Below are 60,948 nucleotides of genomic sequence, written 5' to 3'. Positions count from 1 at the left end.
AATTGGAACATGGAGATTTATAGTAAAAAATTACTTGAATATTAATCTGTTTACAACCCACACCTATCATTTTGCTTCTGAAGATATTGATTTAACCACTGGAGACATCTTGACTACTTTTAGGATGCCTTTATATGCTTTATGGACCTTCAAATTTCTGGACACTATTCATTTGCATTGTATGGACCTACAGAGCTGAGATATTCTTCTAAAAGCTTTTGTTTGTGTTTAGCAAAATAAAGTAAATCATACACATCTGGGATGGATTGAGGGTGAGTAAATGACGAGAGAAGTTTACCATTTTGGGTGAACAATACTCTTAAGCGAGTAGTATTCAGCTTGAGCATGTGATTCTAAAATGGCAGCCCCCATGTGTGGACCCTCTCTATGGAAAATAAAACAGCTTTTATAAGGTTAGCCTACTGATATGACTGGAGACTTCATCTCATTTGAATGGAAATTATTTTCTACATTTGTCAAAATTGCAATTTCTTTAGGAGTAAAACTTTTCTTTTTTTTTTTTTAAAGAGGATTTATTTTTATGAAGCACACCTTTAAATTAATCTTTTTCAAGGTGATCCTTCTGTGACATTGTGCTTTTCCCGTCTTAGGCCAAAGAACAGATCTCAGTAAGCAGAATGGAGGTTTATTGCAACCGTATGATGGTATGTTGTGCGTCTTTATAGTTGCTTATCATCTGATACGCCACCTCAAATTGCCTCACATATTCTACCTCCTGGAATCATTGATAGAATAATCCTAAAATACTTTTAGAATCTAGTTTAATTTGTTCTGATATTTTGAAAGTGCAAAAATTCCTTTTGTAATTCACTACAATTCCCATGATTCTAAGTGTCTTATTATCTCGGGATCGGCTCAGTTCAAAGAGGGTCGAGTGGACTCACTGAACTCTATTGTTTGACACCTCCAAGCTTAATATAATTTATTTGACAATAATTATTCCCGTCTAATGTTTCATAGTGAACGTCGTGTCAAACGTTTCTTCACGGACAGTTATAAAATTAGCCTGAGACAGCCTGTATATGCCCAGAATGTTATTTACAAATTCCTCCTTAGAAGGGGCGCACTCGACTCTCCCTAGTGGGCGACGTCGAGAAGACAGTCTGTATCGACCAAGCGTGCAATTGCAGAGCATTCCTCAATTTTTACGCGATCCTTTAAATCAGTTGTAGCATTCTTCGCTTATGGTCCAACGTGTTATTTTAACGTTATGTTCTGGTTAAGCATATCAGTTGGTACTAGTATACAGATATAGATACAGGCCAAGGCGAGTGCAGTTTATTAGACAGCAAGCCGACTTGCTTTAGCTTGTTGTATCGAATCGGCGAAATCTCTCGGTCGCTAGCAATATTTCAGGCCTGGGGTTTGATGGACCACTCACGGCTGAGTCAAGGTAAGCCACTATAGTCGATAATCATCAGTATATGTTCGTTGATATGTGCAATTTCTCATACATAGTGTAGTTTCGCTGCAGTCGGGTTCAGTGTGCATGGCTTAACATCTAAAATCGGTGCATTGATTGGACTGGCATCTCAGAAACCTGTGTAAACAAATCAGCAGCACATGGCAGGGGTGCAGTAATTTGGTTCTGTTAATTGGTGATCAGAATATGCTGGACAGGCAATTTAAACCTTTATTTCTTTCATGGGCCTGTTTACTGCTCAGCGTTAGCTGTAGCTCCGGTCGGCGGTTCCTGATTGGCTCGCCATGTAGACTGTTATTTTTAATCACCATGAAAATTAGTCGCATTTTATAAAAGCGAAAATATTGATTTGAGAGTTATAGGTGTTGTTGCGTAATATCCTAGTCTAAACTGTAAAATAAAGCCAATGACAAATTGAGAACAACAACCGGTACGCGGAATGAGGATATTAAATGGCTTTCTGCATACTAATATTGACCATTGCTTATTTATAGACTCCGTTCATTTGCTTGCTTGCTTGCTTAAACGTGGGAAAATCAGTACACAATTAATGTGCGTACACATTCCGAATGGCTAAACTTGGCTAATGCCCCATGTAAACCGTACACACAGCTGCAGTAATGCAACCCAGTGGCCAACTCCGACCTTCAAGGCGATGCGCTTTTTGTTTGTAATTGTGGCGATGCGATCGTGGAATGTATTCTGTATTTCAGCAAATGATTTGAACCGAAGACGACGGATGTGTTGCGCTACATGTCACGCTTAATGTGCTTATAATGAAGATGACAGGCAGGCTTATATATGCTCCCCTCCCCCTCCATCAGCCGCGACCGCTCAGCGCGTTACCAAGGCAACGGCGGAACCGAACAAGAATCTGCTCGTGACCACGCATGGTACGTCATTACTTGCGACGTTTCCTCACCAGCACACAACATCGTTACATTTAGAGCGTTTACATGTACTAACCGCCTAATAACGTGTTCACGCTGGACTTGGGACAACGCTACTGTAAATATTAATAGGTTTTTATCAATATCAGTCATATCGGTGTACGTGTTTTTCAATGCTTAGTGTGTCAATGAGCACAGACAGTGAAGGATGTGTTCCCACAGTGGCATTAGGCCAGCGGAACAGACGGTCCCTTGACTGTGCAGCTTTCCCAGACACCTGTCACCAAGCAGTCCCTATGCATGTGTGCTGTAACAGGACACCACTAACCGACTGGGCCTGTGCCCTGCAGGGTTACAGTCCTTAGCCAGTGCTTGGAAAGCCAGGGTGATTAAATTCAAAGACCCTCAATCAATTTCTCTTGGTGAACTAATAATCTTCACACCCCACGCCTGGTATAAGCAATATTCCAAGCAAAACAAACAACAAATAAAAAGTGACAGAAGAGAGCTTATAGAAAGTTAGTTAGAATGATGTTAAAAAGAAAAGCAGTATGTGAAATAAACCTGATGTTGGGCTGTACAGCACTTTCATAATGGTAGTCTTAACATTGCCATTTAATTTTTATTGAGTTCTTGTTAAAGGAATAGTTCACCCAAAAATAACAATTCTCTCATTATTTACTCACCCTTGTGCCATCCCAGATATGTATGACTTCCTTTCAGAACACAAACAAATATGTCAACCCTGTAGGTCCATACAATGCATGTGAATGGTGACCAGAACTTTGAAGCTCAGAAAAACACAAAAAGGAAACATAAAAATAATCCACAAGAATCCAGTGGTTTAATGTCTTCTGAAGCTATCCAGTTTTGGGTGAGAACAGACCAAAATGTAACTCCTTTTTTTTTTTCTCTTTTCATCTTACCATTGCAGTCTCCAGGTATGATCATGATTTCAAGTTCGATTACACCTACTAGTGCTTGAGGCATGTGCAAAGCTCTAGATGGTGCTAGGGAGTTTAATAGAGCTTGAAATTAGGATTGCTAAATAGACTGCTGATGTCAATATTTATAGTAAAAAAAAAGTAATATTTTAGTCTGTTCTCACCCAAAACCAACTGGATTGCTTCAGAAGACAATGGCTGTTTCTCAGTGTGCATTTTTTTGTGTTCTTACGGTCTGGTGGACTCGTTCGACGTCATCATCCACTGCCGAAGTTCAATTCCAATACTCAAGATCGCAAGTACAGAGAATGCAAAAAATTACCTGGATGTGTTCTTGATGAGGCCGAATATCAAGGATGCCTCGGATGGTGACTTGTGGGCAAGAACCCGGTACTACAGTGGCTGATGAATGACATTTATTGTTGTGTTTTACCCACTGATATGTCAGTGGATTTACCTCAAGTGCTTCCCCCTTTAAACATTGTGAAATACTTTATTATTGTAATGTGTCTGTAGTCCTGCAAAACCTCTTAAACTTGCTTGAAGTTTAGTTGCACAGGAAGGGTTCTTATCGTGGATTTACACTTCCTTGTAAACATTACAAATGTCCATATGTGTGAGCATGACTGTAGAATGTAATCATGTAAAATAAAAACAATCACATTTGCTTTCCCATTCTCATACAAGATCAGACATCCTAAAAATTTCATTTAGTTCAGCTAAATGTAATATTCCTTTGCATTAATTTGAGAGATTCATAGGGATTTTTCTTAAACATTTCAAGTTTTCCACCATTTTGTATTGTCCTGAAGCTAGAACCACCAAATGTGGCATTTAGTGCCCACATCCATGCATATATTTATTAGAGGTCGACCGATATATGATTTTGCTGATACGATAACTAAGTTGGGAAGACAAGCCGATAACTGATAATCGGCCGATAGTTTTTAGAACTGATACTGAATGAAAAAACAACATTTAAAGTAGGGATGCACCGATTCAATGTTATTTTTTGCATAATCATTTTAGAATATCTTTACATTTTAAAGAGCACAACCAATTAGTTCCACACAATAATGTAAAGAAACACAAACCTCTAACTTCACATTATTTCAATACAAATGTATTGCTTATTAAGAAACACTTTATTGTTAACTAGTATACAGGATAATGTTGCAGTAAAATTAACAGTAATTCCAGTCTTCTAGTCTTCAGTAGAAAAAAAAAACAGCATTTTATTTTTGCCTTTATGTTTCAACTTGTATCTGGACGTTTCCGATTCAGATCTCTTTTTTTTGTTCAATTTAGTTGTAAGACATCATCTCACTTTTCATTCACACAGTTATTTTTTGGAACACATTCAATTTAAACATTGTTATAAATTGTTAGCAAATACTAATGATGACAATAATAATAATAATAAATAGTTATTCATATTATTGACTTTTTTTATTTGAAATACAACAGTAATATATTTAAGTTGTGCACTTTTTAAACCCTCACGCTTTTTTTTTTATTAACTCTCCAGGAAGTCTTGTATGTGCCTGTTTGTAGGAAAGTTCACAGTAGTTTAATTGACTTCTTATTCAAATTCTTGTCAAATGTACCTCTAGTGCCATTCTAAATGCATATTATAAGTGAACCGAACTATGAGCATCTACATCTGCAATGTTATTTGTGGAGTAGCGCTCAAATATTGCGCAACACGTGAAGGTTAAAAATAGCCACGAGTGTGTGTGTAAACAGAGCAGCGCCATTCACTGACACGCTGGAGCTGTGTATGCATTTTATATATTTAGTTATAAAACACAACATATTGTGATTCACAGAGCTATTGCATGTCTTCAAGTGGCTGATCACTTCACTTCTGGTGATGGGATCTTTAATGTGAAACTAGGGCAAACTAGTGAATTGTAATGTCTTATGCTTTTTTTAACGCTTCTATAAGATTCTGTGAAATTTTTGTTTGTATGTTGCGCTGTTATGCTCATTTAAATTCTCAAAGAAACTCGTCACACACACACCGATCACTTGATGATTATCTAATAAAAATAACAAGGATAACTTTGAGGATAAAAAATGAATTAAAATCAGATGCGTTTCTGATTCATTTATACGTTTCTCTTGACTGGATGAAGATATTTTTCTCAAATCTCTCACTATCTTTAAATATACAACTTAGCTAGCTAAAGCATAAATGTGACTGGATATAAACTAATGCAAATAGATGGTAATAATATATATTTAAACATTTGGGGAGGACTTGCGTGTATTTGTCTCATTGTTCTAACCGCTTAAGGTTAGCTTTAACGTTAGTGTCCTCTCAGCCTGGTCTGCAAACATACTGATGTACTCTATTAATGCAGCATCAATTCAGGTAATTAATTAATTTATAATGATATGACAACATGTACTGTATACATACATTTTAGGTGTTGGTGTTTTAAATCAAAATTGTTCAGCTCCGTGCAGTGTTCCGCTGCATGCTACAACGTGCAGTCTCACGTGTCAAAACAACCACCACTAGGCATCAATGATAGTTTTTATTTCACCTCTAGAGGCCGCTCTCATACTGTATAACGACAGCGCGCCCTTCCCAGCCGCTCCAGCACCAGACACAACAGGGGGGAAATTATTGGTGTGGATTTTTGCCGATAGTTCCAGAAATCATTATCGGGGCAGATTTATCGTCAAAACCGATATATTGGTCGACCTCTAATATTTATATCTTAGGAATGCTCCTTTGCCCATATTAATTATTTTTTAATTCTGACATGCCCAAGGTGAGGACGTCATCATGGTTCCTGAGTGAGAAGTGACAGATTGCCCTGGATGTTTGGTGGACCTTACCTCAGTTTCATCTTGTGCACATCAGCCACTTTCTCCACCCTTCCTTCCCTCTCCAATTTGCCATGCCATGGTTTTGTTAAAAGTGAACAACAACGTTGACCCAACATCAACAACCACCACCGGACAGCAAACTGGTAAAACTTGTGTTGTAGAGCTTTGTATCAGCACAGTGTGTTTTGATTCACTTATGATCCATTTATGATTTTCCTTTATATCTGCATATTAATGCAGTGTACTGTATGTTTTGTACTGTGATCTGATCTGAAATGTTGTCTTTCAGTCTCTAATTCATCGTAAGAACACCGAAAACAGCAGGCCTACAGATGGATTGATGCCTGGTGAGTATTCTCTGACATGTATATCACTTACGAATATGTTGAGTCTGGACTCCAAACACTGAACTTAAGTACACAAGAACCTGAATTGGCTTTTAGTAAAAAACAGAACAAAGTAAAAAAAATAAAGTAATTTATGCTGAGATGAATTGTAACTGGGTTATGTTTCTTCCTGGCCAAGTGAAATGAAAAATAGTCTTTATGGAGCTTTCATTATGTTTCTTTTTATGACAATTTTAAAATCTCCCATAATCTGTAGTCTTCAGTATGATGGGCTTTCTGAATACAAGCTGTTCATGTTTCAACTAACTCTGATGAACATGAACTGTGATTTACATCCACACCTAAATAACTGGCTTTTGATTTGTGAGCAATCATCGATATTATTTTCTGGAGGCAGTACAGTTGAGAAATGCAGTTACAATCACATGCTAGTTTTACAGCATATATAGGGGTGCAACTAACAATTTTTTGATAAAAAATGTATCTGTTGATTTATTTAATAATATCAATCATTTAAAAATACAAGTTGTATTTTCAGCACGACCAGTCAATCATTTACACTGAAAAAAACAACTACAAACCGAAGTGTGACATCAAACGACTTTGGACAGTGTTTTATGAGAAACCCTTTATATTCTAAATCCTGTTAATAGCACACACTTCTGTATTGGTTTGTTATATTGTTGACTGTGTAAATACTCAGAAATATGTATCCTTCCTCTTTCAGAGAGCAGTTACTGGCAGCTCTGCCCTTCTTCAAAGTCCAGCCTGCAGGGGGTGCTCAGCTCCAGCTTCCCCCCCGGCCCCGTGCCCCTGGGTCCTACAGAAAACCACCTGCCGGAGGGGGATGCCCTGAACCGTCCGCTTGCCCCTAGCACCTCTGTTACGGACCTGTCTTTTCCCGGGCCTCCCCCTCCCCCCCCGCCACCCCCCAAACGCCACTGTCGTTCGCTGTCTGTACCAGAGGACCTTTCCCGCTGCCGGTACACCTGGCGGCCGAGCGCCTCCAAGGTCTGGACACCAGTGAACCGGCGATGCCACGGTGGAGGGGGCGTGGGGGCCGTGTCCGCTGCGTGCCCCCAGCTCCTCTCTCAATTCCTCGCTGCACTCTTCTTCCAGTCCCACCTTTTTCAGCCTAGCCCTTTCCCCGGATTCGCCATTGCCGTGGAATTTCCCGTGGGACCCGACTGACAGTGCCGGAGGAGGTGCCTGCTACTGCTTCTTCCCCTCGCCATCTTCATGCTCCTCCTCTCCGTCTCCGCTCCATCCACCACCTCCACCACAGCGTCGCTTTTCCCTCTCTCCGGTGCTTATTCGCGAAGCTGCCGCCCAGTTCCTGCCGCCACCTCCTGTGCCCCCGCAAATCACGTCGCATCCACCAGCGGTGCCTGCCTCGCCCTCCTCCGCCTGCAGCACTCCATCTTCGGTGCGCCGTGCTCTTCCTCCTCAACTTCCACGGTGCCATTCTCAGCCCTGTGACCTGCTCCTGCTCAAACCTGGCCTAAAACGCCGCAGGGACCCGGACAGACCATGTGCACGGCCTGTGTTGGACTTTGCCAAAATGGCACAGGTAAAGCATGTGTTATTTATTCTTTAATATTGTGAAGATACCAGGGTTTCCGTTGTCCGGTAATTACCGGACATTGGCCGGTAAAAAAATTAAATGTCCGACAAAATTAAATATCTCCGGTCAAATTGTCGGATTAAAATTGCCTAATAATCCCGTCCCCCTAACACAATCTGAATTTGAGAATAAGCCTAAAATGTATAAAGCAAAAATACACCGATCTCTTGCTATGTTATAAAGGAACAGGCTCTATCGTTTGAAAAGCACGCCTAAAACGGCTGCAATATAGACCTAAACAACGAACGATTGAGTGAGACGTTTCAAATATGGCCAGGCCCAGGCAGACTAGCTTTAAAAGCTTTTTTCAGAGGCCAGACGATGGTGAATCAGGAACATCTCATTATAGATAGATCAGTGCTTCTAATCCACGCATTCGTGCAGTTTTTTTTCTCTATCATCAAAACTGAATAGCCTATGTTCATCAGTGCATGGTTAGTCTTTATCAAGCAGGGACACGTTTGTGTGCATTTTATTTTGTGATTTCACCGGAATTAATAGAGTCTCCGCAACGGCGATAGATTGAAACGCGCGTCCTAGTGAAGATTGCGCAACTCGCGCAGCGCGTCGTCCATGCAACTGATAGCAGCGGACACGAGTGCTCAGCTTGATTTCAAAAACAACAGATTTTAGCGCTAGATCTCTTATTTAATAACGGACTAAATGAATGATCTGCTAGTTAACTGGAGATGTTTTATTTATTTGTATTAGGTACATCCGTGCCTCAATGTTTCAAAAAGTGAATGTGTGTGAAACCACAGTAAAAAACAATTGGCGTTGATTGACGCCAATCGGACGTTCATGTTTTTTTTTCATCTATTTGAAAGTTAAGCTAATAATAATATGTTGCATTCTATACGGCCTGATTATGTCATTTTTTAAGTTACATAGACTGCCTCCAGTTTTCCTCAACTTGACTAATTAAGAGGCGATATATTTGACCGGCATATCATCAAAATGTCCGTAAAACGAAACCTCTGCCGGTCACTTTGACGGCACCATTTTTTTCTAGCGGAAACTCTGGAAGATACATATATAAACAAATCTAATATTATTAGAATAGCAGCACTCTGTGATATAGCAAGTCTACAGAGTATTTGATTTATTTCTATCATGTTGTAAAAAATGTAAAGTTATGGTGTAAATTTAAAGTCAACATGAAAAAATTCCTGGTCTTGTTGCGCATGATTCATCAGTGTAGCGCTGGGCAATAAAACGATATTGATATTTATGTGTAAAAAATTTCAATATTTATTATCAACTTTTTCTACCATTTCGTTATTTAGCTTATTCAACATCTAGACAATTGGATCAAGTTTGTCTTGTTAAAAACACATGCAGTTCAGCAAAGTTACACACACAACTAGCTAACTGAATCACAGTCATGAAATCAGCCGGTTAGTAAGTATTAGCGGGCTAGCGGCTACATGGCACAGCTGTCAAGAAAAACAGTAATGAGACTCTGTAGCTGCTAGCTAGCTATCCAGCTAATATGCAATCATTGTGTATCAAACAAGACAACACTAACAATGCAATACAGCTGTCGAATGAACACAACAACACCTCCAACATCAACACCATTGCTGTTTATTTATGTACTATTTTGTTGTGTTTTCATGATCCATAGCACTGTCAAAGGCAAGAAAGTGTTTCTCTTTCTTTGTGATGTTTATTGGCAGATGGCTGTCCAGTTATGGTGCATTACTGAGAAAGAAATTGGTGAAATGTCAATGAAAAGAGCTCACACACACCTTATGTTGAATGAAATCCTAAACTGAGTATACTTTAAAGGTCTAACAAACATCTAGAATGCATGTTCTCCCCTATTAATGGTATGAAGTGAATATTGTGATGAACTGATATCGGAAAATATGAAAAAAAATATATCATGATAATGCTTTCGGCCATATTGCCCAGTTCTTAATCAGTGCACATTGTTCCAAAAAAAATTAAAATAAAAGATCTCTATCTTCTCATCAAAATGCGCAGGAAAGTGTCCATTATGCGTTTGTGCTTAAAACAACAACAGGTAGCAGCTGAATGAAACCGAATGTCTTCTCCTCATCAGAGTTATAAATTAACACCGCATCTTTTAAAATCAGCCTGAGATATGTATCAAGTGGTCAAAAGACATCTTATGTAGTGCATTTTTTAAAACAAAAATAATTCAAAATAGACAGATTGCTCCCCTTTTGTGTTCACTAAGAGTGAGGCCTATCTGTCCTGCTCTCTCCATTTCAAAGTATAAGCGTTTGTGGGTGGGGCCAAGAGTTAAATTATGTAATGTAGGCTTTAATGTTTTTTTGATATAGAGGTCATGAGTTAATGTATATCCGGTGACGTAGGGTAGTCACAGAATTAGAGAACGAGGTGTTTTTGCAGCTTGTTTTCAATAAATGCTTTTATTGCATTGGGTATTAATGTTTGAGTTCTGAAATTTGCATGATGTTTTTATTGTAGAAAGACCTCTTATGTCAAAATATAAAGGACAATTTGATTCCTCATGACATGACCCCTTTCAACTGAAGCAGTTTGAGAAATATACAATCTGTTGTTTTATAACTGCATTTAGTTTGATATTGGTTTGATTGGCTGAGATGTTTGATGGGACAGAAATGGGAAAACTTGCTCATTATTTTCTTTCCTTACAGTAGCTATTTTTTTTTTTTTCAAATCTATTTGTTAAACTATTTCTGTTATTTTCTATTTTATGATTAATTGTTGTTATATAGGTTTAGCAGTTCCAGGTATTTAGCCATATAGTTTTAGGCTACTGTTTTAGATAACGTCTAGGTTACGGATGTAACCTCCGTTCCCTGATGGAGGGAACGAGACGTTGTGTCAGAGAAGCGACACTAGGGGTCTCTCTTGAGCACCGAATATACCTCTGATCTATGAAAAAAGGCCAATGAGAAGTTGGCAGATAGTATTTGCATACCCCGCTCCCAGACATACGGGTATAAAGGCGAGGAAATACTATGAGTTCATTCAGGATTTTTTGAGGACCCGGAAATGGTTCGGCCACTACAGTGGCTCGGCTCAGCGACGTGGCCGGGAGGGCACAGCGTCTCGTTCCCTCCATCAGGGAACCTAGACGTTCCCCGTCTGTCGCTCTCTTCGATGTTGTGTCGGAGAAGCGACACTAGGGGTCCAATTTATATCAAGCCGTGCGCTGAGCCGTGTACGTGTTCTGCTGACACAGGAGCGGGCAGGTATTTTACGTGCCAAGACGACCAGCTGTGTCAGACTGTACGTACCCTTCCCCAATGCCCCAAAAAAGTCGTCAGAGTCCTTCTGGTTACCCTAGACAGGGGAACAAGGCGACGCTTGCCAACCTGGGAATGGGCCAAGCCTGGCTGGGCCTCTTTTCTCTCTATGTTTCTCACATAGAGCAATAGACGGCCGGGGCCCTTACATGCATCGAGGGAATGGGGTCTTACCTAGTTTCCTATTCTTTCAGGGGAAAAGACCCTGCGGAGACCACACCTGCCCGGAAGGGGAGATAAAAGTGGTGAATACGTCACATGTGTTTTTATGCGACACGTGGAAAGTGGCGCAGTGGTAGATCCAGCCTGAAGGAGGGGGGAGTTGCTGCAACATGGCGACCGGAGGGCAGCCGGGGACTGCCTAAGGAAAACACGTGTCCGCTTTTGTAAGGGGACCTTATCACGGAAAATACACACAGGGGGAGTCCGAGTAGGAGTCCTCACCCTGGGAGCACCTATTCCAGTACAGGGTAGATTGAGTACCCGCAGTGGATTGGGTCGGCGAGTTCCTCCGCTGAACTGCGGACCTATGAGGGCTAGGGAGGAATCGTCCAGGGATCCGAGGACTGGGATCCCCTGGGAGGAGAAACGCACAATTTTACCTCAAGCGAGGGAAAGGGCGCTATATGCAAGCGATTCACCCGTCCAGCCCATCACGTTTTACCGAGTTCTACTGGCTCGGACCTGAGAAAACACAGGATGATACTGACTCAACCCGGAGATTGTAAAATCTCGCAAAGGTATTTGGTTTTGCCCAACACGCTGCTCTACATATGTCTGCCAGAGAGGTCCCCCTGGCCAGTGCCCATGAGGATGCAACACTCCTTGTTGAGTGAGCTCGGACCCGCAAGGGGGGGGACCCGCTGCGAACCAATCTAGATGCTGAACGCAAGTTTTAAATGTGTTCTTGCGTGAGCATTTTTGAACGGGAGTTTGTGCATAGCCTGGTTGAAAACTCATAAGTTCAAGATCGGTCATAAGCCGCCGCGCTTCCTTGGGTACGATGAAGTAAGGGCTGTAGGGACCCTTCTTCATCTCGGTTGGCGGGACAGGCTCTATCGTGTCTTTAAGTAAGAGACTATTTCCACCTGCAGGGATTTGGCGTATTTGCCGTGTACTGCGTGCGGTAAAGTGGACGCCCACAAAGGGGGCGAAGGCCTGGCAAACTGAATTGCGTAACCAAGTCAGAAGGTCCTGGCCAGCCAGCGTGATGGATTGGGCAGTGAAAGACACACATCCAAGCTCCGTGCTGGGGGCGCTAAGGGGACGATAACTTTTGACGTACCCGGTGGGGCTTCGCAGCGGGGCAGAGCAGGCAGTACGGCGTCGGGAGGCGAGGACGCGTCCCGAGGCTCTAGTGCTGAGAAAGGACTCAAAGCACTTACCTTGCTCCGCACACCTGGCAGGGGGCAGGTTAGTGACTGAGGAGGAGGTCCTGTAGCGGCGTCCTCTGAACTCGTCAGAACTGGCCGGCCGGGGAACAGTCGTGGGGATAAGGGCGGAGGGTCCGCGTCCAGTGTGCCGGAGTCCCATGAGAACAGCATCTGCGGACCAGGTGACCCAGAAAGAGGAAATTGCTCTGTTATTAAAATAAACGTGCAAAAAGAAAGTACCTTAACTGAAGGTTTCTCTTCCCGGTGGTTTGTTTACCAACTCCGGAGCAAAAGTCTCGATCTCTGGGTCGTCCATCTCTGGAACGCTTGGGAGCCTTCTGGGTCATCGAAGGGGTCCGTGAGATGGGGGGCGTGCGCTTCCTGCGGGGTGCTCGACGCTGGGGCTGAGAGCTGGGCCCACTCTTGGTTGAGGCAGAGTAGCAAGTTTTTTTTATTTTTTAAGCCGCAGGAGGACGCCCTCGGCGAGCAGACGGGGCATGGACCCTGGCAGCAGGTTTGCGGCAGAGCAGGATGTGTAAAATGGCCTCCGTCTTCTGCTTCACTGCTGTGGACTGCTGGGCAGAGTCGTCAACGGTGCCGCCGAATGGACGGAACTGGGAGACGGGGGCGTTCGAGAAGGCGCCCGTATTTCGACAGGTCCAGTCTATAGGTTCCATTTCTGGACCACAGGGGTGGCCATTGCCCGTTCCAGTGCTGGCGCTTCTGACCTTCGTCGAGGGTAGTGAGAGCAGAGGAGCGAGGAAGCCGGTTTCGGGCAGTAAAAGGTGCCCTTTTACGGCTTACTCAACTCGTCATGCACGTCCGGGAAGAAAGGAACTGGGGGGGGGGGCGCGGCTGTGAGCGGCGCACATGCCCGTGGAACCAATTAAGTCAAGTCAATCGCGCTCGCGGTACCCGGGAAAGCATAGCGGACCTCTGTGCATCAGGCTCAGACTGGGCACGCAGACCCGAAGGTGGAAGCCCAGACAAGTCATCAGCATCAGAAGCCGCTGTAACGCTCTCCGATGCAGCGGCGATTGTCGGCATCCAATTCCGGGAGCTCAAGGGACCGGCAGGCCGGCCGCAAAGCGGGCCGCACTCATCCCGAGCTCAGATGGGAGCACGCAAGCGTGCCGGGTAGGCGGGTGGTTCGCGGGGATTTACCCGGCAAACGCAACCCGTCATTGTCCCCAAATCGCCTTCATCGCCCACGGAGCCTGCCTCAATCCCGTAGGAAAGAGGCGAGCCACGGGGGGGCGGCTGAAGTGGCTTTCATGACAAAAGAAAGCCGTGACCCCAATGCTGCCACAACTATGTTCTCGCACTGAGAACATAACCCATTGGAGAGAAATCGCTCATCCCGAGCTCCGACAGAAGCCAGCAAGCGTGCCGCGGAGGTGGGTAGTTCGAGGGGATTTACCCGGTCAACAGAGCCCATCATTGTCCCCAAATCGCCTTCATCGCCTGCAGTGCCTGCCCCAATCCCGTGGGAAAGAGGAGAGGCGCGGGGGGGGGGGGCTGAAGTGGCTTTCTCTCATGTCAAAAGAAAGCTGCGACTGCAATGCTGTCATGGCTATGTTCTCGCATTAAAAACATAGACCATTCATAAAAAACGCTGCCTGCGTGTAATCGCAGCCCAGGTACGCCAGGCAGTTTTTATGACCGTCAGAGGAGGGGAGAAATCAACCGCATCCAGAAACTACACAGAGGTGTCCTGAAAAGGACATTCAACGCCTGTCGATGCGCCCAGGGGCAACTGCACTGCCGTGCAGAGAAGGAGAAAGCCGCTGTAATGCGGCGTAGAATCCAACAGTATGCAGAGCATCAGAGGAATACAGGAACAGGTATGACTCATAGCAAACAGCATGCACAACCATCGGCTCCTAAGAAAATTTCTGAATGAACTCATAGTATTTCCTCGCCTTTATACCCATATGTCCGGGGGCGGGGTATGCAAATACTATCTGCCAACTTCTCATTGTCCTTTTTTCATAGATCAGAGGTATACTCGGTGCTCAAGAGAGACCCCTAGTGTCGCTTCTCCGACACTACGTCGAAGAGAGCGACAGACGGGGAATGTATTATTTCTAGAATGTAGTTAATGCTGTAATTTAATGCTAGATAACGTTTAAGTAATCAGCGTTACAGCAGTTATAGCAAATAACAATCGATTTGAAAAATGCACACATATTCTATAAACTATTTACAGACACTTTAGTCTGAAAATTGTTTGACATTTTGGTCTGAGATTTGCCTTGTTTTGTCACGTCACTCTTGGTGTAGGCCTTAAAATCACATTGCTGTTTGAGTATATACTGTATATACTTTTTAATCTTACCAGTTAAATTTTGGAAACTTTGTTACTCCACTTTAACAGAGCTAAATTGTTATTTTACTCTTTCTTTTCAGACCCGAAGCACAGATCCCCTCAGTTATATGGAACGGGGCAGACTTGCCTGTGGGGGGGACGTCTGTATGGGCCTTGAGCCTTTTTTTGGAGACTTCAGAGGCTCATGTTCACCAGCCGAAGGCCTGGGCAGGACAAGTATCGGGCCATTGAGTGAAAGCGATGAGGAGGAGGAGGAAGAGGAGGAGGAGGAGGAGGAGGAGGAGAGAGAGGAGGAGGACCCTGAAGAGCGTGACGGGGGACAAACGAGTGTGTTTGAAAGGGATTGTACTGAACTAGATATCACCCTCATTGAGGAGAACTGAACGTTGTCCAGGGGATGATCTTATTTCCCATCCACCCCGACGGCCAGCATTCAGCTCTCTCTGCATCACCTGCTACCTTACACTGGCAGGCCTCTCAGGAACCCTGTTGCCCTCTCTCTAGGCTCACAGGTGTAGAAGCCCATTAATGAAGACATGCTGACTACTATCATATGCAGGCAGTCATGGACGCTGTCCCATCAACATTCCAGAATCAGTTGCTGAGACATTCTGAAGGATGCAAATATTTCAGAGCTGGAGAAACCAGCAAAGGAGTTTTATGTGTATCGGACGTCCTCTTAAAATTAATCTTCAAACTGACAAAACCGAACTGGAGGCAAACAGGTCTTAAGCTTCCTGCTTCTTTTCTTTTCACGTCTTTCCTCTTGACTTGTTTTGATAGTAAGAATAGACTTTCATGGATGATGGTTATAAATATCAGTGTTTTGTTAAGTTAAATAAAAAAGGGCAGTACGACATAGCAGTATTTTACTCTGCAGACCTTTATACTTCCTGACGAAGGTCCATCTGATTCAACATAAGCCTTAAGATGCCTGTTTTTCTTCCTCTTTATCAAAAGATTCCTCAAGGAAATGAATTGTGTACTGTAGCTGTAGTTCTTTATTTTCTGCAGTTTTTTTTTTTTTTTTTTTATCTGTACAATGCATTCCTCTAAAATGTAAATGTGTATACATTTATTAACGCACTGTATTTGGGACATTTAGAAAGAAACAATGAAAGCAACCACTGTATTCTGAAGGCACATTGTTATACTGTATTGTACAGCGAGTATTTGTTCAAATAAGTTGTGTAAAGATGGTAGCTTGAAGGTTGGAGACAGGCTATTGCTGTCATTTAGAATTTTTTTTTTATTGTACGTGTGATAAAAATTCAGACTCAGTTTATGAAAAAATAAAGTTTATTTGAAATTATTTTATAGAGAATGGAAATATTTATATTTTTTTATAGCTGAAATTAGGGCTGGGACAACGCGTCGACGTCATCAAAAATACGTCGACGTAAAATATGCGCGTCGATTCGTCGGACCCAAAACAAAGATGGCGGCGCCGGCGAATTGTAGCAACACGAGTGTCTCCTCAGACTATCAGAAGTGCAAGGCGGCATGCACTCGTTCCTCTAAAGTATGGGAATTCTTTAATTTAAAAGGAAAAAATTCCGTGATATGTCGTCTTTGCAAAATGGAGATGGCCTTCCATTGTAGCACCACGGCAATGCACCAGCATCTGAAGAGGCGCAACCCGGGAGCAACTGCAGATGACAGAGCACCGTAAGTTTTTTTTTTCAACTCCCCACTTTGCACTCGATGTTGGAGTAGGCTATAATACGTTGTCGACGCCTAAAGTTTTCGCTTATAGCTATTAATAATGCGCTTATAGCTATGAATGTCGTGAAAAATACATAGAGGACACTGACAACGCGCTGACAGACAGGACCAAGCAGGTAACATTTAATAAAGTCTCAACTTTCAAATTTGGTCATTCAAAGAAAATTAAACCATAAATAGGCCTACTATTTTGTGGCTCTTTAATGTGTCGTGACAGATTGCCTCAGTTAAAGCTGCTCGTGAACCGATCACCATTCCTTGGTTAATTTATAGCATCAAATAGGCTAAACATGAATGTAGCCTACATCAGAAGGACTGTTGTTTTAACCGCGGAAAGATGTCAGTACAGTAGCCTACAATCCATTATTCAAATTCAAATCCACCGACGTTAATCTTCTCTCTCCTGACTACTTTGTCGGACAAAAATGGCGTATTATGATTGATTGATCAGATCGCCAGTCAAACAAACTCCCAGCAAATGTTTTATTTTTTTACATTTTATACACCCCCACCCCCGATGAAACCGGTATTACCGGTTAAGTCGATTAATCGAATCGAATCGGACTGAAAAAAATTAATCGGTAGATTAATCGATGCATCGAAAAAATAAATCGCTAGATTAATCGTTTATCCCAGCCCTAGCTGAAATAATTCACAGCATTAAGAAAGATGTTGAGAGTTGCTAACAAGAGTTTTTTAGTGTGATCATAAAAGCTAAGGCTTCTTCCCCTCTGTTCTTTTGAAATTCTATTTCAAAATTAAAGCTGCAAGCAGCAATGAACGGGCCCTTGCACCCTGGTGCACGTTGGGGCTGCTGTGCCAGGGGAATGTCACTCCAATTTTCTTTGCATTTTTTTGTACTTAAATGCGTTTAAGAGCATATCACAGTGTAAAACATGTTATTTCTTGTTGCCAGTAGGTGGCGGTAACAAAAGTTGAAGAGAAAAATCACAATGACTAGGTAGCAAAAATTGAAGAGAGAAATCACAATGACTGAATTACTGTTGGGTTTAGGATATGGTTCTAAGAGACTTTTTTGTACGTGTTGACATCACATATTCCTACTGATTTTGTATGTGTAGGTGAAACGTGTCGTGAGGGCTGCTTCGTTGAAATTTTGTAGGTGGCGCTATTGAGCCATTTTTCCACAATTCATTCTAAAACCAGTATCAGTATTTTAGCTACTTTTTGAGATGTGTGCAAAGTTTTATGAGTTTTCAAGCATGTTTAAGCCTAAAAAATGTGACTTGTTTCATGTCGAATTTGTCAGGCCGCCATGGACATGCCCTTCAACGAAAACTCAAAAGCTTTGCAATTTAACATCACCATGGACTTTAGATTAAGGCTGACTGAATATAATGTTGATCTGATTAAATCTCTGGGAGGTAATGGTTAAAGTACAAGACCTGGAATTGGCTGTTGCCAGTAGGTGGCACTATGACTATAACTGAATTTTGGCACGTAGATGTATACAGGCCGGGACTATTATCAAACATGTGAAGTTTGGGGCAGATTGGAGATTGTATTGTATCAAAGTTTGTCAGACTGTCACGGCCACGCCGTGCAGTGAAAACTCAAAAGCTTTGCTATTTAGCATTGCCAATGCCTATAGATTAGATTAACCAAATATGAAGTAGATCTGATGAAATCTCTTGGAGAAGATTGTTAAAGTATGAGTCCTGGAAATGGTAACAACTGAACAAAAATTTAAGAGAAAAATAAAAATGGCTGATTTCCCATTGAGTTAGGGCATGGGTCCAAGAGACTTTTTTGTAGGTATTGGCATGTTACACATGTATACCAATTTTCATACGTGAAGGTGAATTGTAGCGTAAAGTGCACATCGTTGAATGTTTATAGATGCCGTTATCGAGCCAATTTGCTTCACCTAATTCTGAAACCCATATCAGATGTACATTTCTGCCACTTCTGATGCGTGTGCAAAGTTTCATGAGTTTTTGAGTGTGTTTAGGCCCTCAAAAATGCAATTCATTTGGGAAAATAATATGGAATAATAATAATAAACGGAGCAGATACAATAGGGTTTTTAGGGTATGTTTGTGATGTTTTCTCCATTATTCCATATTTTACTGTTTTTAATTTTATGCAATGACTATTGTCCATGAAAACAACAGAGTTAAAATGTAATTTTACATTAGTAGCACAAGTACACAAATACTAAAAGCCCTTACACTTAAAGGAGCCCTCTCCATGTAGATTAAAACAGCTTTTATAAGGTTACTGATATGACTGGTGTCTTCATCTCATGTGAGTGCTCGTGCTTTTATAGATATGTTTCAAAATTACAATCAATTTCTTTATAAGTAAAACTTTTAAAATGAGGAAAAAATTACACAAAAAGTGCACCTTTAATAAGTTGTAAATTTTGATCTTGCTTGTTATGGTTGGTTTTGTATTAGATCAGCTGTTGATTAGCACTTGGCACAGTGGGCCATTTGTAGGTCACAACAACAACACTGACAATTTATTAGGGGATTTTTAATGGACACCCTTTATGCACAGCACAGTGATTTAGTTGTGCAAATATATGTTTGTGAGCACTTCATTTGTTCAATTGCATAAATAATGTTACAGGATTAATGTTTTAAATATAAAATCATGAATATAGAAATATGAAATGAAAAAGTTATACTTTTAAATATGAAACAAAATTATGAAATGTATGCTCTTTGATGACGACAACAACAAAGTTAAAGCCTGCTCTGGAGCAGTGAACAATTTCATTTACACAGAACCACAGCAGCACCAGAACTGCCTTTGATACTGAAGGAGCTGAGGTGGGTCAGAGCAAGCATAATTTAGTCTGGCTTTCATGCTAAATTGCATCTTTACAATAACATTTGAGCTGGCACAGAGCAGCCTTAAATCGGCTGTGTAAAGATGCCTTTGTTGTAACTTTTAAAGAACATCATGGTCTATTATAATATAATGAGTGAATAATAACAATCTATGTATGTTATGCACCAAACAAGGAGCTGAAATCTGACTCACAACTTGAAACAACTCTTTAAACACTTGACATCTCCCAGACATCTCTGATCTTTGAGAAAAGGCCAATGAGAATTTGTATGCCACTCCCCCGGACATACGTGTATAAAAGGAGTGCCGTTGCAAACACACTCAGGTTTCGTACTGAGGAGCCGAGCCAAAGACCCAGCCATTTCAGCGGTTGGTTCAGTGTTGTGGCAAGAGGGACACAACGTCCCTATCTGTCACACACTCGACATTGTGTCGATGATTTGACACTAGGGGTGTCTAGGGTGTGGGACATGGGGGTGTCAAGGAAACCTACCTTGTTGGTCTCTCACGACTCGACAAGTTTGAACCAAAGCAGGCGTTCCTGGACCACCAGGGTGGACATCGCCTGCCCAAGAGAGCGCGCCGTGTCATCCGTCACTTGTAGGGCGAAGTCGGTCGCAGAGCGCAGCTGCTATATTAGTGCCGGGTCAGGATTACCCTCGTGTAGTTCTCTTAGTGCCTTGGCTTGGTGCACCTGCAGGAGCTCCATGGCATGCAAGGCGGAAGCGGCGGGCCCAGCAGCGTAGGCTTTAGCCGTCAGTGACGACGTCAGCCTACAGGTTCTGGACGGGAGCCTAGGGCGGCTCCGCCAAGTGGTGGCACTTTGCGGGCACAGGTGCACCGCAACCGCTTGGTCCACTTGGGGATTATCCGTATAGCCCCTTGCCGCCCCGCCATCAAGGGTAGTGAGAGTGAAGGAGCGCACGGACTGTGTGTGGGCAGAGAAAGGTGCCTGCCACGAACGCATGAGCTCTTCATGCACCTCCATGGAGGAAAGGAACAGGGGCGGAGCTCCCCACTCGCCACTCATGCCAGACTCTTCCCCAGCATCAAACCATCTCTTGCCCCAGCAAGAGTTCTCCTTACATCCCTGTCTACAATCAAGGCATTTACTACACAGAAAAGGTCCCGTTCCACACATAAATATGGGAACCATTTTTGCAAGATGTTTGTCCTGTTGAAAGCTGCAACTGCCACTTTTCTGACTACTCCATATTGCCAGAAGCCCTTCCAGTGCAGGTGCAATTTAAGCCGAAGTGATCTCCTTTCCACACATATATGGATTCATACTGGTGAAAAGCCTTTTGTTTGTGACATTTGTGGTCATAAATGTTCCATTAGTGATGAGTGCAAGTGCACATTAAGATACACCTGAGGGATAGGACAATAGAGAAGAGTAGAATGTGGCTCTGTGAACGACTGTGGCTCAGGTGGTAGAGCGTTTCAGCCACTAATTGCAGGGTTGGTGGTTCAATTCCTGGCCCACATGACTCCACATGCCGAAGTGTCCTTGGGCAAGACACTGAACCCCAAGTTGTTCCCAATGGCAGTCATTGGAATGGGTGAATGAGTCACAGCGTAAAGTGCTTTGAATACCATTAAGGTTAAAAAGGCGCTATATAAGTGCAGACCATTTACCATTTAGAACAGGATCTGTTAAGTGCACTATAAGTCGCTTTGGATAAAAAGCGTCTGCCAAATGCAAATGCATAAATGTTAACTTTGTGACAGACTGATCTGCTAAAACCACATCATGTTCTTCACCAATGACTTCATCATCCTTTTCAGCATCCGATCTTTTGCAAGGACATCGCTCCTTCCCATAACTCAGTGGCAACAGCCATCTTCAATGTATTTTGAACATAAGTCCCACTTAATTTTGCTCAAACTCTAGAGTTGAAGCAATGCTCCTTTGAGGATGTTGTTTATATTGGATATCATTAATATCATCCAATTAAAAACTATCAAAAAAGTGTCCCACTTTACCTGTATTTACCCTGCATGTAATGTCAATGAACGGGACAACAGGAAAACAAGTCTTTCATGTCTTATTCTTCACTGTAACTTTAATGTGAATGCTGCTGTTGAAATAGACATGTAGAGGATATAAACGGGTTAGAGCAGAGGGGTAAAGTTGGGGCTTTCCAGAACACTCCCAAGGTTTTCTTCATGTCATACTCTGAATCACACCCCTGGCATTCCAGCACGAAATTAAATGGGGAGTTGAGCAGGGGATTTTTACAGAGGAAAAAGATTCCTTCTTCATGCCTAGGATCAAACTGAGGGCCATATTAGCTGGGGTTCTAGCTTTACACTGATTGTGCCAGATGTAAAACTGCAGGAATGTAATGTTTCATCACCATGCACTACAGTTCTTTCCAGAGCAATTCTATGGTTTCTAACAAAAGCTTGTTTCTGCTCACCTGTGTTTGGAAGAGCTTAAGTCACAAAGGCCCTGGAGATATTTTCAAAAGTATTGTCATTTCCATTTACAGGATTTCTGGTGTATTGTTTTATATTTGTAAAATGTATATGTCCAGGAAATACAACATTTTGTGATATTCATATACACACTGGATTTAACAATTAATGGACGCAATCAAATAAAATGATGAAAAAATCAGAAGATGGCAGAGTCCTCTTCTTTGGTTTCCTTCCATCAGGTGGTGCTATGCTGATTTCTAGCAATGAAAGAATATATACATAATGACAGATAATTAGGCTTAAGGTTCACACTTTACCAGCTGTTACCTGTATTCAGTTTACTTTTATGATACTTTTTCTTGAAAGCCCCAGTTTCTATTTACTTTATATTATGGAAAAGAGAAGCCTTGATATTCTGCTAAATATCTCATCATACACATTTGGAGCATCATGAGGGTAAATAAATGATAACATCATTTTCATTTTTGAACATATTTTTCTTCCAAAATCAAAACAAAATCTTCATATTATTAATGGCCTGCAATGTGTGTGTGTGTGTGCATGTGTGTGTTTATTTATAAAGAGAGGTTGGTCTTGCTTCTATTCCAGTGTGTAGATGTTCTCCTCCACTGGTCTTCTGGTGCTTATTTCATAGCTAATGTTGTCGTGGCTCCTTTGAGAAGCTAAAGGGTCAACACACAGTATTCATTGTGATAGCATTACGTTACAAAGAGCTTTATGGTATTTGCAAAGTAAAAAGCTTACCAAAAACTTACCAACCACTGTCTAATACCTTCCCATAATACCCACCTGAAACAGATGATCAGTTATTTCAGTTCAGAATACACTACATCTGTGAGACACCATATGATACTTAACTTATCATTAATGGCACTTTTGTTAAGCAAACATGTTATACGTATGTTTGAAGGTCAACACGGCCATTGCCCGTAAGGGGAGCTGTAGCAGACTGAGAGACAGAGACAGCAGGGGGATGTTTATCTGAAGTGTGATTCTGGAGATAGTCTCCTCCATCTTTAAATAACAAACATATAAAGGTTTCATCACTTTAAGCCGCACATATTTAATTCAGGACTTAAAGAGTTCCATATCATGGGAAATAGACAACATGAGGTTTAACTTTTTGTCTCCTAAAATCTGACTTTTTTCCAGATTTCTGAACTGCTCCCAGTGGCTGTGCCTGGAACTACTATTGAGCACATGCAGACCAGTGCGAGGCAAGACATGAGTAAAATCCGTATAGTATTTACATAAGTATACTCCTAACCCTAACAGTATTAAATATAAGTATTAGATAAAAACAGTATTCTTTAACTTGTTTTTTTGCAAATGTAGCCTGAAATCACCAGGAATGTGGCATCAAAGGTACAGTGTGGGCTGATATTTTGGGGGCATGAATAATTGCCACATTGTGGTGCTTGTCAGAAATTCAGCACAGAAGGGCCAGATTTGGGGGCATAAAAAATCATTTTGTTGAATGACTGTTGTACATTTTTTGTGGAAATGTATTATTATTATTTTCATTTTGAAATGAGCTCAATTTATCAATCCTATGGTGTTAAAAAATGTCACCTCCTTATATTATTTGCGGTCATTTTTGACTGGAAGGGTCAGATGTGTAACACTTTTTTAAGATGATAATGATACAATTTCTTCTTCTCTGAAGTAAGAACAATAAAATGTTGCACTTCCTTTGGGATGTTATGCTATTTTTTTTTTTTAATCTTATTTACGTTTCTACATTTTACCATTACTTTACATATACAAATAAATTATTAATAATAATAAAACAAATCAGAACCTACACTTCTAAAAGTTGAAATATGAAGAAAATATGAGAATGTGACATAAATTGGAGGCAGATTGCTGCCATCTGGTGAACAACATAAATAACATGACTTGAAAACCATGTCATGCCAGTAAAAGCCAGTAGATGGTTGTAGTCACTTACTGTGTAGTCTGATGCCTTGTTGTAACCTAATTTTATATTTTATCACAAGATATGCATTCTGATATTTATTTAGACATTATCAAACTATTATTTACCAAAGTTTAACATTTAAAATTTTATTTGATGTGTCAGTTTTTGCAGTTAAAGAAAAAGTTCACCCAAAAAGTGAAAAGTCTCTTACCATTTACTCAACCTCATGCCATCCCAGACGTGTATGACTTTCTCTCTTCTGATGAACACAAATTAAGATTTTTAGAAGAATATCTCAGCTTTGTAGGTTCATAAAATGCAAGTGAACGTGTTCCAAAATTATAACGCTCCAAAAATCACATAAAGGTAAAATAAAGGCAACATAAAAGTAATCCACGTGACTCCAGTGGTTACATCCATGTCTTCTGAAGTAATAAGACAGGTGTGGTTAGAAACTGATCAATATTTATGTCTTTTTTTGCTAGAAATTCTTCTTCTTTGCCCAGAAGTGAAATTTACTAAAAATTAGAAATTTACTAAAATATTGATCTGTTTCTCACCCACACCTATCAAATCGCTTCTGAAGATATGGATTAAACAACTGGAGTCTTTTGGATTACTTTTATGCTGACCTATGTGAGCTTCAAACATTTGGCACCCATTCACTTGCATGATATGGACCAAAAGAGCTGAAATATTCTTCTAAATACCTTTGTTTGTGTTCTGCTGAAGAGAGAAAGTCATACACATCTGGGATGGCGTGAGGGTGAGTAAATGATGAGAGAATTTACATTTTTGGTTTAACTATTCCTTATGTTGAATTATTCCTTGGATTATGCTTGCAATCAAACCTGACCATAGTGTTACAAAGATATGTTCTATAAATTATTTATTTCAAACATAAAAATTGAATATCTCAAAGTAAATGCATAATAATGTCAAGAAAATCAACATCAAGAAACAGAAATTTCTGAAAATGTAATTTACTTTATAGTATAGAGTACAGAAGAATCGAAGTAAACATTTTGCAATTTCAAAGTTTTGTCTTTGTCTTTTGTCAGATTGCTGTCAATAGATCAACAGATGACTTGGCTGTAGAGGCTGTAGAGCTCCACTTATTGATGCCTTGGTTCTCTCTCTCTCTCTCTCTCTCTCTCTCTCTCTGTGTGTGTGTGTGTGTGTGTGTGTGTGTGTGTGTGTGTGTGTGTGTGTGTGTGTTCTGCATTGTGAGTGTGTTATCATCTCATCCCTTCATTTCTGAGTGTGTGTTTAGCATTGTGACTAATTTATTTATTTTTGACAAATGTAAGAAAAGCTCAAGTTTATTTTTGTGTGCGTGTAAGTGTGTTTGTTTGTGAGTGGATGTTTTAGAGTCGCACCCTGTAATTTCTGTCTGGCATTTTGGCTGATTTATTTATTGTATCTGACATAGAAAATTGCTCTGTTTTTTGGTCTTTCCCATTCATTATGACCACAAATACCAAAGGTATATATGCTGACAATGATACAATGACTCACAGTGTTACAAATAGGATAATGTTTAAATTTCCCATAAAATTAAAACAATAGCAAAGGAGACTTATTATTTGAATGTGGGCAGTGGTGAAGTATTTTTTAATTATTTCATTATTTTTACTAAAATGGTTGCTATGATTACTATTGATTAAACTGATCATTGTGTACAAAGAGAACACCTTCAGAACCCTTGTACATTGTAAAAACTGGTAACCTGCAGTTAGCTTAAGGAGCTATTTTTACCTGATCTAACCCTTAAAATTATAATATTATTATTATTTGGTGTGTGTGTGTAATCTAATGTATTCCGTTTGATTCAGATGTGAAGTGATATTTTCTGCTTGCATAAAAAGCAAACTTTTACTTTTTTTTCTTCAGTGTAGTGTTTGAGCACCATTAACACACCATCGCTCCAGAATGCACATGAGTGACATTCTGCCAGGAAATGACAGTGATGGGTCTTCTCCTCTGGATTGATTTGACAGCGGTAACACTATGAAATTCAGAATGAACACAGGAAATTACTTTTGCCGCTCATGTTGGTTGATGCATGAGAAATGGCAACTATAACCACAAGGGTCTGTGACATTTGAGACGTAGCATTGTGTAGCAGAATCGAGAAACTGCAATGATCTGATGATTCATCATATAATGTATTGTGGTTTGACTGACTGGTAAATACCAAGGGTCTGAAGAAAAAACAAATAGCTTAATGCTTACTGTGCAACTTGAGACAATTTTGTTAAATGACTAGTTGACCCAAAAATGCTATGAATGCCAAAAAAGTTATTTCCCCTTATGTTGTTCCAAACCTGTATGATTTCTTTCTTCCATGGAACACATGATGAGAAATGTTTAGGGTAATTCATGCTGGTTTTTCCAATACTGCTCTTTCTGTAGGCTGTCAATCTCTAACATTCCACCTAACATGTCTTTTTGTGTTCCACAGAGGAATGAAAGTCATACGAATTAGGAACAACATTTGGTTGAAGATATTGGGGTGAAGTGAATCCCTGCAATATTCACCTGTTTGTGGCTCTGTAATAAGCAGAGTGGTAGATGTTGGTGGTATAGTAATTGGTGCTTAAGAAATAAAAATACATCAAGATTTACAACCCTTCCCATTCAAAGACTAGATATGGACCACTCCATTTGTTCAACTTAAAAATAAAATCTCCAAAAACCGTTTGTCCCACTTGCATTTCATAACCCTCAAAGTGTAAGACACCTTCTTGTCATTAAAAAAGCCTTTTATGTCCACTCTGCAGCAGTACGGCCCACTGTCTGCTTTCTGTAGCCTTTGGATCCCCAGGTCCATTTGGCCTGAAAGAACATCTCCAATGAGCTTGATGCCATACTCATCTGTTTGTACAATGATGTCGTTGCACCAGAAAGTTCCACAATCTCGTCCCCAACAGACGTGGCTCAGGCCATGGTGCTTTACTAAGTAATGACATGACAAAATCACTGTGCTGCCCTCTGTCACATGGAATGCCAGAACAGAGAACCTGTCAACTGCAGAACACAAAATCATCAACATTTCAGATGTCTCTAAAATGTAAAGATGCTTTAAAGGAATAGTTCACCCAAAAATGAAAATTCTCTCATCATTTACACACCCTCATGTCATCTCAAGCTCATATCACTTTCTTTGAAAGTAAATAAAAATCCACAGAAAGTTTTTTTAATAGACATATGGTCAATGGGTCCAAAATTGTAAAGCTCCCAAAATGACATAAAGGCAGTAAAAAGTTAATCCTTATGACTCAAATTGTTTATTTAATGTCTTCTGAAGTGATATGATTGGTTCGAAACGTACCTGCTCATACCTAAAAGAACACGGGACGAAACCGGCTCAACCCGGAGATTGTAGAATCTCATGAATGTATGGATTGTTGCCCATTCCGCAGCTCTGCAGATATCATCTAGAGAGGTGCCATTGGCCAGTGCCCACGAGGATGCCACACTCCTTAAGGGAGTGGGCACAGCCTGGGTCTGGTAGGTCAATGCAATGGCGTCCACGATCCAGTGGTCAGGCCTCTGTTTGGAGACAGCATTCCCTGTCCGCTGTCCACCAAAGCAGACAAAGAGCTGCTCAGGATGTCTAAAGCTCTGCGTGCGATCCAAGTAGATGCGCAAAGCATGCACAGGACACAGCAGCAATAAGGCTGGGTTCCAGAGGTATGGGCGTGGGTGCCAGATGTTGCCCCGTCCCTGAAAGAGAAGGTCCTTCCTCAGGGGATTTGCCAGGGAGATGCTGTCGCGAGGAGCATGAGGTCTGAGAATCAAGTCTGGGTGGGCCAATAGGGTGGCATAAGTGTGACTTTTTCCTCATCCTCCTTTGACCTTGCACAGGGTCTGTGCAAGTAGGCTCACAGGGGGGAATATGTATTTGCACAGCCCTCGGGGCCGAGGGGGGCTCCCATCAGAGCAAACCAGAGCGGGTAGTGGGAGGATTCCAGGGAGTACCTGTGCCATGCCGAATTGACTCCAAATCAGCTGGACCACCAGGGGTGGAGTCCACACTCTTCCCTGAGCATCATCTGCCACAACAGTGCATCTACTGTGGCGTTGAAGTTGCCAGGGATGTGAGTGGTCCACAGCGACCTGAGTCGCCACTGACTCCAGAGCAGGAGGTGATGGGTGAGTTGCGACATGCGAGCTGAGGTGAGCTGCCTGTCTCATCCCAAAACTGGACAGGAGCAAACAAGCGTGTTGGGAATGAGCGGTCCGTGGGGGATTACCCGGCGGAACCGTAGACACTGAAGCCCCCGAATCACCTTCAGCATCCACTGGGGGTCCTCATACCCGTAGGTAGAAGGGCCAGTGGGGGGGGACAGCTGAAGTGGCTTTCCCCCGGTAGAAAGAAAGCAGTGACCGCAACGTTGCCATCGTCATGTTCTCGCAGTGAAGACATGAACCATCCACGTACGCTTCCTCAATGTGATCATGACCCAGACACGTGAGACAGCGATCGTGACCATCAGAGGTGGAGAGGTAACGACCACTCCCAGGAACTACACAGAGACGGAAAGGCATCTTTAAAAAGATGCGTCTTTAAAAATACGTTCAACGTCAATGTGTTTGCTCTAATAGAGGAAATATACTCTTTAGAGGAGAAATACACACTTTTAGCGCTGTCGAAGCGCCCAGGGGCGTACTTTGCACTTAGTGTGCATATGAAGAGAAAGCCGCTGGAATGCGCCATATATCCAACAGCAAACGCTTCTTGAAGAGGTGAATGGAACAGCAGTGGATTTCAGCTCACTGGTACACAACCGCTGGCTCCGAATAAAAAATCTGAATGAACTCTGCATTCCAGCTCCCTTTTATACCCGTATGTCTGGGGGGAGTGGCATGAAAATTCCAAACGTCAATTCTCATTGGCCTTTTCTCAAAGATATGAGGTGTTTTGGGGCTCTCAAGAGCGACCCCTAGTGTCACTAACTACATCGACACAATGTCGAGTAAGTGACAGAAGGGGAACAGAAATGTTTTGTATAGCAAAAAAACAACACTATTAGCTATTATAGTGAAAACTCTGTAATAATAAGGAAACTCATCAGTATTTTGACTTTTAAAATTAAATTATATTATTTGAACCTGAGTTAATATTATTTAATTCAAACTTGATGACAGTGCTTCACAATCTAGTTCCCCTTCTGTTGCTCTCTCCACGTTGTGTCGGAGAAGCGACACTAGGGGTCTCTCTTGAGCGCCGATATATGCCTCTGATCTATGAAAAAAGGCCAATGAGAAGTTGGCAGATGGTATTTGCATACCCCGCCCCAGATATACGGGTATTTAAGCGGGCAAATACGGGAGTTCATTCAGAAAATGTCTTTGGAGCCGATGGTCGTGTATGCAGTCTGCTGCATGTCACACACCAATTCCTGTTTAATCCTCTGACGCTCTGCATGCTGTTGGATTCGACGGCGCATAACAGCGGCTTTCTTCTTCCTTGCACAGCTGTGCATTGTTGCCCCTGGGCGCTTCGACAACTCGAAAGAGTTATTCTAAAGGAGTAATTTCGCTCTAAAAAGAGCAAAACACAGCGCCGTTGAACATCCTTTTCTGGACGCATCTTTTTAAAGATGTTTTTTCCGCCCCTATGTAGTTTCTGGATGCGGTTGATTTCTTCCCACCTCTGATGGTCATAAAAACTGCCTCGCGTACCTGGGTTGCGATCACACGCAGGCAGTGTTTTTATGAATGGTCTATGTTTTCAGTACGAGAACATGACAGCATTGCGGTCGCGGCTTTCTCTTGTAGTGAGAGAAAGCCACTTCAGCCGACCCTCGCGCCTCGCCTCCTTCCTACGGGATTGGGGCAGGCTCCACGGGCGAAGACGATCTGGGGATAATGACAGGCTCCGTTTCGCCGGGTAAAATCCCCTCGATACCCCCCACCTCCCCGGCACGCTTGCTTGTTTCCGTCCTAGCTCGGGATGAGCATTATCTGCAATGGGTTATGTTTTCAGTGTGAGAACATAGCCGGGGCAGCGTTGCGATCTCTGCTTTCTCTTGTAGTGAGAGAAAGCCACTTCAGCCGCCCCCCCGCACCTTGCCTCCTTCCTACGGAATTGGGGCAGGCGCCGCGGGCGATGAGGGGAGAATAACGGGACGTTTTCGCCGGGTAAATCCCCTCGAAACCTCCCGCCTCCCCGGCAGACTTGCCTGCTTCTCCCGAGCTCGGGATGAGTGCGGTCCGCTTAACGGCCGGCCGGCCGGTCCCTCAAGCTCCCGGACATTGGATGATGACATCACCACTGCATCGGAGAGCGTCACAGCGGTGTCTGATGCGGATAACTCGCCTGGGCCGCCACCTTCGGGTCTGCTCGCCCAGTCTGAGCCTGATGCACGGAGGTCCGCTATGCTTCCCCGGGCTTAATTGGTTCCGCGGGCATGTGCGCCGCTCACAGCCGTGCCCCCCCGGTTCCTTTATTTCTGGATGTGCATGACGAGCTGAGTAAGCCGAGCTTCCTCGCTCCTCCGCTGTCGCTAGCCTCGGCGGTAGAACGGTCCCAGACCGCTCCCTCCTGCACTCCATGGTCCCCTCCTGCAAGTCCACCGGGCCAAGGCACTTCAAAATTTGCACTTGGGTAGTTCTGTTTTGACGTGCCACAGGAACTGCACTCAAACAGGCGATGGCCACCCTTGTGGTATGGAAACGTAACACATGGACTGGACCTGGTCGCAGTACAGGAGGTAGACAAAGCACGCTTTCTCAAACGCTCCCGTCTCCCAGCTCCGTCCATTCGGCTACACCACTTGACGACTCCGCCCAGCAGTCCTCAATGGTGAAGAAACAGACGGAGGCTATTTCACACATCTTGCCCTGCCGCAAACCTGCCGCCACTGTCTGCTAGCACGGAGTTTAGAGGCATGGTTTTCACTGCCCAACCCGTCGTGCTGGCTGCACCGGACCATTCGACTTGGTTACGCAATTCAGTTTGCCAGGCCTCCGCCCCCCTTTGCGGGCATCCGTTTTTCCGCAATATACGGCGAACATGACAAATCCCTGCGCACGGAAATCGCCCCTCTTTTACTCAAAGATGCGATAGAGCCTGTCCCTCCAACCGAAATGAAGAAGGGTTTCTACAACCCTTACTTCATTGTACCCAAGAAAGGCGGCGGCTTACGACCGATCTTGGACCTGCGAGTTTTCAACCTGGCTCTGTTCAAACTCCCGTTCAAAATGCTCACCCAGAAACAGATTCTGACTGGTGTCTGGCATCTAGATTGGTTCGCAGCGGTAGACCTGAAGGACGCGTACTTTCATGTCTCGATTCTGCCATGACACCGACCCTTCCTATGGTTCATGTTCGACGGCCAGGCGTATCAGTACAAAGTCCTCCCCTTCGCCTGTCTCTGTCCCCTCGCGTCTTCACGAAAGTCGCAGAGGCAGCCCTTGCCCCGCTCCGAGAAGCCGGCATCCGCATACTCAACTACCTCGATGACTGGCTCATCCTGGCCCCCTCGTGAGAGTTACTATGCGCGCACAGAGACCAGGTGATCAAGCACCTCAGCCGTTTGGGACTTCAGGTCAACTGGGTAAAGAGCAAGCTCGCCCCGGTTCAGAGCATCTCTTTTCTCGGCATGGAGTTAGACTCAGTCTCAATGTCAGCACGTCTCTCCAACGAGCGTGCACAGTCGGTGCTAAAATGCCTCGCTTCTTTCAAGCCAGGCCCTATGGTCCCTTTAAAACATTTCCAAATGCTCCTGGGGTATATGGCATCCTCCGCTGGGGTTGATGCATATGAAACCACTTCAGCACTGGCTTCAGACTCGAGTCCCGAGACGAGCATGGCTCCGCGGCACGCACCGTGTGATGATCACCACTGCCTGCCGCCAAACATTCAAACCCTGGACAGACCTCTGCTTTCTACGGGCAGGAGTACCCTTGCAGCACCATAGTGGCCCCCTATTGGCCCACTCAGACTTTGTTCTCGGATCTCACGCTTCTCGCGACAGCCCCTCCCTGGCGAATTCCCCTGAGGAAGGACCTTCTTTCTCAGGGACGGGGCACGCTCTGGCATCCGCACCCAGACCTCTGGAACCTCCACGTCTGGCCCTTGGACGGGACGCGGAAGAGCTAGCCGGTCTACTATCGACCATCGTAGACACAATCAACCAAGCCAAAGCCCCTTCTACCAGGCATCTTTACGCCCTAAAGTGGTGCCTGTTCGCATATTGGTGTTCTTCCCGAGCTGAAGACCCACAGAGGTGCGCAGTTAGGTCAGTGCTTTTGTTCCTACAGGAGAGGCTGGAGGGGAGGCTGTCCCCTTCCACCCCCAAGGTGTATGTCGCTGCCATCGCGGCTCACCACGATACAGTAGACGGCAAGTCTCTGGGTAAGCACGACTTAAGTATCAGGTTCCTAAGAGGCACCCGGAGGCTAAATCCCTCCCGGCCAAGCCTGTTCCCCTCCTGGGATCTCTCGGTAGTCCTCACGGGCCTCCAGAGACCCCCCTTCGAGCCGCTAGACTCAGTTGGACTGAGGGCCCTCTCTCTCAAAACGGCCCTGCTGATCGCGCTCGCCTCCATCAAGAGGGTCGGGGACCTGCAAGCGTTCTCTGTCAGCGACACTCGCCTGGAGTTCGGTCCGGCAGACACATAAGACCTAAGACCGCGACCGGGCTACGTGCCCAAGGTTCCTACCATGCCCTTCAGAAGATCAGGTAGTGAACCTGCAAGCGCTGACCCGGGAGGAGGCAGACCCAGCCCTTTCGTTGCTGTGTCCAGTACGTGCTTTGCATATCTATTTGGACCGCACGCAGCGCTCTAGACGTTCTGAGAAGCTCTTTGTCTGCTTCGGGTGACAGCAGAAAGGTAACGCTGTCACCAAACAGAGGCTCAATGCAATTTCATTGGCTTATCACACCCAGGCCGTGACCCCCCCTTGCGGGTTCGAGTGCACTCAACCAGAAGTGTTGCGTCCTCGTGGGCACTGTCCAGGGGCACCTCCCTAGCAGACATCTGTAGAGCACCAGGGTGGGCAACACCTAATACCTTCGCGAGATTTTACAATCTCCGGGTTGAGTCGGTAGAACTCGGTAACACGCTGACGAACTGGCCGGGTGAATCGATTGCGCCTAGTGCCCTTTCCCACAGCTGAGGTAAAATAGTGCACCATTTTTCCCAGGAGATCCCATCTCTTGGATCCCTGGTTGATTCCTTCCTAGCCCTCATGGGTCCGGAGGAACTCGCCAACACAATCCACTACAGGTACTTAATCTACCCTGTACTTGAATAGGTGCTCCACAGGTTTAAGGCCTTCTATGCTGACTCCCTCTGTGTGTAATCACCGCGGTACTGTCCCCTCACGAGTGGACTCCTGTGTGTCTCCCTTGGGCAGTTCTCCGACACAACGTCTCGTTCCCTCCATCGGGGAATGGAGGTTACATACGTAACCTAGACGTTCCCTTTGCATTTTTCAGTTGTATGACCTCCTTGAACCTACATGCCCCAAAATGAGCAGTTCTTAGTTTAGCTTAAACTCTTATAAACCTGAGCATTTTGGGGTAAGTTACTCAAAAAAGTAATCAACTTCAAATGTCTAATTACTTAATATACATTTTTAATCTGATTTAGTTTACTGATTACTTTATCTTTTGTACCTTTGCTCTTTATGACAAAGGAGGCGTACACTCTTCAGCTGTCACAAAAACACAAAGAGACATACTAAACCTATGCATTTTTTAAACTCTACATAAATAATACTATTTTAGGAATGTGAAACCCAAGTAATATACTTAAAATTTATTTAAGTCATTAGCTGTAATCTGATTACTAGAATAAAATTTTTATGCATTACACTATTTTCACAATATTTTTGACTTAAAATTAATTAGATTAGAGTAACTAATTAAACTGTAATCAGATTACAGCCAACACTGACCCCAACATATAAAAAGTGTGATGTGAAGAAGAGTACAGCTATGATGCCAAAATTACTCTGTGGTAAATTATTAAATTACAAAGTGTTCACTTGGGGAAGGTTTTATTAATGATAGTGTTGGAGTATGTTCGCTATTAGAATTAAGTGCATATGTCTTACAAATAAATTTTAGGATGAGTAAAGGTTAGACCAGAGCAACAATTTTGCTCTAATCAGCAATAGCTGTCACGTAAGTACACAAACAAAATTGTTTTAGACAACACAAAAAATACACTGAAGAACAGTTGAGGCTGGTCATCACTGATCAAATTAAAAATGCTAAAGGTAATGTGCTTTTCTGAGATATTAAAGTAATAATTTCATGTCAATATTCATCTATATTTTTACATATAAGAGGTCACTGTACTATAAAAATACACTTTAAGTTTCAGAACTCAAAACTTCCTCTCCAGTCCAAAAAGAGCATTTATTGTTCCTATTCTGCAAAAATTACTAGTATTGCAGTGTCATTTGAATAGCCCGGAACCACAAAATGTGTAATTGTCGCCGTGAACCGGTAGCCTGGCTGAGGAAATCTTAAAGGGGACAGCATAGCAAACATGTTTCAGACAGAGGTGCCAGAGACAGAAGAACATTTTAATTTAATACTATATTAGGACTGTATTTGTACAAAAACCTTTACTAACATAACTAAACCTCAAGGAAAACATTAAAGTAAAAAAAAAAAAAAAAACATGACATGACCCCTTAATGCCATTGTTCATATTCATTTTCGGTCTGTATCTGATAGACATTGTCCACAGCCATCTCTCTGTTGTACAGGCCCAAACTGCTGCCAGAGTTACTGTAGATGACAGAGTTCTCGGAGTTCTGGACTCTGTGGGAAAATAATTCAACCAAATCATGATAAACATTTTGCTTAAAAAACAGTGATGTCCAAACAGGTTAATAAAAACATAAGCCGAAGCAACATAAACATCCAAAGCAGTGGTCTAACCTACAAGATCACACAGGAATTCAGCGTGTTAGTTAAAAATGTATTTCCATCTAAATTCAGAACTAATGTGCCAAATTAACCTGAAAATCGCACGCATGCCTGTTAGAAATCTGTACGATTTGCTGTGATGTCATGCGAGAGCGAGGTGGCCACAGTTGCTTTTTCCAAGGGAACTGCAAGCATGATGTGATTTTGCCTTTGATTTTGTTGCCGCTTTCCACTACGACAAGTGAGAACCCTCTGACCTGACAGCTTTTATTTCACTCTTCCTCTGTCTGCACCCACCTACTCTTATCTACATGCTTGGGAGCCCCAAACACCTACAATCTTTGATAAAAGGCCAATGAGAATTGGCGAATGGAATTTGCATGCCACTTCCCCAGACATAAGTATATAAAAGGAGCTGTAATACGGCCACTCATTCAGGTTTTGTGCTGAGGAGCCGAGACAAGGTCCAAGTCATTTCAGCCGATAGTACAGCGTTGTGGCAAGAGGGACACAAAGTCTCATTCCCTCCATCAGGGAACAGAGGTTACAACAGTAACCGAGACATTCCCCTTCTGTCACTCACTCGATTTGTGTCGATGTAGTGACACTAGGGGTCCCTATGGAAAAATGCCAAAACAGCTGAACCGTGTTACGTGAACTGCCGATGCAGGTGCCAGCCACTGCCCTTTTTCTCTTTGTTTTCTCTCCACAGAGTATTAGATTCGGCTGGGGCCATCTAACGGCATTATACACATCAGGGAAGGTGTTCTTTTCCTTTACTATTCTTTCAGGGGAAAAAGACCCAGAGAAGACCACATCCTGTCCGAAGGAGAGGTAATATGTGGCAATACGACACGTGGGCTTATCCACTGCACATGGAAGAGGTGCGCTGGTAGGTCCTGCCTCGAAGGGGAGGAGCTCTACAAACACAGCGACCGGGGAGGGAAAGCTCTGCCCAATGGAGATGCAGGTCTGCTGACAGGGAGACCGTACCACGGAAAATACATCACAGATGTTACTGCAGTAGTCGGCACCTGTGGAGCACCTATCCCTGTACAGGGCATATTAGTATCTGTAGTGGGTCTGGCTGCGAACTCCTCTGCCGAAGCTCCCTGGGGGCCCCAGTGCTCAGTATGGTGGTGGTGGAGATGCTGTTCCCGATCTGGACTGACTGAGGTCTCCTAGTCAGCAGGTTCAGCTTTCCAATCAGGTGCTGAGGAATGATTGTGTTGAATGCTGAGCTGAGGTCTATGAACAGCATTCGAACGTATGAGTCCTTTTTATCTAGGTGGGTGAGGGCCAGATGGTGGGTGGTGGTGATGGCATCGTCCGTTGAACGGTTGGGACGATACGCAAACTGCAGTGGGTCTAGTGAGGGGGACAGCTGGGTCTTAAAGTGCCTCATGACGAGCCTCTCGAAGCACTTCATGATGATGGGTGTAAGTGGGCGGTATGATGACGGTAGTCGTTGAGGCAGGACACTGAAGACTTCTTTGGCATGGGGACGATGGTGGTGGCCTTGAAGCACGTTGGAATGACAGCTCTACTCAGGGAGATGTCGAAGCACTTTATGATGATGGGTGTGAGTGCGACGGGATGGTAGTCGTTGAGGCAGGACACTGAAGACTTCTTTGGCATGGGGACAATGGTGGTGGCCTTGAAGCACATTGGAATGACAGCTCTGCTCAGGGAGATGTTGAAGATGTCGGTAAGAACATGCAGAGCGGAGGAGGCCTGTCCAACTGCCATCAAGGGTAGTGAGAAGACGGGTTCTGGGAAGACGGGTTCGGCTGTGAGTGGCGCCCCGAACACAGGAACCAATCATCTAGCCGTGAGGGCTCAGGGGAGGGTTCCAGTCCAACCCGACACCCATGGCAGCCCAGGCAAGCATGACAGTCAGCTGGCTGGAGCAGCTCTCCCGCGGAAGAAGGAAAGCCGTGACCGCAATGTTGCCATTTTCATGTTCTTGCAATGAGAACATGAACCATTCATGAACGTTGCCTCAGTGTGAACGCTACTTAGACACGTGAAGCAGCACCCGTGGCTGTCGGAGGTGGAGAGATGACAGCATCCTGGAACTACACAAAGACGGAAAGGGTCTGTAAAAAGACGCATCTTTAAAAAGACATTCACGTCAATGTGTTTTGCACTAATAGAGAAAATGTACACTTTTGTCGGGAATATACACCCTCTTAGCGCTGTCGAAGTGCCCAGGGGCATAATCTGCACTGATCGTGCAGAAGGAGAGAAAGCCGCTGGAATGCGCCATAAATCCAACAGCATACACTTCTTCGTTTAGAGGTGAATGGACCGGCAGTGGGATTCAGCTCACAGACACACAACTGCTCGGCTCCAAATAAGACATCTGAATGAGTGGCCGCATTCCAGCACCTTTTAAATCGTATATCTGGGGAAGTGGCTTGCAAATTCCACTTGCCAATTCTCATTGGCCTTTTCTCAAAGATTGGAGGTGTTTGGAGCTCCCAAGTGTGAGCCCTAGTGTCACTACATCGACACAACATCGAGTGAGTGACAGAAGGGGAACTGACAAACATTATACATGGAAGTATAACCTAGCCAAAATGTTGAAATGTATTAACTATTTCGGAATTGAATTATAGAAATAATAATGGCTTTAGTAAGACAGGTTTTTGAGATAGTTCTCAACTTCATAGAGATTAATGGAAGTGACACAAGAAATGCATGTAACATGAATGCACACAATGCGGGCTCTTACATAATGAAAGATATCAATACTGAATTATAGATCTGTGTAAATATGAATCAAGCATCTGGTTACAGTTCTAGGCACTGTGCACTTGTAGCCTTCCCCTGAATTAATTCAATATCTTTACTAAAAGAAAAGTGTGCTTGACTACACAGCACATCTGGATATATGTCAAGCTATATCGCTCTCCTTCATCATTAGTGTTTGATGAATTACTGCTGATATGATGGATTGAAAATGTTCACAAACATCTCTTTTAAATTAAATTCTGTTTTAATACTTTTATTTGTGGTGAAAGCACGATCTAAATTGCAGCAGACAATTTTTCTGAATGAAGCGCAATCTAAATTAGACTAATATACCTCAAGGAGGCCTGTTTACGCCTTTTTTTTAATGTACTTTCCTCATGATTTCTTCTCGAAATATTTTGTCTTCATTTTCAAAATATTAGAATTTTTTACGTGGCACTAAAACGCTGTCATAGCCTACTAACGAGCCTAATGTTTGCTCAGGTTTTGCGCAGCGCGTCATGCAAATGTGCACATGCGCACGACTCTAGTTTAATCTTCAGCCACAAGGTTCAGAAATTAGGAAAGCATTGAGTAATCTTTGCAAAAAAAAAATATATATATATTAATAGACTATATGCTGTAGCATTTTTTTTCCATGAGATCAGCCTAGCCTAACAGAATTATCATACTTGAATCCAGCTTTTCACATAATTGTTCTTGCAACAAAATAATTATTTTTGCTTATAATTTATTATTAGATATTTTTGAAGCTGATGGTTTTGTTTTAAATATGAGCATGACAGTCACTGTAAACACATACACGATTTATTTATTTTTTTCTTTTCTTTTTCCATTTACATCTGTTAAATTTTGGACATGTTTTTGACCCAAACTTCAACAAAACGAGCACTTACATTTCTACAAATGCTCTGCTTTTCCTCTTTTGCTTCCCTGAAAATAGAAAGAAAGAATACAACGTTCCTTTAAAAAAAATTAAACATGGCAAGTCTGTATTGCAGAGAAATTTCAAAATGTGAATTTCTTGAATGTGCTGTGCACTCACATATCAAAAGGGCAGCAATGACTATGAAAGTCAACAGTAACAGAAGAACAGGCACAATAACTGCAGATACATTTACCTTTAAAAACAAATCAGTATTGAGATATTAAGTGATCAATTATTGTGTTTCAAACTGTAAAACATCTTAGGCCTTCTGTTTTTATGAAATACTCACACTCTCTCCTTTTTTAACGGAGGATGAACCATTGAAATCACCTGTTTCTATTTTATAATCAAAACAACAACATTAGTTAACATGAACTAACAATGAACAATACTTTTACAGCGTTTACTAATCTTGGACAATGTAAGTTTAAACATAATACATTTTTAAAATAAAAGTTGTATTAGATAACATTAGTTAATGCACTAACATGAACTTCAATTAACAATTGTATTTTTATTGACTAACATAAACTAAGATTAATAAATGCTGTAAAAATATTGTTCATTGTTTGTGCATGAAAATTGTTAACGAATGGAACCTTATTGTAAAGTGTTAACATTTCACACACAGAAAATTAAAATCTAGGACTTACACAAAACTTGCAGTTAATCTTATACTAGTAAAAGTTACTGTGGCAGGGTGGAGGGCGGGGCCGGGTCGTGATTATACACACCAGGTCCCTTATCAGGCTAATTAAGCCTCTGAGAGGGATAAAAGCCGATTGCGGAGGGTGCGACAATAGAGAGATCGTTTACGGACAAGTCTGTCATATGTGTGTGTGTGTGTGTGTGTGTGTGTGTGTGTGTGTGTGTGTGTGTGTGTGTGTGTGTGTGTGTGTGTGTGTGTGTGTGTGTGTGTGTGTGTGTGTGTGTGTGTGTGTGTGTGTGTGTGCGCGTGCGTGCGTGCGTGTATTTATCACTTTGTGGGGACCAAATGTCCCCATAAGGATAGTAAAACCCGAAATTTTTGACCTTGTGGGGACATTTTGTTGGTCCCCATGAGGAAAACAGCTTATAAATCATACTAAATTATGTTTTTTGAAAATGTTAAAATGCTGAAGGTTTTCTGTGAGGGTTAGGTTTAGGGGTAGGGTTAGGTTTAGGGGATAGAATATAAAGTTTGTACAGTATAAAAACCATTATGTCTATGGAAAGTCCCCATAAAACATGGAAACACAACGTGTGTGTGTGTGTGTGTGTGTGTGTGTGTGTGTGTGTGTGTGTGTGTGTGTGTTTATCACTTTGTGGGGACCAAATGTCCCCATAAGGATAGTAAAACCCGAAATTTTTGACCTTGTGGGGACATTTTGTTGGTCCCCATGAGGAAAACAGCTTATAAATCATACTAAATTATGTTTTTTGAAAATGTAAAAATGCAGAATGTTTTCTGTGAGGGTTAGGTTTAGGGATAGGGTTAGGTTTAGGGGATAGAATATAAAGTTTGTACAGTATAAAAACCATTATGTCTATGGAAAGTCCCCATAAAACATGGAAACACAACATGTGTGTGTGTGTGTGTGTGTGTGTGTGTGTGTGTGTCTTTTGTTTAAGTTAATCATTAAAATATTGTTTATATCGCCAGACCGCCGCCTCCTTTCCATTGGACTGCTTTACACTGGTGCCCTGTCACAAGTTACTTTTCAAATAATACATTTGCTCTGTTATACCATGTGTTGGCAATAGTCCGGTATATCTATCTCTGGAGCACTTGATGAACTGACAAATGATGAATTCTCTTGTGTTGTGTCAGTTCATGATTGGAAAAGAAGACACAATAAGTCACATAATGTTATTTTACACTGGCTGCATTCCAATTTAAATGTCTTTAAAAAAGCATAAATCTTTGATGACTAAATATTTATACAATTTCCAAGTGCATTCTGAGTTGATCATTATGAATAATGATAAATTAATCATTGACATTTGTTTTCCTTCAGTCATTATAGATTCACTGTGGGGGTTAAAACAATAATAACCCCTATACTTAGTGGTCTGTGATTCAGAGGTTATATGGCTGGGAATAGTAGTTACTGCCACAGGCTATTGCGTGGTTGGGTGCTTTAAAGCAGGATGTACAATGTTCCTTTTAAAATGCTGACATTTTACACTAGTAGGAGCCATCAGAAAATGATTTATCTTCAACAGTAATCTAATCTGTAATGACTGCTTGATATTGTTTAAGGGACTTGTTTCTGTACTCACTTTCACCAAAAATAGTTATGTTTAAGCCTTGATTAGTTGATGCTACAGATGTATTTATAGTGTGGTATATTTTCATCATTCAGTCTTCATAACAGATTCATAAAGACAGTACAAAGTCATATTCCAATATATTCACATATACAGTAAGTACCCTCAGTCATGGCAGTGGCGAATACTCCTGAGGTTTCACTCTCATAGAAACTGCTGGTTATGGATGTAGTTTCCCATGTTGCTGGAGTTGGTGCTTTGAGAAAGCATATGCATTTTAATGTAAAACTGAATGTATTCATTTTAATGAAATAACAATTGTTTTATTAATTTATGCATTATATATTTTTCTTCATTTAATTAGGAAAAGTAGTGCTAAAAATGAAATAACAGAATCTGTTTTGAACGAATGATAAAGATTTTCATTTTGCTTAAGATACTTACCGTCACTAACAATCAAGTGAACGTAATGCATCTCATCATTAAACAATCCAGGCACATGTATGCGGCAACCATATTTGCCTGAGTCTTGTTTTGTGATGTTAAGGATTGTTAAAGACACATCTCCATGCCGTATTTCTCCAGTAATCTGGTATCTTTGTGACTGTCTGTTCACCGTTGTATCACCATCACTTCCAATAATTTCATCACCACATCCCATATTGGGAATGTCTCCTCTTATCCAGCATATGTGACATTTACCATGATATTGAATGTCATATTTGCATGGCAATGTGGTGTTCTCACCCTCAAAATTCTGTACAATGATGTTACTGCATTTACAAACTGAGACAGAGAGAGAAACAGTGATTTTTTTTTTATGTAAACAATAAGATATTTTAGGATCATAAAATTAACCTTAAAAGACTTAATGTGTATAAAGTTAACAAACAAATATGCATGTCATATTATATTTTAGTGCAGTGTATTATCAAAGTCATTATAGATAATGTGACCTGTTAACTTCAATGACAAAGTGTTACTGTATCAATTAAACAAAAAAACTTAATTAAAACTTTACTATACAGTGTTCCCACACTTTTTAACCAAACAATTTCCATGGCTTTTCCATTACCTCTCCAGTTATAATGTGAAACTAGATAAGGAATTTTAAAAATAGTTTAGATTCAATCCTAATATTTCATTATTTATTGTGACTGATTTGTGAACAGGTTCGACCAATTAATTGAAAATGACCCAAAATAACAATTTGCTCTCAAATCAGATATATAGCTTGTAAGCTTTATGGTACACAAGTTCCACACAAGTTTAGTTTAGAACATAACTAAACATTTATTTTCTCTACACACTTTTCCATTATGTTTAAGAATGTATTAATTTCCATAACTTTTCAAAGCCTGGAAAACACCATTTAAAATTCTCTGGATATTATTTCTGGATATTACTTTGGTTACACTTAATATATTTTTAAATAATGACATTAATATCTTAATATTTGACCACAATTCAATATAAAAATCAGAGTGACTTACTGGTCAGATAAACGAGAAGCCAGGATGGAAAGAGCCACCTGTGAAGATCTTTCATGATGGAAAAGTTTTCACTCTGTGCAAATACTGAAACAAAGACAACCTCTTTCTTTCTCCTCTTACATCAACCCTTTACACAGAAGCTGATATTCACATGATCTCAGCTTTTCTTGCATGTGCAATTAGACGTCTTTTTTACAGTTTCATTTCCAGTTGTAGCCTCTGTGGCCAACTTCAAGTAACCCAGAGATTTTTTTGTTGAAAATGAAACTAAATGTTACATTTTTACATCTACTTCCACTTTAAAGAAACAAAAAAAAAAAAAAACAACGCAATGATTCTATAAAAAAAAGCACATATGAGCCTCTTAGGTTTTTATTATTTATGTATACATTTATTTACTTAGATCAAACTATTAATGCAACCGCATTAACCACTAGAGGCCACTGTTGAATCATGCTGTAGTGTGATACGCCTTTTCTCAAATAGACCTCCATTCCAGACATACAAACATTGTTCCACTTTCTACATATTTCACTGAGGAAATTTTAAACAACCTCACTGTATGCAAGTTATTTAATATTTCACATTTCACTCAAGAGTAAGTTTATACAGTAGTCTCCTGATCAGTTATTTTATAAATATTTGCTACATCACATGGCAATGTTTAAAATCCACTGCAGCTGGTGGTGTGTTCTCTGGAGTGCTGCAGTCCTTAGGGCAGAGCATTCAGATGAATGTGTTAATGCACAGTAAGCAAAACAGACCATGAGTCACCTGTTTCACTTCCACTCTGCCAGGAAGACAGAATCTGAGAGACAAATTTAACGGCGTATACAGCACGAGGATCCACAGAACTTTCCACATAGTCATTTAGAACAAGAAGTTGTTTTTTGTTCATGCATGAAGTAAAATGTCCAATACAATTTTTCAATGTATACAGAGGATTTATGTGAATCTTACGAAAACCTGTCAAGAGTAAGTCCAGGTTATATTTCACCGCAAATTCAACAATAAAAAAAAATAAAAATAATAGGCCTAATATATTATTATTAGGCTGAAGGCTGTTTAAGGATCAATTAAGATATTTTGTGAACCCCTTTTTAAATCTCATTACTATAATGTAAAAAAAAAAGAGGTTTATTTATACATCACATCAGTGTTTGCAATACGTGCCATGATGTTAGATACTGTAATGACATTACAGTAATGAGATTATGGTAATGAGAAAAAGTGTTTGGTATCATTGTAAAGAAACCTCAGGCTAAGAAACGTCTGGGTTACGAATGTAACCTCCGTTCCCCGATGGAGGGAACGAGACGTTGTGTCGGAGAAGCGCAGAATATACCTCTGATCTATGAAAAAAAGCCAATGAGAAGTTGGCAGCTAGTATTTTCATACCCCGCCCCCGGTACAAAGGCGAGGCAAATACTAGAGTTCATTCAGGATTTTTCTGAGGAGCCGGAAATGGTCCGGCCACTACAGCGGCTTCGGCTCAGCGACGTGGCCGGGAAGGACACAGCGTCTCGTTCCCTCCATCGGGGAACGGAGGTTACATTCGTAACCCAGACGGTCCCCTTCTGTCGCTCTCTCCACGTTGTGTCGGAGAAGCGACACTAGGGGTCCAATTTAAATTACGCCATGCACTGAGCCATGTACGTGGTCTGACACAGGAGCGGGCAGGTGTTTTTTACGTGCCAGACGACCAGCTGTATCAGACTACACATACCCTTCCGCAATGCCCCACAAAAGTCGTCGAATTCTTTTGGTTACCCTGACAGGGGAACAAGGCCAACCTGGGAATGGGCCAAGCCTGGCTGGGCCTCTTTTCTCTCTATGTTTCTCGCATAGAGCAATAGAGAGCCGGGGCCCTTACATGCACTGAGGGAAGGGGGTCTTACACAATTTCCTATTCTTTCAGGGGGAAAAGACACTGTGGAGACCACCCCTACCCAGCTGGGGAGGTATGGTGGTGAATACATCACATGTGTTTTTAGGCGACACGTGGAAGTGGCGCGGTGGTAGATCCAGCCTCAGCGAGGGGGAGTTGCTACAACACGGCAACCGGAGGACAGCCGGAACTGCCTAAGGAAAACGCGGGTCCGCACGTAAGGGGACCATATCGCGGAAAATACACACAGGAGGAGTCCGCGTAGGAGTCCTCGCCCTGTGGAGCACCTATTCCAGTACAGGGTAGATTTGAGTATCTGCAGTGGATTGGGTCGGCAAGTTCCTCCGCCGAACTGCGGACCCATGAGGGCTAGGGAGGAATCGACCAGGGATTCAAGTTGAGTGGAATCTCCTGGGAAAAAAGACGCACAGTTTTACCTCAAGCGAGGGAAAGGGAGCTATATGCAAGCGATTCACCTGGCCAGCCCATCAGCGTGTTTCCGAGTTCTACTGGCTCGGACCTGAGAAAACAAGGGATGAAAATGACTCAACCCTGAGATTGTAGTATCTCGTAAAGGTGTTGGGTGTCGCCCAACCCGCTGCTCTACAAATATCTGCCAGGGAGGTACCCCTGGCCAGTGCCCACGAGGCAGCAACAGTCCTTGTCGAGTGAGCTCAGCCCGCATGGGGGTGGCACGGCCTGAGTGTGATAAGCCAATGAAAATGGCATCTACTACCCAGTGGGAAAGCCTCTGTTTGGAGACAGCGTTTCCTTTCCGCTGTCCCCCAAAGCATACAAAGAGCTGCTCAGAGTGTCTAAAGCTCTGCGTGCGGTCCAGGTAGGTACGCAAAGCACGTACCGGACACAGCAACGACGGGGCTGCGTCTGCCTCCTCCCGGGGCAGCGCTTGAAGGTGGTGGTAGTCTAAAGGGCGTGGTAGGAACCTTGGGCACGTAGCTCGGTCGCGGTCTTAGGATCACATGAGTGTCTGCCGGACCGAACTCCAGGCAAGTGTCGCTGACAGAGAACGCTTGCAGGTCCCCGACCCTCTTGATGGAGGTGAGCGCGATCAGCAGGGCAGTCTTAAGAGAGAAGGCCCTGAGTCCAACTGATTCTAGCGGCTCGAAGGGAGGTCTCTGGAGGCCCGTGAGGACTACCAAGAGGTCCCAGGAGGGGAACAGGTTTGGCCGGGAGGGATTTAACCTCCGGGCGCCTCTTAGGAACCTGATGATTAAGTTGTGCTTACCAAGGGACTTGCCGTCTACTGCGTCGTAGTGGGCCACAATAGCAGCAACATACACCTTCAAGGTGGATGGGGACAGCCTCCCCTCCAACCTCTCCTGCAGGAATAAGAGCACTGACCTAACTGCGCACTTCTGCGGGTCTTCAGCCCGGGAAGAACACCAATTTGCGAACAAGCGCCACTTCAGGGCGTAGAGCTGCCTGGTGGAAGGGGCTCTGGCTTGGTTGATCATGTCTACGACAGTAGGTGTAGGCCAGCCAGATCTTCCGCGTCCTGTCCAGGAACCAGACGTGGAGTTTCCAGAGGTCTGGATGTGGATGCCAGAGCTTGTCCTGCCCCTTAGAAAGAAGGTCCTTCCTCAGGGGAATTCGCCAGGGAAGGGCTGTTGTGAGGAGTACGAGGTCCAAGAACCAGGCCTGGATGGGCCAGCATGGAGCCACTAGTGTGACTTGCTCCTCGTCCTCCCTGAACTTGCACAGCACCTGTGCAAGAAGGCTCACTGGGGGAAATGCGTAGTTGCGCAGCCCTGTGGGCCAGCTGTGTGCCAGCGTGTCTGACCCGAGGGGAGCCTCTGTTCAGCCATACCAGAGCAGGCAGTGGGAGGTCTCTCGGGAGGCAAGCAGGTCTACCTGGGCCTTGCCGAATCGTTCCCAAATCAGCTGGACCGACTGGGGGTGAAGCCTCCACTCTCCACGTTGTCGTGACAGTGCGTCTGCTACCACATTGAGTTTGCCGGGGATGTGAGTAGCACGCAGCGACCTGAGTCGCTGCTGGCTCCAAAGGAGGAGACGACAGGCGAGTCGTGACATGTGGCGGGAGCATACGCCGCCTTGGCGATTTATGTACGCTACCGCAGTGGTGCTGTCTGACCTGATTAGGACATGTTTGTCTTGAATTAACGGGAGAAACTGTCACAGGGCAAAGAAAACAGTCAACAACTCTAGGCAATTGATATGCCAGCGCAGCGGGGCCCCTCTCCAAAGGCCCGCAGCTGCGTGCCCATTGCAAACGGCGCCCCAACCCAATTTGGAGGCGTCGGTAGTGACCAGGACGCGTCAGGACACCTGCTGCAGGGGCACTCCTGCCCGTAGAAAGCAGAGGTCTGTCCAGGGTTTGAGTGTTTGTGCCAGTGCTGAAGCGGTCTCATATGCATCAACCCCAGCACCGTGACTGCGGCGGAGGATGCTATATGCCCCAGGAGCCTCTGGAAGAGTTTTAGAGGGACCGTTGTCCCTGGCTTGAACTTTGCGAGGCATTTCAGCACTGACTGTGCATGCTCCTTGGTGAGACGTGGAGACATTGAGACTGAGTCTAACTCCATGCCGAGAAAGGAGATGCTCTGAACTGAAGTGAGCTTGCTCTTTTCTCGGTTGACCTGAAGCCCCAAGTGGCTGATGTGTTTGAGCACCTGGTTTCTGTGAGCGCATAGTAACTCTCGGGAGTGGGCCAGTATGAGCCAGTCATCGAGGTAGCAAGAGCTGACTCTACGACTTTCGTGAAGAGGCGAGAGGACAGAGACATGCCGAAGGGGAGGACTTTGTACTGAAACGCCTGGCCGTCGAGTGCGAACCATAGGAAGGGTCGGTGTCGCGGCAGAATTGAGACGTGGAAGGATGCGTCCTTCAGGTCTACCGCTGTGAACCAATCTAGGTGCCGGACGCATGTTAAGATACACTTTTGCGTGAGCATTTTGAACGGGAGTTTGAGCAGTGCTCGGTTGAAAACTCGCAGGTCCAAGATTGGTCGTAAGCCGCCGCCTTTCTTGGGTACAACGAAGTAAGGGCTGTAGAAACCCTTCTTCATTTCGGTTGGAGGGACAGGCTCTATCGCGTCTTTGAGTTGAAGAGTAGCGATCTCCACGCACAGGGATTGTGCATGTTCGCCGTGCACTGCGGTTAAGCGAACGCCCGCGAAGGGGGGCGGGGGCCTGGCAAACTGAATTGCGTAACCGAGTCGGATGGTCCGGGCCAGCCAGCGTGACGGGTTGGGAAGTGAAAGCCACGCATCCAATCTCCGTGCTAGGGGCACCAAGGGGACGAGTATTTTCGACGTACCAGGCGGGGCTTCGCAGAGGGGCGGAGCAGGTAATGTGCCATCGGGAGGCGAGGGTGCGTCCCGAGGCGTTGGTGCTGAGAAAAGACTCGAAGCACTTACCTTGCTCTGCGCACCCAGCAGGGGGCGGGTTAGTGACTGAGGAGGAGGTCCTATGGTGGCATCCTCTGGACTCGTCAGAACCGGCCGGCCGGGGGTCAGTCGTGGGGCTGAAGGCGGACCTGTGGGTGCGTCCAGCATGCCGGGACTGTTGAGATCTGGGGACAGAGTGCCAAGAGAACGGTATTTGCGGGCCAGATGACCCATAGGCAAAGGAAATAGCTCTTTTATTGAGAATTTGGGTACCGCTGCCCTGGTTAAGGGGAGCGGCAAATGAAATGTATTCAAAACAAAATTCTCCTCCCGGCCCTCCACCGGGGGACGGAGCGGTCTTACCATCTCCGGAGCTAACGTCTTGGGCTCTGTGTCATCCATCTCAGGAGCGCCTGGTAGCCTTCCGGGTCCTCAAGGGGGTCTGTGAGACGGGGGGCATCTGCTTCCTGCGGGGCGCTCGACGTGTGGGCTGAGAGCTGGGCCCAGGTTGAGGCGGAGCAGCCTGTTGTTTCTTCACAGGGGGACGCCCTCAGTGAGCAGACGGGGTATGGCCCAAAGTGGCAGGTTTGCGGCGGGGCAGGATCTGAGAGATCGCCTCCGTCTGTTTCTTCACCGCAGAGAACTGCTGGGTAATGTCCTCGATGGTGTCGCCAAAGAGGCCGAACTGTGAGACTGGGGCGTCGAGAAAGCGAGTCTTGTCGGTCTCACGCATCTTGACCAAGTTCAGCCACAGGTGTCGTTCCTGGACCACAAGGGTGGCCATTGCCTGCCCGAGTGACTGCGCTGTGACCTTCGTGGCTCTGAGGGCGAGGTCGGTCGCTGAGCACAGTTCCTGCAGCACGTCGGGATCAGGGCTACCCACGTGCAATTCTTTGAGCGCCTTGGACTTGCAGGAGGGCCATGGCGTGCAGGGCGGAAGCGGCCTGTCCTGCGGCGCTGTAGGCCTTCGCTGTCAGCGAATGTTGTCCTACAGGCCTTGGAGGGGTGTACAGGGCGACCCCGCCAGGTGGTAGGGTTTCCGGGGCATAGGTGAAGCGCAACAGCCCTATCCACCGGGGGAATTGCAGTGTATCCGTGGACTGCTCCGCCGTTGAGGGTAGCGAGAGCGGATGAGCGAGTGGCTTTGTGACGAGAAGTGAAAGGCGCTCTCCACAGTGACGTCAGCTCATCATGCACCTCCAGGAAAAATGGGACTGGAGGGGCGTGGCCATGAGCGGCGCCCAGACCCCAGGAACCAGTCATCCAACCGCGATGGCTGTGGGGAGGACGGAGGGTTCCAGTCCAAGCCCACGCTGGCGGCAGCCCAGGAAAGCATGTCGGACATCTGAGCGTCAGCCTCAGCCTGGGGGTGCTGGCCCGAAGTCGGCAGCCCAGGGGAGTCTGCAAATACTAGCTGCCAACTTCTCATTGGCTTTTTTTCATAGATCAGAGGTATATTCGGTGCTCAAGAGAGACCCCTAGTGTCGCTTCTCCGACACAACGTGGAGATTTAAAAAAAAAACATCAAATATCTGAGGTTGTAACTAAGGTAGCTCCACAAAACTGCTTTTGTTTTGTTTTCAGTCATGTCAACTGGAACTGAATAATTTTGTGTTGATACGACAAAGCCATCAAAAGTTATAGCATTACAAAATTATTTATCATAGGGTCCAAAAAAGTCTCCAAATGTCCAAAAGCAACTCCAAACATATAAAACATAATAACTGTACACAAGAACAAATTACACAACAATAACTAAAGGTATGCTCTCCCTTCAAAGCATGCATGTATGAGTAACGAAATCTCATTCATTTCCATTGTGTGTCATTTGAGCCATTATTGGGTCTGTGTCATGTACTTAGCGCCATCTCCCGGTGGCCATATGTAATTAGAGTGAACGATCCTCTCTGCCCATATTTGGATGACTTCCACCTCAGGTTGCAGCAATCTGAATCCTAATATGAATGGTTTAGCATTGGTTTATCAAAACAGAACACTTCTGATTTGTCTGCAAATTTCAATTAGAGTGAACGATCCTCTCTGCCCATATTTGGATGACTTCCACCTCAGGTTGCAGCAATCTGAATCCTAATATGAATGGTTTAGCATTGGTTTATCAAAACAGAACACTTCTGATTTGTCTGCAAATTTCAAAGCACTTGTTCAGTTTTGGTCATAATGCCTACACTGGAAAGTAGAGCTTTTAAGATTTAAAACGATACCTTTTTTGTGTTGGTCAAGACTGTAGTTATTAATAGTTTGATAATTATTTATTTCTCATTGAGCCAGCCTGCAAAGTTTTTTCTCCCTCACCCCATCTGAGCTTAAAGGGTTTAGAGTTTCCACACAAGCTGATATGATGAAACTTAATTTGTTTAAACATTGCCATATCAATACTGCGTAGAGTATAAAATGTGCCAAAATTCAAACCTCCTTGGAAGATTTTGTCAAAAGTTGATTTAAGAGTAAAGCCAAATTTCACATGAGTGGTTAATTTTCATCTCTGTTTTAGTGCTTATTTAAAACTAAACAAACTTGGCATCATTTTAATCTCCAATCTGTTAGCAAGCATCGCCAGAAATGAATAGCCAGGTTTAAATCCCAGTTGTGCTGATGGGGCACATGCCCCTATTAGAACAAACTATATGCATTTCCATGCAGTCAACTATGTAATTAACATAATTAACCTTTATGTGTGTGTGTGTTTGTGTTGTCTTTACCCATTTGCTTGCTTAATTTTGGCCTATTCTGTTTCTTTGATCTGTGTTTACTGTAAAGTGGAAAAATGTAGCCCTATTTTATATGGCAATGTTAATAAGGGGTTTTTATTTACATAATATTTTTGTTTATCTTCTATGAATTTTAAATAGATCAGATACAACTGTTAAATGGGGATTTTAAGCTGTCATATGGTCATGATACAACATCCCCTGCCAATGGGGCACATTGCAACATTTCACTCCACTTCTTTCCAGCTAGATAATGAAAAACATATACACTGTATTCTTGAAACCAGACCACATATTTAAAAAGAAAATACTTTGTACCCCAAGTGCATTTTCAAAAACTTGTGTTAAAAAAGTGTTAGTTTGTGCCCAGCTCTCCCCTACTTTTTACTATAATTCAGTAACAAATATGATATTACAGTAATAATTATCTAATGAGAATCACCATGGAGCATATTAGTAATGGGAAAAAACCTCAAGAGTAAATTATATTTGCTTAAATGTAAAATAATGTCACAATGTAAAAAATCTTAGTCCTAAAAAAGGCAACATTTTCTTTATGCAAAATCAAATTTCCTATTTAATTCAATTCATGTGTGGTATGGCTGGAAATGTTACCTGGACATGTTCATGACAGGTTTAGTGAGATTCCCTCACTGTTGCTTCTTCCAAGCATTTAACATTTCTCCAGAGATATCATTAGATTAATCACTTGCTAATCTATTTACTGAACAGAAGTATGATAATTAATCCAGGGACGAAGACAGTATTATGACAAATGTTTCCATTGTTTCCTGAAAAGTAATGTTTGCATGAAACACCTGCTTCATATAAAAACCATATAAAGTCAATATGCATACATTGCCTACATGACCTAAAGAATATAAAAAGTCTATATAGAGTAATAGCAAATTCAACTAACATTACCACCTTTGGAAAAAATATTAGTGTGGTAGCTCAGTATGGACAAAAGCATCGGGCAGTTCAAAATCAAAGAATTTGCAGTTACTCTAGTCAAATACTGTTTGAAGCACTTCCAATATTGATTGAGTGTGGTTAATTATATTCAGGATTATATTTATACCCGCAGTTGTCTCTTCTGGTGTGATATATAGCTCAGAAATTAATGTGGTTGGGTCTGATACATAGTAAACTGTGTAAAACAAAAATGGCAAGCCAGGGTTAGTTTATGTCATGTGACTCTAATGCTTTGATGACCATCTGTGTAATATTTCTGAAGTTTTGTGTTCCTACAATTACATTTTAGCACTAGTAATTCATATTAATATGGAAGGTGGTTAATATGTCAGTTGTATGTTCAATTATTCTCAGCTGGTTTTACTTTACATTGGACGTCAATTAGTGACCCTGTGTCCACTTTAGAACCACTGCTGTAGTGCTAATTTATCTTACCTTGTGATAGGGTACCTTGCTTTTCCTAATTTGTCATTGGGTCCAGTTGTGTATCTGAGATGACTCTCTTTGGATCATCTCCAGTCCTTGTATGAAAAAAACAGTAATATATAATCACAAATGAGCACTGCAACTTTCATAAGGTTATCAATTATTGTGGTTACCCACCATTGCTGATGAATAGATAAACATTGTATCTTATGTCATCGAAAGGTCCAGGGATCTCGATACGGCACACATACAGCCCGGCATCCCTTTTTTGAGCAACCCTGATAGTGAGTGAAACATCACCTCGGTTTAATTCACTGGACAAGTTGAATCTATGTGACTCTCTGTAGTTCACATTCAAGCCATCAGTGGTGATGACAGTATTCTTACAGCTGAACCATGACTGGTGTCACCCCCAATAAATGTTTAATATGCCATGTGCGTCAATGTCATATTTACATGGAAGAGTAACTGTATCCCCAACCTGTCCGACCACCAGTTTAGATGATTCACTGCAGGCTACATCACAAAAAGTGAGGTTTCAGACATTTTTGATTTTACAGATCATTTAGCATGCACCAGTTATTAGGATTACACATTTTCTCAAATCCCCTTAAAGATTTATTGTAAATGCTCTACTACAGAATAATAAAAAATACAAAGTGGTTTTATGGCCTTGGTGCAGAAATACAACACAAGACAGATAAAAATGAATAGAGCATTATACAATATTCACAATATACACAGACCACAGATATGCAATACACTGTATAAAAGAGTTTCAAGTTGATTTTCTACTAAATGAATTCAATTCAGTGTGGTCAAAAAAAGTGCAATGAACTCTAAATAAAAAAGGCAGAAATTAAAAGAAAGTTTTAAATTTTAGCAGGATAATTTTTTTTACAGTGTATATACATTATTGTACCTTCAATATATATCTTTATATATCGTTTTTTACTAACTTGATATGATGATGCTCAATGTTAACCAATAGTAAAACAAATGCTATCTTACAGTCACTCATTAATGTGCAAATGGATCATAATCTAAAAATACAACTTCTCCTTTCCATGGTGGCTGTTCACCAAAAGGAATAACGTCAACATGCTCTTGGTCTCAGTTGACTCAGACCCAGAAAAAATTTCCATTTTGATAATTTTATTTCTTGTGTGCCTGCATTTGAGCTTGAAGGGTTAATTAAATATAATATGTAATATGAAAGTTAAGTACAATTTTAAAACTGCAAGCAAATTCTGCTCATATTTTCCTATTAAATTGTGATACATATAACATCATTGGTCATGACGTCATGCCCTTTGTTCTCTAGACATGTAAGAACCAATGATGCTTGATGTTTTTGACGTGTCAGCATATTTGATTTGTACGCTGTTTACAGGAATTGATCAAAGATACAATTTTAAAGTGAATAACGACTTATATTTCAGTCAGTTCATCATACAACATTTTGATCGTATGTCTTCAGAAGACTTGGTATATGACATATGTGTTGCATGGAGCACTTTTTATTACACATTTGGGTGTGTTTTTAAGCTTTAAAGTGAGTCAATATCAACTGCCAATCAGTGTACACACAACATTCTTTAACATATCTTATTTAGTGTTCTGCAGAAGAATGAAAAGAAAGTCATATGGGTTTGGAACAACATAGGGGTGAGTAAATAATTATGAATAATGAATAATAATGCGGTGAATATTTCCTTTAAACAAAATAAAATTGGTTTTGTTGCATTTGGTAGACAAGCCAGGCATCTATGAGCGATATACAGAATGTTCAGTTTCATTTTCTCAAAAATCAGCATTGTTCTGTAAAGCTATATTTATTCCTGAGTTCATCCTTGGGGATCAGTAAAGTTTGTCTAATTCAACCAAATTTAAATAACATGCTACATATGACCACAAACAAATTCCTCCCCAACTTCCTTCCTTTTACATGGGAGGTTTTGTTTTCACATTGACCATTACTGGCACAACAGATCTTCAGAGATCATTTCTAGAGTAGACAGAAAACATTTCCTTGAGAACTGAGGCTCAGTTTGGAGGGAATTTGATGTAACATTTTGGTGCAGTTTAGCCTTTATTCACATTCACACTTCTCCTTCACCTGACCTTTATGGGGCGGCTGTGGCTCAGGTGGTAGAGCAGGTTGTCCACTAATCGCAGGGTTGGTGGTTCGATTCCCAGCCCACATGCCGAAGTGTCCTTGGGTAAGTCACTGAACCCCAAGTTGCTCCCAATGGCAGGCTAGTGCCTTGCATGGCAGCACTGCCATCATTGGTGTGTGAATGGGTGAATGAGACACAATGTAAAGCACTTTGAATATCACTAAGGTTAAAAAGATGCTATATAAGTGCAGACCATTTAACTCTATTGCATCTGTCTGTGTCACCAAAGGGTTTCTCTTTTTCAAAACCAGACACAGACTAAAAATGTCCGTTCCACCTCAAATGCAGCAAGGAGCAGCAATGTTCTCTCTCCTTGAAGATTACTGGCATCCATCTTTAGCTTATTCCTTTTTTTCGGTAGGCTACTCATCATGCTGAACTAACTTCAGTGACATAGAGAAGAAGGTCTCTGTCTCATCTTAAGTGTGGCTGTTGTACATGGTGCCAGATGTACTCATGCTGTCAAATATTATCTTAATTATTTAACAGGACAAAAAGTTATGGACCATGTCACATTTCCAGGTTTGGAAAGCAGGAGTAAACAATAGCAGGATAAATGGCACAACTGGAGTATAGAGGTACATTAAAATTCATAGCCAATGTTTTTGCTGTTATCTTTTGCTTCAACAGCAAAAAATAAATAAATAAATTACAAGTATTATAGTTTAATATACAGATTCAACTAAAAGTAAGCCATTTGCAGGTTGATTTCACCCAAATATGTAAAGTTTGAGCAATTCAGCCCTACACAGCAACATTGGCTCAAGCATTAGTGTGAGTTGGGGACTGGACTTTCTGGTCTTAGTAAGCTGGAGAATAAAAGGTGTTATATACCGCTCTTAGGTTCCCAGCACCCATACGGGAACAGGCGTTATGACTTGTATTGGAGCCATCTTAACGCTATAGATCCATCAAGGAAGGCGTCCTTTTCCATTCCTATTCTTCGTAGGGGTGTAGGGAGGGTCGACGCCGAGGCAGAATGGAGACGTGAAGTATGTGTTCCTCAGGTCTACCGCTGCGAACCAATCTAATGCAAATGCAGGTTATAATTTGTTCTGCGTGAGCATTCTGAACGGGAGTTTGTGTAAAGTTCGGTTGAGAACTCACAGGTCCAAGATTGGCCGCAACCCACCATGGGTACGATGAAGTAAAGGCTGTAGAGACCCTTCTCCATCTCGGCTGGAGGGACAGGCTCTATTGCATCTCTGAGTAGCAGGTTCGTAACCTCTGTACGTAAGAGGAATTCGCTCCACTGCATTACGAGGCAGGAGCCCGGTGAATTGAATCACGTGGCCAAGTCGGATGGTCCTGGCCAGCCAACGTGACGGGTTGGATAGCGATGGCCAAGCTCCATGCGAGGGGGCACAAATGAGACGAACGTTTTTGACGTACCGGGTTGGGCTTCGCAGCGTTGGGGGGAGCAGGAAATAATGCGTTGGGAGGCAGAAGCGCATCCAGAAGAGGTCTCTCAGAAGTCGACACAACGTAGAGTGAGTGACAGAAGGGGAACCTCTTTTGCTACACTGAAAAAATGTCAACCTGAAAATGTGCTTCATGTGGTAATATCTAAACTAACTAAAAAATATTATTTAACATCACTGAATCAAACTGACTACATTAGTTACTATTTACAATGTGTCCTGTTTCTGGTTTAATTGCATGGTTCCAATTCTAAAACATAAATTGTGACCTTTCAGACTGTTATGCAGAAACACCATTACTTTGATACATTGCACAGAGGCTCAGAAAACCTAAGATATGATAATTCACAATCAAATTATTCACTCAAAACACTATAGTTTTGTTGGCAATCACATTCTGTTGGTAGGCATCAGGTTTTACAGGTGTCTCTTTAGAGGCATTACAGTAATGGCACTGTTTACTCTTTTTAATTTACTTGGGAGACAATTCCCCTGAATCATATTGCCAGATTGGCCATTTTCCTGTCTAGAGGTTAAAACAATCTTAAGATCAACAGTATATTTAACATTGAAGTATCACGTTGATGGGGGTCTTACACGTTGTTGGGGTCTCTGGGACCACAAACATAAAGATAGTATACTCAACAGAATGTGATGTTTTAATTTTTTATATAACACTTAGCAGCTCTTTAACTCTGATTGCTGGACAGCAAAATCTTCAACATGATCACACAGGAAATTAACATGTTGCTTCAAAAATTTATTTACCCTGAAATCGACCGCATTCTGCTGAATTACTAACAAGTGTCATCCCATCTCAGTGGTGTTTGTCTTTGAGAAACACCAACAAAACTACATCTTGTAAGAAACCTTATTACGTTTTCCCATTGAAACCTGTTTGAGTCAAAAGATTAGAGTCTCTTGTTCATCCGATATGCTGTTTTTAACATTTGAGCGATTTATTGCAAAACGGCATGACATTAAACACAATGACCACTATAGCGCTAGTTTTTCCTTAGAAATCCTATATTTACTGTGCGTTATCACATTCAGAATCAATGGGTTCATCCAAAAGCTGAAAAATGTGTCTTTCAGAGGCTTTATATGGAGTTTGGATGAAAATAAGGTGCATTTGTAACTGTTCTGAGACCAGTGCAGACAGACAGCACACTGGAGGTTAAGTCCTTCACTAAATAGGGAGCAAGGGAGCATCCTATAGCTTTCCTATTCAGCTAAGTGTATTCAATCCAAACTTCCTATCAAAAGTAAGTATCAGGCTACAGATGATGTTTGAACCACTCAACATGATTGGCAGACATGAGACAATGTTAATCAGTACACAAATTCAGAATTTATAATGTATAATTTTATATTAATATTGTTGGCAGTGATTGGATTATGATTGGGCCGGTTAGGTCTGCATGCTGATTGACAAACTTTCATCATATATCGCATAACAATTGCCAACAGTCAGTATATCCGGTATTTAAAGGATCAGAATTGCGCTCTGTATTATAGCGGACGCAGTCTGCATTTTATCATCTCACACCCAAACAAATGAGAGAGTAGCATGTGAGAGACGAAACTAATGTTGCTGATGTTGCACCGCTTCACTTGACAGCGTGGGAAGGATCAAGGAAGATCCGTCGAGAACCGAAAAGCTAATAAAAGCTGAATGGATGAATGTGCTTCAGGTACAAGATCATCACAAGTTTAATACTCACTGCAGTCTCACATCTCATTCATTTAATCTCTGAAATCCTCTTCACTTCACAAAATAACAGAATACTTAAAGTAAATGAATATAGATGCAACAGTACGACACGGTACGAAAATAATGGGACTTTACAGCTCTCAAAATACATTCCAAGTAAATGATAAAGAACAAATGTGTTATTTTTAGACCTTTATTTCACTCTTATTGTTGTAAAACGTTTTTGAATGGCATGTAAAAATGTAAAAACAATCACTCAACCTTCATTGTTTCACTGGATCAGTTGCTATTTTAATGATCTAAACTACAAAGTACTGACCATTTAAAGTGTGAGCCTGTACATCTTGAAATAGTTAAAACAGTTACAGTTCTACAGTGTTATTATGTGCCTAGATAGTCTTTCAAATAAACTTAGTTTACACAAAAATGAAATTTCTCACAACATTTACTCACCCTCATGACAAATTATGCATTTTAGAAGAATTGCTCAGTTCTGTCGGTCCTTTCAATGCAAGTGAATGTGATCCAGTAGTTTAATCTATGTCTTCAGAACAGATATGATAGGTGTGTGTGAGAAGCAGATCAATATTTAAGTCCTTATTTACTATAAATTCTCCTCCCTGCCCAGTTGGGGGCGATATGCATATGTAAATCACCAACAACAGAAGAACTCTAAAGAGAGAAGGGCACTGAAAATGAAAGTAGAGATTTATAGTAAAAATGACAAATTTTTTATCTGTTTCTCACCGCTTCTGATTTACTTTTATTGAATGGACCAACAGAGCTGAGATATTCTTCTAAACATCTTCATTCGTGTTCTGCAGAAGAAAGTCATACACATCTGGGATGGCATGAGGGTGAGGAAATGATAAAATATCCCTTTAACATTCACTTATTTTGACAACACATACAATGAAGTCTAATGACAAGGTGAAAATCTAAGTGAATGAAGTATGTGGTATAATGACATGGAGAGCTTAATGTAATTGCATATCTTGTATATTTTTGCTGTGATCTTGTTTTATTGTTATCATCTTCACTTCCAACCCCCCTTTTGTGTGTGGGTTGACTTGGACATGAATCCCACTCTGGCCCTGCTTCCAGCTTCGGCCACTGGGGGCAGTGATTTGTAATTTGGTAAGAACACACTAATTTAAGCAGCAAAGCTTTTAACCTAATACGCCAAATACACAGTGCGATCAGACTGAACGCACAAGGGCTGTTATCATGATCATTTAAATGATTCATTATATTTTTGCACAATGCCCAGGTTGTGGATGTTTCCAAAGAGCTCTCTCTCCATTTCCTGATTTTGCCTGCTGCTCTGGACAGTGCTCCACAAACCATGAACAGTCCTCAGTGGGACAATTCTCATATTTAGATAATATAACAAGATGAACAGATCATAATTAGAGTGTAAACTAATTATTGTAGGCTGTTAGGAAGTATTTTATTTGTTGCATAGTTTAAACCTTTTAATGAAGAGAAGAGTTCAAAACAGGCTTTCTGGGCAGCAAGTTGCAATTGTTTAATGTAATAATGATTGCAAGTAAACTGGTTTATTTCTAATCTTGTAGACATTTAATTATTCATGCACCCCAAAAATGCTTTCCTCTAAAAAAACAACCTAGTCAATATGTCTGTAGAAATGTTGAACACAGAAAGACTCTGGTGTGTGTGATTCAATTTCAACACACTTCTTGTCTGAGTTCACTTCAGGTTTACCATCATCCACAATGACATGAACCTGTTGGTAATTGCACTCTTCCAGAGGAAACTACCTAAGACATGACAGGAGTTTTATTTAAGGATATAAATGCAAGTAAACGCAATCTAAAAGCTAATGAGTGTCATGTGTTTGTACATGTGCTGGTTGAGGTTACCGCGCTCTCTCTCTCTCTCTCGCTCACACACACTCTCTCTATTTTGTAAGACATATGCAAATAAGATTATACTCATTTAGTCTGCATTGTTTATCATTCCAATCTTAATAATAGTGAGAGACACCATTTGCTCATTTGTGGATAAGCCGCACCTGCTCATACTCACAGTTTCTGAATTAAAGGCTTTCGCTATTGTCCTGCCACTCATTCAATGGCCACATCCCACACTGTTGAGCACCATCAGCAATAAATCTAAATGACAAAGTGGGTTTTCAGCTGAATATAAATAATAGTATCTTGCTCATTGTGAGTCTTCTCACAAAAGATGAATGGATTTACAGTTTTACATCTTTAAATCTTTATTTCTCTTGCTTCTATTATATTATTAATTAACTTTCCATTAATTAATATCTCATGCTGAAGCCCCTCCAATGTGCACAGCAAGCCAAACCTGTTTAGTTGAAACACTCTTAGCGAGGATGTATCCACATATACAAGATTAGGTGAAGGGTGCAAATATAATCTCTCAAAGGATATTTCCATATGTGAAGTCATTATTAAGTCATTAATAAAAGATCAAGTTACTATATAGTGCCAGTTTTAATCACTTAGAACACGGTCTCAATGGTCTTATCAGCTTCAGGTGTGATCATACAGAGAACTTTCTCTATATAGATTTCTGCATAAAACAAAGGACAAAGTTACTACAGCCCTTCTCCAGTCTATTACAATAAGCCTTATGGGTGCTGAAATGAATCAAAAGCTGAATAGCATTTGAATGTATTTATTTTTAATTAAATTATATTTAAAAATGAATTTTAATTTTATTTCCAATTTGCATTAAGAGCATAATGGGATTAAAACATCCCATTGGGATACAAAATTGCAATTTCTGCTGTGCATGCAGTAAAAAATACATTATGCTATACAGTTTATCTGCTGACAGATTAATGTGACTTCAGCTGGATGTCACAAGTGAAATCTAAAACATGATTTTGATATGTGATATTTGATATGCACATTGTGTGTTTATGCTAAAATGGCATTCGGGGATCAGTGTTGGGTTTAATCCAATTACAAATTAATTAGTTATTGTAATCACATTTCTATTTAGTCATAAAAGTAGTGTAATGCATTACATTTTAAATTCTTGTAATCAGATTGCAGTTACAACTTTCAATTAATTTAATTACTAATAAGTACATAATAGAGTTCTGCTTATTTCTAATATCTTATTTAAATAGAATACATGAATTATGGCTCTGTAACAAGTCATTGTGAAGGAGAAATATGAGGTGATGATTGTATGACTTGTGTATAACAATGATCAAGAAATACATATATAAACATTATTTTGCATTTGTTGAACAGAAAAGTGTTTTAGAAAGTAAATTTAAAGTAAAGTAATTAGTAATTTGATTTCTTTTCAATTAAGTAATTAGTAAAGTAATCTGATTACAGTTTTTAGAGAAATAATAAGTCATTTGTATTGATTAATTGTATTGAAAATTATTATTTTTAAGTAACTTACCATACACTGTCGGGGAGTGACTAGAAGACCCAATATAAGCCACAGATTTAGTATTAAAAGGAGACATACTATATATACTTAGACTATACTTTACTAGACTACAGTATATTATACTTACAGTATACTATTCTATATATATTGGTGGTTCTCATAAAATAAAGCGAGAATCACAGAGGCAGGGAAACATCACCGTTCTATTTAAATAGTCTTTTTTTAGGCTAATTTGAGCTAAAGAAATACATTTCATGATACTGTGTTGTCAGATTGTATTATATGACAAGTTATTAAAAATAAAAAGCATGTGGCATGGCCAGGATGGCCACATCAACGGATTTGCTTAAAAAGTACTTTGAGCTAACTCATGAATGCACATATTGAGACTGGTACTAATACTGTACTCATGAAATAGATTAGTAGGCTAATAATTAAAAAGCATTAAGTTATTGAGATGCATTGCATTACCTTGTCTGCATGCTTAAACTGAATACAATGAATTTATATTTTTGTTGCTTGAAATGCTCCATTGTCATTATGATC

The 60,948-nt window shown here is 42.1% G+C and overlaps 2 protein-coding genes and 2 pseudogenes across 3 annotated transcripts; 1 reads left to right on the top strand and 3 right to left on the bottom strand.

The window, feature by feature from the left end:
- Window positions 1-982: 982 nt before the first annotated feature.
- On the top strand, window positions 983-16,329 carry fam53c (family with sequence similarity 53 member C). The gene is given in 6 exon segments (XM_052103616.1): window positions 983-1,414; window positions 6,062-6,262; window positions 6,409-6,466; window positions 7,194-7,527; window positions 7,529-8,036; window positions 15,139-16,329. Coding segments are annotated over 4 exon segments (1,152 nt in total). The 5' UTR covers window positions 983-1,414; window positions 6,062-6,262; window positions 6,409-6,459; the 3' UTR covers window positions 15,442-16,329.
- Window positions 16,330-22,627: 6,298 nt separating this feature from the next.
- Window positions 22,628-27,178, bottom strand: LOC127627329 (hepatitis A virus cellular receptor 1 homolog; annotated as a pseudogene).
- Window positions 27,179-33,979: 6,801 nt separating this feature from the next.
- LOC127627922 (T-cell immunoglobulin and mucin domain-containing protein 4-like) lies at window positions 33,980-42,441 on the bottom strand. 2 transcript variants are annotated; one of them, XM_052104536.1, is made up of 7 exons: window positions 42,298-42,441; window positions 41,249-41,590; window positions 40,968-41,060; window positions 38,844-38,890; window positions 38,672-38,747; window positions 38,523-38,559; window positions 33,980-34,761 (listed from the first exon to the last, which is right to left on the bottom strand). In XM_052104536.1, the coding sequence occupies exons 1-7, from the start codon at window positions 42,350-42,352 to the stop codon at window positions 34,632-34,634; spliced, it is 780 nt and encodes a 259-aa protein (XP_051960496.1). In that variant the 5' UTR covers window positions 42,353-42,441; the 3' UTR covers window positions 33,980-34,631. The 2 variants fall into 2 exon arrangements, with proteins under 2 accessions (XP_051960496.1, XP_051960497.1); XM_052104537.1 differs by lacking the exon at window positions 38,844-38,890.
- Window positions 42,442-43,076: 635 nt separating this feature from the next.
- Window positions 43,077-54,196, bottom strand: LOC127627557 (T-cell immunoglobulin and mucin domain-containing protein 4-like; annotated as a pseudogene).
- Window positions 54,197-60,948: the final 6,752 nt, after the last annotated feature.

This window comes from Xyrauchen texanus, chromosome 34, assembly GCF_025860055.1.
Source record: "Xyrauchen texanus isolate HMW12.3.18 chromosome 34, RBS_HiC_50CHRs, whole genome shotgun sequence".
Lineage (NCBI taxonomy): Eukaryota > Metazoa > Chordata > Actinopteri > Cypriniformes > Catostomidae > Xyrauchen > Xyrauchen texanus.
This window is presented reverse-complemented; position numbering and strand designations above follow the sequence as displayed.

What these genes read in the sequence shown, in the direction of transcription:
- LOC127627922 (XM_052104536.1), bottom strand. Translation starts at nt 42,352, where the DNA reads ATGAAAGATCTTCACAGGTGGCTCTTTCCATCCTGGCTTCTCGTTTAT. An exon ending in GCTTCTCGTTTATCTGACCA is followed by an intron (nt 41,591 to 42,297) that starts GTAAGTCACTCT and finishes TCTCTGTCTCAG; the next exon opens with TTTGTAAATGCAGTAACATC. An exon ending in TCACTTGATTGTTAGTGACG is followed by an intron (nt 41,061 to 41,248) that starts GTAAGTATCTTA and finishes GCTTTCTCAAAG; the next exon opens with CACCAACTCCAGCAACATGG.